General features: G+C 61.4%; 11 protein-coding genes and 2 non-coding genes across 27 annotated transcripts; 5 read left to right on the top strand and 8 right to left on the bottom strand.

Annotated features, from left to right (window-relative positions):
- Window positions 1–244: 244 nt before the first annotated feature.
- LOC125321120 (branched-chain-amino-acid aminotransferase, cytosolic-like) lies at window positions 245–4378 on the bottom strand. Its single transcript, XM_048293522.1, has 6 exons — window positions 4339–4378; window positions 2979–3029; window positions 2413–2615; window positions 1689–1800; window positions 1081–1199; window positions 245–443 (listed from the first exon to the last, which is right to left on the bottom strand). Exons 1-6 carry the CDS (start codon window positions 4376–4378, stop codon window positions 270–272), a joined length of 699 nt encoding a protein of 232 aa, XP_048149479.1. The 3' UTR covers window positions 245–269.
- Window positions 4379–5132: 754 nt separating this feature from the next.
- DHDH (dihydrodiol dehydrogenase) lies at window positions 5133–8387 on the top strand. The gene is given in 10 exon segments (XM_048293516.1): window positions 5133–5283; window positions 5751–5864; window positions 6353–6387; window positions 6390–6518; window positions 6959–7030; window positions 7033–7104; window positions 7107–7215; window positions 7596–7720; window positions 7953–8103; window positions 8185–8387. Coding segments are annotated over 10 exon segments (1092 nt in total). The 3' UTR covers window positions 8319–8387.
- Window positions 8388–8469: 82 nt separating this feature from the next.
- RPL13A (ribosomal protein L13a) lies at window positions 8470–11060 on the bottom strand. The gene is given in 9 exon segments (XM_048293517.1): window positions 8470–8585; window positions 8981–9103; window positions 9328–9387; window positions 9761–9846; window positions 9941–9971; window positions 9973–10043; window positions 10409–10474; window positions 10687–10759; window positions 10976–11060. Coding segments are annotated over 9 exon segments (612 nt in total). The 5' UTR covers window positions 10991–11060; the 3' UTR covers window positions 8470–8498.
- On the bottom strand, window positions 9478–9550 carry LOC125321122. The gene has a single exon (XR_007201458.1). It is a non-coding gene; the product is annotated as a small nucleolar RNA SNORD34 (small nucleolar RNA).
- On the bottom strand, window positions 10562–10640 carry LOC125321121. The gene has a single exon (XR_007201457.1). It is a non-coding gene; the product is annotated as a small nucleolar RNA Z195/SNORD33/SNORD32 family (small nucleolar RNA).
- A 263-nt stretch (window positions 11061–11323) lies between the features above and the next one.
- On the bottom strand, window positions 11324–16739 carry SLC17A7 (solute carrier family 17 member 7). Of its 3 annotated transcripts, none has more exons than XM_048293520.1 (12): window positions 16561–16739; window positions 15727–15952; window positions 15329–15447; window positions 15122–15236; window positions 14511–14598; window positions 14050–14136; window positions 13836–13975; window positions 13424–13570; window positions 12840–12972; window positions 12512–12622; window positions 12303–12430; window positions 11324–11757 (listed from the first exon to the last, which is right to left on the bottom strand). In XM_048293520.1, the coding sequence occupies exons 1-12, from the start codon at window positions 16620–16622 to the stop codon at window positions 11482–11484; spliced, it is 1632 nt and encodes a 543-aa protein (XP_048149477.1). In that variant the 5' UTR covers window positions 16623–16739; the 3' UTR covers window positions 11324–11481. The 3 variants fall into 3 exon arrangements, with proteins under 3 accessions (XP_048149477.1, XP_048149476.1, XP_048149478.1); XM_048293519.1 differs by having other exon boundaries at window positions 12231–12430; XM_048293521.1 differs by lacking the exon at window positions 14050–14136 and having other exon boundaries at window positions 12231–12430.
- Window positions 16740–16907: 168 nt separating this feature from the next.
- Window positions 16908–19372, bottom strand: PIH1D1 (PIH1 domain containing 1). Of its 3 annotated transcripts, none has more exons than XM_048293510.1 (9): window positions 19177–19372; window positions 19025–19088; window positions 18749–18937; window positions 18594–18655; window positions 18434–18518; window positions 18247–18340; window positions 18084–18171; window positions 17541–17720; window positions 16908–17445 (listed from the first exon to the last, which is right to left on the bottom strand). In XM_048293510.1, exons 1-9 carry the CDS (start codon window positions 19255–19257, stop codon window positions 17413–17415), a joined length of 876 nt encoding a protein of 291 aa, XP_048149467.1. In that variant the 5' UTR covers window positions 19258–19372; the 3' UTR covers window positions 16908–17412. The 3 variants fall into 3 exon arrangements, with proteins under 3 accessions (XP_048149467.1, XP_048149466.1, XP_048149468.1); XM_048293509.1 differs by having other exon boundaries at window positions 18081–18171; window positions 19177–19371; XM_048293511.1 differs by lacking the exon at window positions 16908–17445 and having other exon boundaries at window positions 17717–17789; window positions 18081–18171; window positions 19177–19365.
- Window positions 19373–19469: 97 nt separating this feature from the next.
- ALDH16A1 (aldehyde dehydrogenase 16 family member A1) lies at window positions 19470–25137 on the top strand. The gene is made up of 17 exons (XM_048293496.1): window positions 19470–19652; window positions 20062–20164; window positions 20517–20643; window positions 20825–21006; window positions 21081–21158; window positions 21375–21562; window positions 21648–21803; window positions 22101–22292; window positions 22570–22674; window positions 22755–22891; window positions 22963–23056; window positions 23249–23310; window positions 23594–23671; window positions 23777–23951; window positions 24046–24222; window positions 24558–24680; window positions 24880–25137. Exons 1-17 carry the CDS (start codon window positions 19557–19559, stop codon window positions 25039–25041), a joined length of 2235 nt encoding a protein of 744 aa, XP_048149453.1. The 5' UTR covers window positions 19470–19556; the 3' UTR covers window positions 25042–25137.
- Window positions 25138–25210: 73 nt separating this feature from the next.
- On the top strand, window positions 25211–27599 carry FLT3LG (fms related receptor tyrosine kinase 3 ligand). 2 transcript variants are annotated; one of them, XM_048293514.1, is made up of 7 exons: window positions 25211–25346; window positions 25594–25603; window positions 25689–25790; window positions 25979–26074; window positions 26203–26346; window positions 26619–26987; window positions 27370–27599. In XM_048293514.1, exons 4-7 carry the CDS (start codon window positions 26054–26056, stop codon window positions 27565–27567), a joined length of 732 nt encoding a protein of 243 aa, XP_048149471.1. In that variant the 5' UTR covers window positions 25211–25346; window positions 25594–25603; window positions 25689–25790; window positions 25979–26053; the 3' UTR covers window positions 27568–27599. The 2 variants fall into 2 exon arrangements, with proteins under 2 accessions (XP_048149471.1, XP_048149470.1); XM_048293513.1 differs by lacking the exon at window positions 25211–25346 and adding an exon at window positions 27195–27267 and having other exon boundaries at window positions 25367–25603; window positions 26021–26074; window positions 27370–27520.
- On the bottom strand, window positions 27600–30278 carry KASH5 (KASH domain containing 5). 9 transcript variants are annotated; one of them, XM_048293499.1, is made up of 14 exons: window positions 30000–30278; window positions 29852–29926; window positions 29583–29764; window positions 29454–29503; window positions 29308–29374; window positions 29085–29225; window positions 28890–29007; window positions 28759–28809; window positions 28607–28684; window positions 28459–28515; window positions 28301–28360; window positions 28103–28167; window positions 27959–28016; window positions 27600–27892 (listed from the first exon to the last, which is right to left on the bottom strand). In XM_048293499.1, exons 3-14 carry the CDS (start codon window positions 29720–29722, stop codon window positions 27638–27640), a joined length of 1140 nt encoding a protein of 379 aa, XP_048149456.1. In that variant the 5' UTR covers window positions 29723–29764; window positions 29852–29926; window positions 30000–30278; the 3' UTR covers window positions 27600–27637. The 9 variants fall into 9 exon arrangements, with proteins under 9 accessions (XP_048149456.1, XP_048149463.1, XP_048149462.1 ...); XM_048293506.1 differs by having other exon boundaries at window positions 29308–29347; window positions 29592–29764; window positions 29852–30278; XM_048293505.1 differs by having other exon boundaries at window positions 29308–29350; window positions 29592–29764; window positions 29852–30278.
- Window positions 30279–30416: 138 nt separating this feature from the next.
- Window positions 30417–32707, bottom strand: CD37 (CD37 molecule). 2 transcript variants are annotated; one of them, XM_048293508.1, is made up of 8 exons: window positions 32297–32447; window positions 31961–32033; window positions 31743–31867; window positions 31438–31512; window positions 31217–31317; window positions 30940–31132; window positions 30783–30866; window positions 30417–30526 (listed from the first exon to the last, which is right to left on the bottom strand). In XM_048293508.1, exons 1-8 carry the CDS (start codon window positions 32360–32362, stop codon window positions 30449–30451), a joined length of 795 nt encoding a protein of 264 aa, XP_048149465.1. In that variant the 5' UTR covers window positions 32363–32447; the 3' UTR covers window positions 30417–30448. The 2 variants fall into 2 exon arrangements, with proteins under 2 accessions (XP_048149465.1, XP_048149464.1); XM_048293507.1 differs by lacking the exon at window positions 31961–32033 and having other exon boundaries at window positions 32297–32707.
- Window positions 32708–32942: 235 nt separating this feature from the next.
- On the top strand, window positions 32943–34848 carry BAX (BCL2 associated X, apoptosis regulator). The gene is made up of 6 exons (XM_048293515.1): window positions 32943–32988; window positions 33104–33152; window positions 33874–34035; window positions 34115–34250; window positions 34326–34430; window positions 34618–34848. Exons 2-6 carry the CDS (start codon window positions 33124–33126, stop codon window positions 34717–34719), a joined length of 534 nt encoding a protein of 177 aa, XP_048149472.1. The 5' UTR covers window positions 32943–32988; window positions 33104–33123; the 3' UTR covers window positions 34720–34848.
- Window positions 34849–36767: 1919 nt separating this feature from the next.
- Window positions 36768–38265, top strand: FTL (ferritin light chain). The gene is made up of 4 exons (XM_048293518.1): window positions 36768–37016; window positions 37191–37337; window positions 37617–37742; window positions 37940–38265. The coding sequence occupies exons 1-4, from the start codon at window positions 36915–36917 to the stop codon at window positions 38114–38116; spliced, it is 552 nt and encodes a 183-aa protein (XP_048149475.1). The 5' UTR covers window positions 36768–36914; the 3' UTR covers window positions 38117–38265.
- Window positions 38266–61719: the final 23454 nt, after the last annotated feature.

A 61719-nucleotide genomic window follows, 5' to 3' on the forward strand; every position in this document is an offset into this window, starting at 1 on the left:
TCTCAAAAATACCCCCCAAAACACCGAAAAACCCCCGAAAAAAACCCCTCAAAAATACCCCCCAAAACCCCCCAAACCCCCCGAAAAAAAGCCCTCAAAAATACCCCCCCAAAACACCGAAAAACCCCCGAAAAAACCCCTCAAAAATACCCCCCAAAACCCCCAAAAAACCCTCCATAAAAACCTCCCAAATCCCCCCAACCCCCCCCAAAAAAATCCCCCAAAAAAATCCCCCCAGCTCCCCCCACGGGTCACTCAGCCCGCAGTGGTCACTCACCCTCCCAGTTTGCAGTGGCCGGCGCCCACCCGGCCACGCTCGGACGTGCCGGGGGGTCAGCCAGGAGCCGGACGGGGGCGAAGAGCCCCCCCGGGAAATAGGGCCCGACCGGACACAGCACCACGAAGAGCAGCGCCCGCCCGGGGGGCGCGACCCCCAGCGTGGGCTGGGGACGGGGGGAGATGGCTCTGAACCCCAAAATCCCCCCAAAATCCCCCCAAAATCCCCCAAATCCCCCAAACCCCCCCAATAACCTTCCCAAAATCCCCTTAGATCCTCCCCAAAATCCCCCCAAATCCCTCCCTAAACCCCCCGCGACTCCCCAAATCTCCCCCAAATCTCCCCCAAATTTCCCCCAGACCCCCCCCAAACCTCCCCCAAATCCCCCCCAGGACCCCCCAGACCCCGCTGGGACCCCCCAAATCCCCCAGCCCGACCGTGAAGAGCAGCGCCCCCGCCCGGGGGGCGCGACCCCCAGCGTGGGCTGGAGACGGGGGAGACGGGTCAGGGAACCCCTCTGAACCCCAAAATCCCACAAAATACCCCCAAAATACCCCAAATCCCACAAAATACCCCCAAAATACCCCAAACCCCCCAATAACCTTCCCAAAATCCCCTTTGACCCTCCCCAAAATCCCCCCAAATCCCTCCCAAATCCTCCCTAAACCCCCCGCGACTCCCCAAATCTCCCCCAAATCTCCCCCAAATTTCCTCCAGACCTCCCCAAACCTCCCCAAATCCACCCCAAATCCCCCCCAGGACCCCCCAGACCCCGCCGGGACCCCCCAAAGCCCCCTCCCCACCTCGGTGCCGATGAAGGCGGGCCGGATGTAGAGGCTGCTCTGGGGGTCCCGGGGCACCCAGCGCCCCTCGAGCCGCACCAGCGCTCGGATGCACTCCAGCAGCTCCCGCCGTCGAATTCCTGCGGGAGCGGCAAACTGGGAGCACTGGGAGGGACTGGGAGGGGCTGGGAAGGGCTGGGAGGAAAAAACGCGGCACTTTCCGGGTGAAAAACGGCAGTTTTAGGGACAAAAGTGGCACCGGGAGGGGCTGGGATGGAGTTTGGGTGGGATTTGGGGGTTATTTTGGGGGTTTTTTTGGGGGGTTGGGGGGATATTTTAGGGGGATTTTGGGTTTTTTTTTGGGGGGGGGTCTCAGGGGGGGGTTGTTTTGGGGTTATTCTGGGGTTTTTTGGGGGTTTATTTTCGGGGGTTTTGGGGTTATTTGGGGTTTTTTTTGGGGGCTATTTTGGGGAGGATTTTTGCGGCCTCGGGGGGATTCTTTTGGGGTTATGTTGGGGTTTTCTTGGGGTTTTTTTTTTTTGCTGTTATTCTGAGGGGTTTTGGGGGTTACTTTGGGGGGCGGCTATTTTGGGGGTAATTTGGGGATTTTTGGGGCACACCCCACTCACGGGCAGGCAGGACCCTGCGGGCCGATCTCTCCATCCTCTCCATGTTCAGTTCGGGCCGGAAAAGCCGAATTTTGTCGTCGTCGCCACGAAAAGCCTTGAGACCCTCGAAGAGCTGCGGGAGAGGGGTCCCAGCAGATTTGGGGAGGGGTTGGGGGGTCCCGGGAGGTTTTGGGCAGAATTTGGGGTGGTTTTTGGGGGGATTTTGGGGGTCCCAGGGGGTTTTAGAGTGGTTTTTTGGGTCTCGTTGACCTCCACGGTGCAGTGCAGGGTTTGGGGTGTTTTAGGGTGGTTTTAGGGTGTTTTTGGGGTGTTTTTGGGGTCCCCGCTGACCTCCACAGCGTAGTGCCGGGTTTGGGTGTTTTAGGGTGATTTTGGGGTGTTTTTTGGGGTGTTTTTGGGGTCCCCGCTGACCTCCACAGCGTAGTGCAGGGTTTGGGGTGTTTTAGGGTGGTTTTGGGTGGTTTTTGGGGTGTTTTTGGGGTCCCCGCTGACCTCCACAGTGTAGTGCAGGGTTTGGGGTGTTTTAGGGTGTTTTTGGGGTGTTTTTGGGGTCCCCGCTGACCTCCACAGCGTAGTGCAGGGTTTGGGGTGTTTTAGGGTGGTTTTAGGGTGGTTTTAGGGTGGTTTTGGGGTCCCCGCTGACCTCCACAGCGTAGTGCAGGGTTTGGGGTGTTTTAGGGTGGTTTTAGGGTGTTTTTGGGGTGTTTTTGGGGTCCCCGCTGACCTCCACAGCGTAGTGCAGGGCGGACGAGGCCGGATGCAGCCGCAGCTCCTGGAAGGGGCGGATTTTGGGGGCGCCCCCCAGCCCCCGGCCCGGCCCCACTCCACGGTCAGCATGTGGTCGGTGAAGAACTTCCCAAAGACCAGCTCCTGCGGGGCTGGCGGCGTCTTTGGGGTCCCCGAGCGCTCCACCTCCAGCTCCGAGGCCTGGGGACGGGGTTTGGAGCCATTTAGGGGGTCCTGGGGGGATTTCTGGGGGGTTTGGGGGGGATTTGGGCTGATTCTTGAGGGATTGATGGCTGGTTTTGGGGGGGATTTGAAGGATTTTGAGTGGTTTTGGAGGATTTGGGGTGGTTTTTGAGGGATTTTGGGGGGACTTCTGGGGGATTGGGGGGGATTTTTGAGGATTTGGGGGATTAGGGGTGGATTTGGGATGGTTTTGGGGAGTTCTGAGTAATTTGGGAGGATTTGGGGGGGACTTGGGGCAGTTCTGGGGGGATTTGGGGTGGATTTGGGGTGATTTGGGGTATTTTTGGGGGGGATTTTGGGGGACTTGGGGGCCCGGCTCACCCGGAAGGTTCTGTTGTAGCCGCGCCGGGGCTGCAGCAGAGTTGCCAGGACCTGGGAGGGGGGGACAGGAGACCCCCAGTTTGGCCCAGTTTGGCCCAGTTTGGCCCAGCTTGACCCCAGTTTACCCCATTTTCCCACAATTGACCCCGTTTCCCCCCATTTTGGTCCCATTTTCCCCCATTTCCCTTCAGTTTGTCCCAGTTTGGCCCCAGTAGCGGGGAGGGCGTGGCCGAACAGGGGGGAGGGGTCCAGGCCCTGCCCCTCCCCCACCCCCGGCCGGACTTTGACCCCCCCCCAGAGCCGCCATTGCTGGAGAGACGGGGACTGGGAGCGACTGGGAGCTACTGGGACGGGACTGGGAGCACTGGGAGCGACTGGGAGCTACTGGGACGGGACTGGGAGCACTGGGAGTGACTGGGAGTGACTTGGAGCTACTGGGACGGGACTGGGAGCACTGGGAGTGACTGGGACAGGACTGGGAGCGACTGGGAGCACTGGGAACAACTGGGACAGGCACTGGGAGCACTGGGAGCGATTGGGGCGGTCACTGGGAGGGCATTGGGAGTACTGGAATGGGCACTGGGAGCGAGTGGAGGGCACTGGGAGGGCATTGGGAGCGACTGGGACAGACACTGGGAGGATCTGGGGGGCACTGGGAGTACTGGGATGAGCCCCAGTAGGGCCTGAGTGGAACTGGGAAGGTCCAGGGGGGAACTGGGAGTACTGGGAGGGGCTCTAGTGGGGACTGGGGGGGACTGGAAGGGGACTGGGAGGGTCTGGGGCGCACTGGGAGTAACCGGGGGACACTGGGAGCACTGGGAGCACCACGAGGTCACTGGGAGGGGTCAGAGGTGTCCCTGGGAAGTGGCACTGGTGGCACTGGGAACACTGGGAGGGGCACTAGGAGCACTGGGAGGAGTCACTGGTGTCACTGGGAGCCCCCAGGGTTCAGTGGGGTTACTGGGGGCACTGGGAAGGGTCACTGGTGGCACTGGGAGCCCTGGCGGGGGTGACTGGAGTCACTGGGAGGGGTTACTGGGAGCACTGGTGGCACTGGGAGCCCTGGCGGGGGTGACTGGGCTCACTGGGAGGGGTTACTGGCAGCACTGGTGGCACTGGGAGCCCTGGCTGGGGTCACTGGGGTCACTGGGAGGGGTTACTGGCAGCACTGGTGGCACTGGGAGCCCTGGCGGGGGTCACTGGGGTCACTGGGAGGGGTTACTGGGAGCCCTCACTGGGAGCACTGGTGTCACTGGGCTTACTGGGGTTACTGCAGCACTGGGGTCACTGGGGTCACTGGGCAGGGTTACTGGGAGCCCTCACTGGGAGCACTGGTGTCACTGGTCCCCCCCCCTCTCACCGCTCCGCTGCCCCGGGACCGCAGCGGCCGCCGCCGCCATGGCTCCAGGCCCCGCCCCTCCCGCCTCAGCCAATGGGAACGCGCAATTCCATCCCGCCTCTCACCTATCCGCCAATAGCAACGCGCCGCTGTGCCCGCCCACGCGCTCAGCCAATAGAAATGCGTCGTACCACCCCGCCCCCACCCGCAGCCAATCGCAACGCGCCGCCGTGCAACCAATCAGCGGGTGCGTTGCGCACCCCGCCCCCTTGAAGCCACGCCCCGGCTGCTAATAAATTATTCGCTCTCTCGCTGCTCATTTGCATACTGGCCACGCCTCCCAGCGGTTTCTGACCAATGGGAGCGCGGCACGCGCGGAGGGGGCGCGGCCACTGCACGTGCGGGGGCGAATGAAAACCCCGGAGGGGACCCCGGGACCCCGAAATCCCCAAAATCCCCGAAATCCCCCAAAGCCAGGGACCCCCCGGGACCCCCAAATCCCCGAGACCCACGGACCCCCGAAATCCCCCCAAATCCCCGAAATCCCGGGACCCCCGGGACCCCTGGAATCTCCCCAAAATCCCTGAATCCCCCGAAATCCCCCCAAATCTCCGAAGTCCCCCCCAAACCTTCCCCAAATCCCTGGGTGCCCCCAAATCCTTTCCCCCCCTCCCATTTTGGCGTGCCTCACCCCTCCCCCATCCCTGCGTAGGTGGGGGGAGGGGCGCGGGGAGCTTCCCACGCATGGGGGAGGGGCGGGCGCGGTCCCACTCCTGGATCGAGACTGGGACCGGGCCATGGATCGGGATCGCGACATGGATCGGGACAGGGTCAGGGAACCGGAGCCCCCCAAAACCCAGCCCGGGCACCCCCCCGGCCCCACCCGCTGGGGCATCTGCTCGGCCGGGGCCATCAGCCACGACTTCGTGGTGGCCCTGAAGACACTGCCGCCCCTCGGAGCACACGGTGACAACGCGGGACCCTCTGGGGAGGGAGGGGACACCGCCCCAAATCCACGGGAAACCCCAAAAACCCATGGGAAACCCCAAAAACCCTGGGAGTTCCAAAAAAACCCCGGCGTGGCCTCCAAAAACCCAGCCACTTAACCCAATGGCCTGGGTAGACCTGATGTCCCAAATGTTGGGGTCACCCGTGGATGTCCTGGATCCCCCAAATCCCGGATTTTGAGGTCTCCCCCAGACCTGGAAATCCCCTGAAAGCCCTGGATGCCCCCCCAAATCCCCTGGGAACGCCCAAAACTTGGATGTGTCCCCAAAAAACCTGGGCGTACCCCCCCTGTCGCGTAATGCCATTTCCTGGGTAGACCTGATGTCCCAGTTATTGGGATTCCCATTCATCTCTTAAAACTGGGAAGGATTTGGGGCTTTTCCCGGGATTTGGGGTCGCCACGACCCCTCGCTGTCCCCTCACAGGTGGCGGGCCCGTGGCCGCCCGGGATTTGGGGCGCGCCCAGGACTTCGCGCGGCGCTTTGGGATCCCCCGAGCCTACGGATCCTACGAGGAGCTGGCCGAGGACCCCGAGCTGGGTGCGACCCTATGAGGATTTGGGGGATCCTATAAGGATTTGAGATCTCCTGATGGGATTCTGGGGTGTCCTGAAGGGGTTTTTGCAGCATTTCAGGGTATTTTTAGGGGGTTTCAGGGTATTTTTGGTGCTCCCTGATGGTTTCTTTTGGGATTGGGAGTTTTTGGGGGGTTTCTGATGGGGTTTTTTTGGAGGTCACGGTTTTTCTGGGGTGCCCTGATGGGGTTTTTGGGGTGTCCCCACCAGATGTGGTGTATGTGGGGTTTTTATGGAGTTTTTGGGTTTTATGGGCTTTTTGGGGTTTTTAATGGAGTTTTGGGGGATGTTTTAGAGTTTGGGGGGGGGATGTTACGGAGTTTTTATGGGGTTTTGGGGCTTTTTTTTGGATTTTGCTTATTTTCCTGGGGTTTTTTTGGGGTTGGGGGTTTATTTGGGGTGCCCTAACGGTGTTTTTGAGGTTTTGGGGGGGATTTCGGGGTGTTCCCGCAGATGTGGTGTACGTGGGGGTGGTGAACCCTGCCTCACCTGCCCACGGGGGCTGCTGTTCCTGCGCCGGGGCCGGGCCGTGCTCATGGAGAAGCCGATGGGGCTCGGGGCCCGCGAGGTTGCGCAGCTCGTGGGGACGGCGCGGGAACGGGGGGTCTTCCTCATGGAGGTGCGGCCGCATTCCCGATCCCAGTGACCCCAGTGATCCCAGAGATCCCAGAGATCCCAGAGATCCCAGTGACCCCAGTGATCCCAGTGATCCCAGAGATCCCAGTTCTGGTGATCCCAATCATCCCATTCACAGTGATCCCATTCCTGTTGATCCCAGTGACCCCAGTGACCCAATTTCCAGTACTCCCAGTGCTTCCAGTTCCCAGTGCCCCCAGTCCTTCATTCCCAGTCCTCCCAATCTCCCATTCCCAGTACTCCCAATGCTCCCCATTCCCATCCCAGTCCCTCCCAGTCGCTCCCAGTCCCCTCCCACTCTCTCCCAGTGCCATTTTTAACCCTAAGAGTCCCATTCCCTCCCCCAAAAGTGCCACGTTTTTAACTCCCAGTCCCTCCCACTCCCTCCCAGTGCTCCCAGTACCCCCAGTCCCTCTCCCGCAGGGGTTCTGGACCCGTTTTTTCCCGGCCTGGCGGCGGCTGCGAGCCCTGGTGGCCGAGGGGGCTCTGGGGGTCCCCCCTGGTGCTGCGGGGGTGCGCTGGGGTTCGCCCTGGCGGGGGTCCCGCGGCTGCGTGAGCCGGGGCTGGGCGGGGGGGGGTCCTGCTGGACCTGGGGGGCTACGGGCTGCAGATGGCCCTGGCCCTGCTGGGGGGCGGCGCCCCCCCGTCCCTGCGGGCCCACGGCGTCCTGCATGAAACTGGTAGGGACTGGGACAAACTGGGATAAACTGGGGGGAAAAACGCCGTGCTTTTGGGTGGGGAAATGGCACTTTTAGGGTTAAAAATGGCACCGGGAGGCACTGGGACAGACTGGGGGAGCACTGGGAGGGACTGGGAGGAAAAAACGTGGCACTTTTGGGGGGAAAACCGGCACTTCCAGAGAGAAAAATGGCACTGGGAGGGACTGGGAGGGGATTGGGGGGCATTGAGGGGACTGGGAGCAGCTGGGAGCACTGGGAGGGGAATGGGGGGCACTGGGAGGGGAATGGGGGGCACCCTTTTCCCTCCATTTCTCCCTCATTACTTTCCTCATTTCCCCCCATCATTTTTCCCATCTTCCCTGGCTTTTTCCCCGTTCCAGGGGTGGACGAGTCGGTGTCGGTGACGCTGGAATTCCCCGGGAACGGCCTGGCTGCGCTCACCTTCTCCATGGCTGCGGAGCTGCCGGGGGGCGCGGCCGTGGGAGGACCTCGGGGCTGGGCCGAGGTGACCCCAAAACCCGGGGATGACCCCAAAAGCAGCGTTTTTTTGGGGTTGGGGTTTCTTTGGGATTTTGTCAGTACGGGGGTTTTTTTTTGGGGGGGGGGGGGGTGGGAGGCTTTTGAGGGGGTTTGAGTTTTCTTTGGGGTTTTTTATTTGCCTGTAGAGGTTTTTTTGGGCTGTTTTAACTTTCCGGCGTTTTCTTGCCCTTGGGGTCATTCTGGGGGGCCCCCCGCAGTTTCCCAGCCACATGAACTGCCCGACCGAGCTCCTCTTCGGGGGTCGCCGCGAGCTCTTCCCGCTGCCGCCGCCCTCGGAGCCCCTCAACTTCCCCCACAGCACCGGGCTGCGCTACGAGGCCCAGCACGTGCGGGAGTGCCTCCTGCAGGGTGAGCACATCTGCGATTTTGGGGCAAAATCCTGGGATTCCGGGGGTCCAGTGACCGCTGACCCCTCTGGGCCCCCCCCAGGACTGACTGAGAGCCCAGAGATGCCACTGGCCGAGAGCGAGGTCATCGCGCAGCTGCTGGACGAGGCCCGGGCCCAGGTGGGGGTGGCAGTGCCTACTGCCCACTCTGGAGTGACCTCTGACCCCCCCGAGTGACCACTGGAACAACCACGGCAGCTCCAGCATCGACCGTGGTTAAATAAAAGCTCGAAAACCTCCCCAAAACCCACACTGGTCATTCCCAGCCCCTCCTAACGAGCACTCAGACGCTCCCAATTAACCCCAGGAAGACTCAAGACGCTCCCAGTACCGTCCCAGTTGCTCCCAGTGCGTTTATTAGAGCAGGAGCCCGTGCTGCCGCAGCACCGCCGTGAACGGCGCCGCCTTCGCCTCCGCGCTGCGCTCGGCCCGGCGCCGCAGGCTCTGCCAAAGGGGGGAGAACGGGAAAATCAGGAGGGATTGGGAACAACCAGGGAAAAAACGGGGAGAAAAGAAAAAAAGCCCACGAAAAAAACAGGAAAAATCAGGAGGTCCCTAATTCCTGGCCAGCACCCCCACCCCCAAACTGCCACAGTTTCACCCCCCCAGGCTGGGGCTTTTTTTTCCAGTTTTTCAGGGCTTTTTTTCCAGTTTTTCTGGGCTTTTTCCTGGTTTTCAGAACTTTTCCAGCTCATTTTTTGGGGTGTCCCACACCCAGATCCTGGGGTTTTCCCTCCCTGGTTTTGGGCCCTTTAATTTTTCGGTCATCCCACCCCACCACTGAGGAATTTTGGGATTTTTCCCCTTTTTCTTGTGGCATTTTTTCCCCATTTTCTCACCATCATCTTCCTCTTCTTGTTGTAGCGCAGCTTCGCCTTCTCCTTCCTCTTCTCCTCCAGTGCCTCTGTCACCTCCCGGTACTTCCAGCCCACCTCATGCGCCAGCCGGCCCAGCACGGCGAACTGGGGGGCACTGGGAGCTCAGTGGGGTCCCAAAACCCCACAGAACACCCTAAATCCCATAAAACCCCCCCTAAAATCCCATAGAGCCCTCCAGCCCCCCTTATAACCCCAGAAACTCCCCCAAAAACCCTCTAAAACCCCCCCCAAATCCCCCTAAAATCCCATACCCCCCCCCCAAATTTCATAAAACTCCCTCAAATCCCATAAACCCTCCCCAAACTCACCTTGCGCGTGGGCTTGAGCCGGATGATTTTGAGGGCAGCCGGCACAACCATCCTCTTCCGCTGGGAAATTTGGGAATTTCAGGGTCTTTTGGGGTCCCCCAGGATATCTTTGGGGTTCCCCAGGAGTTTTTATGGGCTTTGTGGGGCCCCAGGTGTCTCAGGATTTGCGGTTTTTCTCAGGGAGAGTCAAACAATGTAGGTAAAAGTGACATCATCGACACCGGGGCTTGGAGGGGATTTGGGGGGATCCTGGAAGGGGAATTTGGGGGATTCCAGGGCCGGATTTGGGGGATCCTGGAGGGCAAATCTGGGGGGAAATTTGGGGATTCTAAGGCTGGGTTTAGGGGGCATCCCAGGGCTGGATTTGGAGGACCCTGGAGAGGGACTTCTGGGGGAAATTTGGGAATTCCACGGCCAGACTTGGGGTCCCTACCTTGTCATAGGGCGGGGGGATCCCATCGAACACCTTGAGCCGCTCCAGGGCCGCCTGGCCCCGCTTGGTCTTGTGGGGCAGCATCCCTGGATTAAGGAGGAAAAACAGCGGGATGGGGAAAATTCCGGGCAGGAATTGCAGGGGAGATTTTAGGGGAAATTTTGTGGGGTCTCCTCTCACCTCTGACCGTGCGCCAGAAGATCCTGCTGGGGGGCTCGGAAGTGGAAAGGGCCCCGGGAAGGGTTGGTGTTCATCCTCTTCCGCAGGAACGCTAGGAATTTCACTGGAATTGGGAAAAAATGGGCTGAAATCCCTCAAAAACAGGAGTTCAAGGCTTGGGAATTGTCGGGAACTTTAGTGGGATGGGGAAAAGGGATAAATGCCCCCCAAAACTTGGGGTCCTGGAAGTATGAGCCGCCTGGAGCTGGGAAAAGGAATTAAAATCCCCCGAGCTTTAATTTAATTTAATTCCCCAAGCTTTAATTCAATTTAAGGGGTTCGGGGGTGCATCGAGAACCGGGGAGCTTCTGGAAACCTCCCGCAACTTCTCCACCACCCAGAAACGCTGGAATTCGCCCCAAACCCCCAGGATTTCTCCCCAAACCCCCGGGATTTCCCCCCAAAACCCGGGATCTTCCCCCAACTCACGCTTGTTGCGGTAGAAGTTCCCGGAGATGTTGATGCCCTCGCAGCGAACCACGACCACGCGGCGGCCTGGGGACAGCGGGGCCAGGTCAGGGCCCGAGCCCGGCTCTTCCCGGGTTTCCCCCGTTTTCTCCAGTTCCCCACCCCTCAGATCCCCCGCGCTCAGCTGGTAGTGCATGGAGGCGGCTCTCATTGTCGCCAAACTCGACAGCCGGATGGGCTCATCACGGCACGGGGGCTCCGATTACCCCAGAGGGTCCCCGGTGTTTTCCCGCACTCACCCAGCAGCACCTGCTTGGCCACGATCGCCGCCAGCCGGCCCAGGAGGTGCCCGCGGCCGTCGATCACCAGAACCTGCGGCACCGGGAGCACCGGGTGAGCCTCTCCGCCTCCTCGGGGCTAGGCCGCACCGCAGGGCCTCCACGTGGCCGCGCTCCGCGCACCTCCCGCCGCCCGCCCCCCGGGCCCCCGCAGTCCCTTCGCTGCTCAACCCCTTCCTCGACCCCTCCGGAGCCCGCCCGGGACCCCCGAACCGCCCCCAAACCGGCCCCGGGTCCCCGCCAGCCGCACCCGCGGCTCCGCCATGGCCGCCGCCCGCTCGCCCAAGAGGCCCCGCCCCCTGCGCGCCGCGGGGTCGACGCTTCCGGCGGCGGGGGCCAGGGCAGGGGCGGAAGTGACGTCATGACGCAGAAAAGCGCGAGAAGCGGCGCCAGGAGCAGCCATTGAGGGCGGAAGTGGGAGGGGGGGGACTCTTGGGCGGGAAATCCCCCGCAGTGTCCCCTCCAATGCCCCCCATTGTCCCCAGAGCCACCTCCGGTGCCCCCCAGTACCTCCCAGTGCTCCTCCAGTATGCGTAGGACCCGCTGCCAGACCTCCCCGTCCCTCCCAGTGCCCCCAGAACAGCACTCCACACTCTCGATCGGCCGATCCTTGTATTTATATATGTACAGCGCAGGGGGGGCCCGGCTTTCGGGGGTCTTGGGGCAACGGGAGGAGAGCGGGGGCTCCCCGGTGTGTCCCTGGGGGTCTTGGGGGGGGGGGGGGGTCCCTTGGGTGGGGGTTGTGGTCTTTGGGGGTCACCCATGGGGGGTCCCGGGGGCCGGGGTGGTGCCGGTCGCCCCGTAACTCGCGGGGGGCCCTCCCGGGGGTCCGACCCCTCCTCCTCCATCTTCCTCGCCTTCCTCCTCCTCCTCGTCGCTGGCCCCGCCCCCCGGCGCCAGAGGCTCCGCCTCCTCCCGCGGAGGCTCCGCCCACGGCTGCGGCTCCCCGGAAGCGAAGGCGCCGTAGAAGGCCACGCCCCCGTAGTGCACGAGCGCGGCGATCAGGAACACCCACTGCCACTCCTCGCGCGTCTGAGCCAATCAGCGCCCGCCGCCCGCCCGGCGCCGGCCAATCAGCGCGGGCGAGGGGCGGGAGCGAAGGGAAAAGGGGCGTGGCAAAGGGAGGAGGTGTGGCCAAGGGGAGGGCGGGGAAATGAAGGGGGCGCGGCCAAAAGAAAGCCGCGAAAAGCGGAGCGGACGGAGCGGGGGCGTGGCCAAGGGAGAGGGAGGCGGGGAAAGATCGGTGGGCGGGGCCAAGCGAGACGGTGAGTGACAGGCGGCCAGCACCACCTCCAAAATTCGTGTGTCCTCCCCCCCGGTCCCGCTGTGTCCCCCCGGGTGCTACTGTCTCCCCCTGGTCCCACTGTCCCTCCCCAGCTCCTGCTGCCCCCATTGTTCCCCCCCACTGTCCCCCCCATTGTCCCCTCACCTTGTGGCGGGCCGGCACCCCCACGATGAGGGGACACACCATGCCGGACAGTGTCCCCCCCCCATTGTCCCCTCACCTTGTGGCGTGTCAGTGCCCCCACGATGAGGGGACACACCATGCCGGACAGTGTCCCCCATTGTCCCCTCACCTTGTGGCGTGTCAGTGCCCCCACGATGAGGGGACACACCATGCCGGACAGTGTCCCCACGCCGTTGGACAGCCCCATCAGGACGCTGGCGTAGCGCGGGGCGATGTCCAGGTGGTTCACGTTGAATCCTGGACATCAGGGGGGATAGGGGTGTCACCTGCGTGTCCCCTGCTGTCCCCACCCCCTGTCCCACTGTTCCCTGTCCCCACCGGAGATGGCGAAGCCACTGAAGCCCACGGCCAGCACGAGGAAGGAGATGGCCACCGCCCGCGAGTGTGAGTAGCCCACGACCAGCAGCAGCGTGGCCTCCATGCCGAACCCTGAAGGGGGACATTGTCACCCGCGGTCACCTCCGTGTCCCTAAAGCCCGTGTCCCCTCGGTCCCACCCCGCTGTCCCCTTTAGTCCCTTCAAATCCCCGCCACAACGCCCACAGGCCCCTTCCCTGGGTCCTCCTGATGTCCCCTCCTGTCCCCAATGTCCCCAACACCCCCGATGTCCCCTCCCGTCCCCTGCTGTCCCCTGTCCCCTCGCTGACCACCGCAGTTCATCATCTTGCGGACGTTGGTGGTGGACATCAGCCCCCGGGAGCGCAGGTAATCGGCGATCTGGCCACCGATGGGTACCACGATGGTCATCACCAGGTGCGGCAGCGCCGACAGCAGCCCCACCTGAGGAGGGGTTTTGGGGATTTTTGGGATTTTTTTTTTGGGGGGGGGGGCGATGTTTTTTTTATTCTTTGTCATTTTCAAGGTGTTTTTTGAGGTGTTTTTTGAGGGTTTTTTGGAGGTTTTTTTGGGGTGCTTTTGGGATTTTTTGGGGGGGTTGTTTTTTCTCAGGGGCATTTGGGGGTTTTTCAGGGAGGCTTTTGAGATTTTTTCAGATTTTTTTTAGGGGGGTTGGGTTTTTTTGGGGGGGCTATGGAGGTTTTTCGAGGGTTTTTTGGGGGGGGTATGGGGGTTTTTTGAGGGATTTTTTTTTTCGGTTTTCAGGGATGATTTTGCTTTTTTGGTGGATTTTTTGTGGGGGTTTTTTGGGGTATTTTTGAGGGGTTTTGGTTGTTTTTTTTTTTTTCTTCTGTGCGTGCATTTTTGGGGTGTTTATGGGGTTTCTGGGTCCCACCTTGCTGATCTCGAAGCCAAAGACCTCCTCGAAGTAGGCGGGCTGGCTGATGAGCAGCAGGTAGAAGGTCCAGCTGCGGCAGAAGTTGGCCACGATGATGGCATAGACGGGCATCGAGGTGAAGAAGTGGCGCCAGGGCGTGGCCAGCTGCGGACAGCGAGTGACCAGTGACCAGCTGACCAGCGGCAGTGACCCCCACGCCACTCCCAGCCCCGCTCCAGCCCCAGTTCCTACAGGATGAAGCAGTCGGACCTTGGGTGGCCCCAAGAGTGGTGGCCACAGTGACCCTTTGGTGGCCATCGTGACCCTTTGGTGACCCCCTGCTGACCCTTGGCCCCCCATGACCCCCAGTGACCCCCCCCCGGTGCCTCCCAGTGCCCCTCCCAGCCCCTCCCAGCACTCCCAGTCTGACCAGTAGCGGGTTGCTGCCCGTGCTCTCGCCGATGCTCTCCTCGATGTATTTGCGCTCCTCGGGGGAGATGGTGGGGTGCTGGGCGGGGCTCTCGTAGGACACCAGCACCCAAAACAGGTACCAGAACACCCCAAAACTGCCTGGGGGAGGTACTGGGGTCACTGGGAGCACTCGGAGGGGTCACTGGGGTCCCGGGGGGGGTCGGGGGTCTCACCGTAGACGTAGAACACGGAGCTCCAGCCCGTGTACTGCACCAGCACGCCGGCCAGCGGCATGGCCACCACTGCCCCCGCGTAGGACCCTGTCCGAGGGGTCAGTGGTGACCAGGGACAGCCAGGGACACCCCCGGACACCCATGGACACTCCTGGACACCCTCGGCCAGCGGCGTGGCCACCACCGCCCCCACGTAGGACCCTGTCCGAGGGGTCAGTGGTGACCAGGGACAGCCAGGGACACCCCTGGACACCCATGGACACTCCCGGACACCCCCGGCCAGCGGCGTGGCCACCACCGCCCCCGCATAGGACCCTGTCCAAGGGGCCAGCGGTCACCAGTGCCCCTGGTAACCCCCAGACCCCCCAGTAGCCCCCCAGATGCCCCGGTAGTCCCAGCACGGCAGAAGGCCATGGTGGCCCCTTAGACCCCCCTGGTAGCCCCCCAGTAGCCCCCAGTACCGCAGAAGGCCGTGGTGGCCAGGCGGCTCCGCTCCAGGGGCGGGGCCCACTTGCTCCAGATGCCGTGACAGGCGGGGTAGGTCACACCCTGCCAAAAAAGGGGCGTGGTCAGAGCGGGACACGCCCACCGGGACACGCCCACCCCGGTCACACCCAGCCCAGCCCTGCCCTGCCCAACACGGGCCAGGGGCAGCAAAGGACACACCCAACACCCCTGGCCACGCCCTCCGGCCACGCCCTCCGGCCACGCCCTCCGGCCACGCCCCGGCCACGCCCTGGTCAATGGGCGTGTGGACATGACCACGCCCCAAGCTCATCTGCTGAACGCCCAAAACCACCCCAAAACGCTCCAAAAATACCCCCAAAATGCTGCAGAATATCCCTAAAACACCCCAAAACACCCAAACCCACCTGAAAACACACAAAACCACCCTGAAGCACCTCAAAGACACCTGAAAATCCCCGGAACCACCCCAAAACGACCCAAACTCAACATGATATCCCCAGACATCTCCAAACCACTCCAAACCACCCCGAAACACCTGAAAGTCACCCAGTGACCTTCCTAACCCCCCCCAACCACCCCCAAAATACCCCAAAACCGTGCTGACCTCGACCAGCCCCTGCATGACGCGCACGGCGATGACGCAGCCGACGTGGGTGCGTGCGGCCGACGGGATCAGCATGTTCAGCACCGAGGTGGACACGATGGCCAGCCCGAACACTCTGAGGTGGACAGCGACCCTCAGGGGTGACACTGACCATCCTAGGGCCACCACCTTTCCCCTCGTTGGGGCCACTTCAGGGCCACCACTGACCTGTTGGCAGCGAATTTCTGAGCGATGAAGCCGCCGGGGATCTGGGTGACGATGTAACCCCAAAAGAAGGAGCCATGGATCATCCCCACTGTCTCCGGGTCCCAGTTGAACTGGGCGTGCTGGGGGATGGCAGGGAGCGGTCAGTGGGGTCCAGGACACGGCCTGGATGTGCCCTGGACACTCTTGTCCAGGTGTGTCCACCCCACAGACATCTCAGAGCTGTCTTCCCCACAGTGACCCCCCCACAGCTGTCCCCCGCTGACCCTTTACCTGCCCAGGCCCCATAGCTGGACCCCACTATTCCCATATGACCACGTGTCTGCGGGCAGGGTTGACCCCACTGACCCCCCACCTGTTCCTGCCCTCCACTGACCGTGTTGACCCTACTGACCCCGTACCTGTCCGTGGGCCGGGTTGACCATGCTGACCACGGCCACGCCCAGGTTGCAGCGAATGCCAAAGCTGATACAGAAGCCGATCCCGCACAGGATGGCGATCCCGTAGCGCCGGGGCAGCCCGCAGAATGTGCAGTCCAGCACCGGCGGCCGCGGCGGCGTCGGGGTCATTCCCCCCCCCGAGCTCAGCTCCAGGCTCTCGGGGTCATCCTGGCGCCGCTCCAGGAACCTCGAGGGGTTCGTGGGGGGCTCTGGTCACCCCAGTGTCCCCCACGTCCCCCCATCCCATCCCTGTGTCCTTTTCTCCCACGGGACCCCCCTGAGCTCTCCGTGTCACCCCGGAAGGGACAGTGGGGCACTCCGGTCACCCCACGCCCCACCCCGATGTCCCGCATGTCCTTTCCCTGCCCCCCCGCCACGTCCCCAGGTCCCCCCGTATCCCCCCCCGCGCCAGCAGTGGCAGCAGATTAAAGGCTCTTAAATCCCCCGTGGTGGCGGCGGCGCCGGGGAGGGGACGAGGACAGGGACGGGGACACGCGTGGCATGGACACGCGTGGGCTTGGGCGGGGGGAGGGGTAACATGTGTGCAGCACACCCCAAAACCCCCCAAAACCCTGAAATTCCCCCTCAAAACCCCCACATTCCCCCCAAACCGCCCCAAATCCCACCCCAACCCCCCCAAATTCCCCCCAAAACGCCCAAGTCCCCCCCAGGGCTCTTACTGCTGTCACAAGAGCGGTGACAAAGTCACAACCACCCTCCCTCCCCTCAACCCTGACTCCCCCCCACCCCCCCGACCCCCAAATGTCCCCATCCCCCATAAATTTGGGGTCTCACCTGTGCAGCCGGCCCAGCCCGGCCCCCACCTGGCGCCGGAATTCCTCCTTGTTGAACTCCATGGTGGTTCAGGCCACCATGACCCGAGTGACCACCAGGAAGCCCTCCAGGACACCTCTGCCCCGCCTTGGGGCCACCCAGGGGACAGCTGAGGGTGTCCCCCCCCCTCCCCACAGCCCCCCAACCCCTCCAGCGGCTCCCGGGGCCTCTTGGCTCTTCCCGGGCAGCTCTGGGAACGTCCCCCCCAAGCCCCCCCGGCCCCTGCTCAGCCCTAAATCCCCCCCAAATCCCCCCCCGCGTGGGCTGGGGGGGGGCGCGGGGGGGCCTCAGCCAATGACAGGACACGGTTGGGGTTTAACTTTTATTGGGGGGTTTTGCACAAAAAAGGAGGTGGGAGGATCCTGAGGGGAGTGTGGCGGGTCTGAGGGGATGGGTAGGGGTGGGAAGAGGGGCCAGGAGGGACCTGGGGAGGATCGGGGGGGCCCAAGGGGAAGTTTCAGACAATCTCGGGGTGGAGGGTCCAGGAGGGTCGTGGGGGGCGTCCCCGAACATTCCTGGAGGAGTTTAGGGGGTCCTGAGGAGGGTCCCTGAGAGGCCTCGGGGTGGTCAGAACCGTCCCGAGAAAGGCCCCAGAGGTCAGAGGGTCCTGAAGGGGGTCCCTGAGAGGAAGTCCAGAGGGGTCCTGGGCTGGGGGGTCCAGGAGGCTCCTGGGGGTGTCCAAGAGCATCCTGGGGAAGTCCAGGATGACCCCAGGCTGGGGTGGCCAGGAGGGTCCCGGACGATGCTGGGGAGGGTCCAGAGCGATCCTGGGACTTCTCGGGGGGGGGTCGGTCGGGATGGGTCCCTCGCCCCTCACACCCGTAGCGGCATCGTCACCGTGAGAACCTGCAGGGGGCGCCACGTGCTCAGCGGGGGGCGTGTCCCGCGGCCGGAAAAGGCGCGTCCTGCGCCGCCCCCCCTCCCGCCGTTGCCATGGTTACCTTGGAGCGGCGGCGGAAGCGCGCGCGGCACCGCGCGGGGTCCGCGGGCAGGGGCAGGCCCAGCTCCAGCAGCGCCCCCTGGCGGCCGGGCGGACCCTCGGCGGCGGCGCCCCCTGGCGGCGGGCGGAGCAGCAGCAGCCGCTCCTCGCTCAGCCCCAGCCAGAGAGACCCCGCCCCCTCCTGGGCGGGGCCGGGGGGGCGGGGCCAGCGTTAGGACACGCCCACAGCACCCCCAACTCCCCCTTCGGGCTGTAAGGGAGCCCCCATTGTCCTCTGAATGCCCCAGGATCTGGGAAACCCCTCCCGCCGCAACCCCAGCACCTCCCAGTGCCCCCTCCAGCATGATGGGAAACGCCCAGTGCCCACCCAGTGCCTCCCAGTTCCCCCCAGTGCCCACCCAGTAGGATGGGAACCCCCCCCAGCACCTCCCAGTTACCCCCCAGTGCCCCTGAAAGATGATGAGAACCGCCCTCCCCACCCCCCAGGGCCCCCCCAGCAACTCCCAGTTCCCCCCAGTACCTCCCAGTTGCCTCCACTCACCACCTGGGGCAGGTGCACCCGGGCCTGCAGCACTTGTGGGTCCTGGGCCGAGGGCTCGGCGACCACCACGAACTGGGGGGGGTCTGGGGGGCTGCGGGGGGGGCACTAGTCAGGCTGGGGGGGCCCTGGGGATTTTGGGGAGGGCTCTCCAGGGGTCCCCACTCACCCCGGGAGCTCCTGGATGTGGGGCCGGGGCCGGGCCCGGATGTTTTGGGCTGAGATAGAGCCCAGGAATTTCCGGTTCTGCAGCACCCGCCAGCCTGGGGGGGCACAGGGGGGTCACAGGGGGGCCAAGGGGAGGGGCAGACCCCCCCCCGCCCCACCTAAGCCCTCTCAGCGCTCTCCAGTCTCACCAGTGAGCTCCAGTTCCACGCCGTACTTCTCCGACAGCCCCTCCATGGCCACGGTCAGGAAGAACTCGAGGTACAAAGGATCGGCCTGGGAGCGCCGGGGTGGGGGTCAGAGGCCCGCAAAACCTCCCCGAGACCCCAGTTCCCCCATCCCCACCCCCACCTGGAGCGTCCTGAAGAATCCCGAATTCACCACCACGTCGTAGGCGGTGCAGCCACGGCCTCCTGTGGGGTTGGGAGAGATTTCAAGAGAATTTGGGGTTCACCAGGGGTGTCGGGGGAAGGGGGGATTTGGGGACAATTTCTGGGGTCTCTGACCTCGGTCTAGCTCGGCGTGTGGCTCCCCGAGGCTCATGGGGATCCTGAAGCCGCCGTCGGGGCCGGGGGGCTCCCGCAGAAGCCTCTGGAGGCCCGGGGGGGACACGGGGGGTGGCGGCGGCACCTCGGGCGAGTGACAGACGTTGACGAACACTTTGTTCCCACCCGCGCGGGTCTTCACGCACAGCCCTGGGGGTGGACACGGGGTTGGGGGGTTGGGGGGCCGGCGGGGACCGCCCCGAACCCTCCCCAAAACCCACCGGAGCCTCCCCTTACCCGGCTGCGGGGTGACGGCGCGGGCGGGGCCGGGGCGCGGGGGCTCCTCAGGGTCCGGGGTCACCTGCGAGGATGAGAGGGGGTGTTCAGAGCCGGGATCGGGATCGGGATCGGGATCGGGATCGGGATCGGGATCCCCTCCCAGGACCCACCTGCAGCAGGAGCCGCCGCAGCGCCGCCTCCTCCTCCTCGTCCGCCTCCAGCTCGGCCGAGAGCAGCGACGGGTCCGCCATGGCCTGGGGGACCGGGATGGGGGAGAATCCGGAGAGGGAGGGGAAAACACCACGACTCCCGGCCCGGGATGGACCGAGACCCCAGGGAGCCTCCCCGGAAACCCCCAGGGATCCCCCTGAGTGACCCCCGGAGCCGCCCTGACCGCGGCCGCCGCTTCTTGGCGTCCCGTCACTTCCGCTCCCGGCGGGGCCCGTCTCCGTGGTTACGCGGGGACGCTCTGGCCGCTTCCGCTCCGTCTCGGTAGTCCTGGGAACGGCTCTGGCCGATCCCGCCCCGTCTCGTTGGCCCCTCGGCGGCGATGGCGGCTCTGGTGGCCCTCGGGGCTGCCCCGGTCGCCAAAATCTTCTCCACGATGGAGGAGGGACCGATCCCCGCGGGGATCAACCCGGGAGAAGTGAGGGGGGATCTGGGGGTCCCCGTGGGTGGGCCCTGGGGGGGACCCTGGGAGTCCTGTGGGGGCCCCTGAGGATCTTGAGGGGCTCTTGGGGAGCTCCTGAGGAACTGGGAGGAGTCTAGGGGGGCTCCTGAGGGAAATAAGGAGGCTGGGAGAAGCATCTGGGGGGGAACTGGGACGGGTTTTGGGGGTCCCGTGAAGATGGGGGGGTCCTGGGGGGCACTGTGGGGACACTGGGGGGTCCTGGGGGGGGTCCTGGAGCTGGAGTGGTCACGGGCGGAGCCCAGGGTCCCTCGGGGTGTGTCCGGGTCAAAGTCCCCCCATGGCCCCAAGGTCATTTGGGGGGATGGGGGAGGCTTTGCTGGGGCCAGGGGGTCCCAGGGGTGTCCCCCACCCCCCCCCCCCCCAGGCGTGGCTGGAGTCCCATGGCCGCAGCCTCGGACACTTCGTGGCCGGAACGTGGCTGAAGCCACCGGGAAGGATGAGCCTGGAGTGCCGGGAGGCCGCCACGGGTACGGGGAGGAGACAGGGGTTGGGGTCAGGGGTTGGGGTTGAGGGTCACGAATTGGGATCAAGGGTTGGGGGGTGAGGTCAGGCCAGCGTTGGGGGTCAGGGGTTAAGGGCAGGGTCACTGATTGGGGGTCAGGGTTAGGGGTGGGGTTGGGGGTCAAGGGTCAAGGTCATAGATTTGGGGTCGCTGGTCCAGACCAGGGTCAGGGGTTGGTGATTGGGGTCAAGGATTGGGTCAGGGCCGTGGATTTGGGGTCAGGACCCTGCTCCGGGATCAGGGTTTGGGATCAGAGTCATGGATTGGGGGTCAGGGCTTGGGGTGGGGATGGCCATCAGTGGCCTGTCCGTCCCCAGGCCGGACGGTGGCTGTGGTGCCGGCGGGGGACAGCTCGGACCTGGCCGCGGCTGTGGCGGCGGCGGCGGCGGCGGCCGAGGCCTGGGCAGGGCTGGGCAGGCCCGAGCGGGGGCAGCGCCTGACCCGGTGAGTGACCCCCTGACCCCGTGACCCCATGTGACCCTCTCTGTGCCCCTCGGGTGACCTTTGACCTTTCGCTGTTCCCCCCGTCCCCAGGTGACCCCGGGTGACCCCAAGCCCCTCCCCAATGTCCCCCAGTGTCCCCCCATTGTCCCCCTGACCACCCCATGTTCCTGCTGCCCCCCAGGCTGGCCACCACACTGGACGGTGACCGCAGGGGGACAATGGGGGCCCTGCTGGCCCTGGCCGGAGGGCGGCCACTCAGCCGGACCCTCGGGGCCGACCTGGACCTGGGGCTGCGGCTGCTTCAGGTGCCCGCAGGGGGGGCCCAGCTCGGCCCACCTGGCCTGGAGGGCTGGACCCCACTGGGTGAGTGGCCACTGTCCCCGCGGTGTCCCCTGTGCCTTGCTCGTGTCTCCTGACCCCCTGCGTGTCCCCCCCAGGGGTGGTGGCTGTGGTCCTGGCAGGTCCCTGCTCGCTGTCAGCGCTGCTCTGGAAACTGGGGCCACTCCTCGCCATGGGTGAGCGGTGGTTGGGGATCTTGGGGACGGTTTGGGGACCTTGGGGACAACTAGGGACCCAGGGAAGAAGGGGGAGATCCAGGGTACAAGGGGGGATCCAGGTCTGGGGGGCTCCCGAATGTCCCTCAGAGGTGTCTTTGGGGTGTCTCAGTTGCATTTTGGGGTTTCCCAGCATCGTTTTGGGGTGTCCCAGCCACGTCTGGGGTGTCTCCGCAGGGAACACGGCCCTGGTACTGTCCTCTCCGGCCGCTGCCCCTCCACTGCTGCTGCTGGGGGAACTGAGCGGGGAGGGGGCAGCGCTGCCCCCCGGGGTCCTCAACGTCCTGGCCGGACCCCCGGGGCTGTGCCAGGCCTTGCGTGCCCACCCTGAGGTCACTTCTGTCACCTTCCTGGGAGCATCACAGGTATGGCGGCGTCGCCATGGTGGGAGGTGACAACAGCGGGGTGTATCCCCAACTCGGGGGTCCCCAGCACTGTCCCTGTCCCCAGGAGGAGCTGCAGGCACTGGTCTGGGGGTCCCCATGCCGAGGGCCGCGCCTGGGTGGTCCCCGTGGTGGCCGTGTCGTGGTCATCGTGCTGGACTCGGCCGACCTGGACAGCGCTGCTGCTGCCATCGCCGCCACAGCCGCCACTCCCCCTGCACTGGTGGGGGCTGGGGGGGCCCGGGGGGTCCTGGGGGGGGGGTTGGGTTATTTGGGGGGCCTTTCAGGGGGTTTCAGGGGGTTTTTTGGGGCTTTTTGAGGAGGTTACAGGGGGGTTTTGTGGAGGTTTTTCTGAGGGGTTTTGGTTTTTTTTGGGGGGGGGTTTCAGGGAGTTTTGGCAAGGTTTTTGTGGGGATTGCGGGGGGTTTTTTGGAAGCTTTTCGAGGGGTTTTTGGGTTTTTTTGGGAGTTTCTTGGTAGTGTCCCAGGCCACCCTGACATCCCCCCCACTGTGTCCCCAGTTCCCGTGGGGGGGCTGCGTGGTGCTGGCCCAGGACGCGGTGGCGGCAGCGCTGGAGCGGCGGCTCCGGGCCCGGCTCGGGGCCCTGCGAGTTGGAGACCCCCTGGACCCCAAAACCGAGGTGGGGCCGCTGCCCCCCGGGACCCCCCTGCCCGAGGGGGTGGTGCAGGAGGCGCATGAAGAGGGGGCGCAGGTGAGGGGGGTCGCAAAGGGGGCCAGGGTGAGGTGGCTGTGGGGACATTGGGGTGAGGCGGGGGGGATGGGACGGTGGGGAGGGGCACAGGGTGTTTGCAGTTGAATTTGAGAGTTCCTGGACATTGGGGTCCCCTACGGTAGGGTTTGAGGGGTCCCCTGGGGGAAAATTTGGGGATTCCTGGGCATTGGGGTTCCCTTGGGGGCAGTTTGGGGGTGCCCCGGGTGGCGCTTTCAGGGTCTCCGCTGGTTGGGACCCCGTTTTTTTCCCCCCCCAGGTTTTCCAGGTGCCGCTGCCGCCGCTGCCGGAGGGGGGGCATCGTTTCTATCCCCCCACGCTGATCTCGGGGGCAGCCCTGACCTCATGCTGCCTGCGGGAGCCGGTGGGTGGCCCCGGGGGGGACCCTCAGGGGTGCCTTTTGGGGTCCCCTGAGTGTCCCCTGAGTGTCCCCTGCCCTGCCAGGCCCCAGGGCCGCTGCTGGTGCTGCTGCCCGTGCGCAGTCCCAACGAGGCCGTGGCCGTGGCCTCGGCGCTGCCCCAAACTGTGGCTGCCGCCGTCTGGGCCCAGGACGTCACTGTGGCCTTGGACACTGCAGACAGGTGACCACCAGCCCCCCTGAACCCTGAGCCCTGCAGTGACCGCTGACCGCTGACCGCTGACCCTTCCCCAGGCTGCCCCAGGGGCTGGTGTGGCTCAACGCCCTGGACCTGTTGGACCCCAGTGGGGGCTGCGCTGGGGGGGCCATGGACACTGACCTGGATGAGGTGGCGGGGTCCTGGGTGGTCTGGGAGGGGTCACAGGGGGGTTTGGCGGATGCTGGAGGAATGGAGAGGTTTCCTGGGGGGGATCCTGAGTGGTTTTGTGGGGAATGGGGTGGGTTTTGGGGGTCCCTGGGGTGGTTTGGTGGGGTCTGGTGCCATTGCAGGTGGGCTGAGCGCCCCCTGCGCTCCCTCCAGGCGCTGCGAGAGTTCGGGTGCCCCCCCTGGGAACAGCCCCCCGAGGTGGATGAGCCGCTCAGGTATCTCCTGATGGGATGGGGACCCCTCCCCATGATGGAGACCCCAAATTAGGGGGTCCCAGGATGAAAACTCCGAGATGGGGACCCCACTGTGACCTTTAACCCCCCCAGGACCCCCTTCTTCCCCCCCCCCCCCCCCCCGCGGGTGGCCCCATCCCATCCTCCCAGGGGGTCCCATACCCCCCTCAGGACCCCAATTCTCCCTCTCCAAGGGGTGCCGCTGATGCCTTAAGAGGCATCCCCCGGTGTCCTCCCCTTCTTTGACCCCCTGTCCCTGTCCCAGCCCGCTGGTGACCGCGGATGACCCCAGCGATCCCGACCTGGCTCAGGCCGTGGCCGCGGCCCGCGGGGCCGCCCCGGGGTGAGTGACCGGGGTGGGGGGCGGCATCTCCAGGGGTGTCCCCGACCATGGGACCCCTTGGAGAGGGGAGGGGGGGTCGGTCCCCAACGCCCCCGGCTCCCGCAGGTGGGGGCGGCTGCCGGGGGCGTCTCGGGCCCGGGTGCTGCGGGGGGCGGCGGCCGCGCTGGGGGGGACACACGGGACCCCCAAGGACGGCGACAGCGGCGACACCGACGGGAGCCTGCGGAGGGCGCTGCTGCGCTGGGCGGCGCGCGCGGAGCGCGTGGGCGGGGCCGTGCAGGTGGGCGTGGCCAAGAGGGGGCGGGGGGCGGGGCTGGGAGTGTCTTTGATGGACGAGCGCGAGCTCTGAGTGGGCGTGGCCAATCCCGCTGCAGGAGGTGCCCGGGGGGCGCGCGCTGGTGACGCGCAGGCCCCTGGGCGTGGTGGGCGTGGCCTGGGGCTGGCCCCGCCCCCTGCCGCTGGAGCTCCTCCCCCCGGCGCTCGCGCTCGGAAACTGCCTCGTGGTGGCGGCGCCCCCTGGCGGCGCCGGTCCCGTTCAGCGGCTACGGAAGGTGCGGAACTCCGGGACCTCCCCCCCCCCCCCCCCCCCCCCCCCACGCTGACCACCCCCCGGGACCCCCGGGTGACACCTGTGACTCCCTAGGAGCCCCCGGGCGACCCCTCTGTGTGACCTCCGGGTGCCTCCCTGTGACCCCCCACATGTACCCCTTGATAAAGCCCCTATGTGCCCCCCGCGCGACCCCCGGGAGCCGCCATGTGCCCCCTGCGACCCCGCGTATGCCCCCCGAACCCTTGCAGGACCCCCTATGTCCTTTCCCATCACCCCCGGACTCCCCCCTCCCCCCCCCCCCCGCGGTGACACTGCCCCCTTCCCGTGTGTCCCCAGGCTCTGGTGGCCGCGGGGCTCCCGGGGGGGGCCCTGGTGGTGCTTCCCGGGAATTCCCGGGGGTCCGGCTCGCGCCTGGCACGACAGCACCCGGACGGGCTGTGGCTCTGTGGGACGGACGCGGTGAGTGGGGGAAGGGGGCTGCGTGGTGGGGGAACAGAATGTGGGGACATGAGCAGGGTGGGCAGCGATACTTGGGGGGGATCTCTGTGGCATTTTGGGGGTCCCAAGCCGTGGGATGGCCGCAGTGGTGGGGTGAGGATTTGGGGTGGGGTCGGGCATCACCCCAGCTGTCCCTTCTTGTGTCCCCCCCCCCACCCAGGACTGCGACTGGGCCTCTGCCGTGAGTGTCCCCCGCGTTTGGGGGGTCCCCGCGGGACTCCTGGGGGCTGGGGGGCAGGACCCCCCTCCCGGCGCCGAGCGGGAGCTGGAGCTGCGCTGCACCCGCCCCCACTGTCTGTGGCTGCCGGGAGGGGGTCCCTGAGACCCCCCCCAGAACGCCCCAAACCTGCGGGGATTTCAGACCTCACACTGTGCCCCCAACCCGCGATCCCCACCCCAATAAACCGCTCCGACCGCAGCCACCGTCGTGTCTCTGTTTTCGGGGGGGTGCCGGAGGTCTCGGGGCGGGGTGGGGGTAATATTTTGGGGGTGCCCCGCCCCCGCACGTGCCCGGACGCCCGGGTCCCCTTCCCTCACGCGGGGCAGCGGCACTCCAAGCTCTTCGGGACCGGGCGAGAGGTCCCGAGCGCCGGAGCCACCCGTGGGATTGGGGAGGGGGTCCCTGGGGTGAGAAGGGGGCGGCCGGGGGTCCGCAGGGAAGGAGGGAGGGAGGGAACGGGAGGCTCAGGACGTCCCGCTGCCCCCTCGGGTTTCCTGGGCTCCCTCCCGGCTCGGTGCCGCTTTCGCTTTCGGCGGCGGCTCCGCCGCGGCCCGAGTGGTCCCGGGGGGGGTCCCGGGGGTGGCTCCGGGAGCGATCGGGGGTCCCCGTGCGCCGCCCTCCGCTCGGCAGCGCCATGGACTCGCCCCCTCCCAGCTCTGCTCTGGTAAGTGGGGACCCACCCCCCCGCCCCTCCGGGACCCCCGTGAGAGCCGCTCGGGACGCCCAGAGCCCCCCTGGTGCCCCCCCAGGTGCCGCTCCTGCTCCTCCTGGCCGCGCCCGCTCCCGGCAGCTGCTGCTCCTTCGCCTTCAACCCCGTCAGCAGCACCTTCCGCGCCCACCTCAATAACCTGGTGAGACCCCTGCCCCCCCCGGGACCCCCCCCCGACTTCCAGAATCCCCCTGAGACCCAGAGGATTCCCTTGCGCCCCTCCGACCCCCCACTCCCCAGGGAAGGCCCCACCCTGTGTCGAAAAGACCTCCTGACTGCACCCACTCACCCCCAAAGGGTCGTTGGGGACCCCCTGAGCGCCCCCCTCAGCCCTCTGGGCTGTTTTTGGGGACCCCATGACCCCTCCCACAGACTCCCTGGCTGCTCCTCGACTACCCCGTGGCGATGCCCAGCAACCTGGAGCCGGTGAGTGAGACACCCCCCCTCCGAATCCCACGTGTGTCCCCCAAATCCCCCCCTCTTCCTGCACCCCCTGACTTCTCCAACCCCTGGCCTGTGTCCCCCCAAATTCCGAACTCCCCCACCCTCCCCAGGACAGTGGCTGCTCTGATCTCTGGGGGGTGCACTTTGGGGCAGTGGCTCTGCAGCGAATGTTGGGGGTGGCGGGGAAGGACTTGGCCCCCCTGCTCAGGACCCTCCTTGCCCAGCTCCACTTCGTGGCTGAGTGTCACATCCAGGTGGGTGGGGGTCCCTGGGGGGCCCCGAGGGGGGTGGGGGGGGTTGGGAGGCTCAGGGTAGGCGGTTATGGGGTGGTCCTGGGGAGACCAAGGTGAGGTTGAGGGTCTTGAGGGGCTCTAGAGACCCCGCAGGGGTCTGGGGGGCTCCCTGAGGTGTCCAGGGTAACTCTGGGGGTTCTGGGAGGGGACTCCCAAGCGGGAGCTCTGGGGCATTTCTGGGGTTTCAGAAGGGGTCTGGGGTCCCCCTGGCGGGCTCCTGTGACACCCCCCAGGACCCCCAGGGCTGTGTCCGGCTGGAGACGGTGAACGTGTCGCAGCTGCTGGAGACCCTGGTGCAGCACCTGGGGGAGCTGCAAGGGAGACCCCCCCACTTCCCTGGCTGCGCCCACCTGCGCTGCCAGCCAGGTAGCCCCCCGGGACCCCCGAGAGACCCCCAGGACCCCTCCAGGGCAGCTGCTGACCCCCATCTCCCCCCAGGGCCAGCGCTGACTAGCCTGGCCGTGCGGCACGAGGGGACCCTGGGGGCCAGGCAGGGACCCCCCAGCCCTGCTGGACACGGGCTGGTGCTGCTGGGGGGAGTCGGGGGGGCCCTGGGCCTGGCGGCGGCAGCCTGGATGCTGTGGAGGAGACCCTGTGCCCAGGTGGGGCCACTGGAGGTCACTCTGGGGGATGGCTGTCTTGGGGGCACCAGGGGGGCTTTGCGTGTTGGGGACACTGGGGATGCTGTGGGTGTGGGCTCTCCTGGGGTCACTGGGAGCACTGGTGGCTGTCTTGGGGTCACTGGGAGGGCTGAGGACACTGGGAGCACTGGGGAGCACTGGGAGGTCCTTTCCCTCAGCCCCCCCCAGCCCTCACAGGCACCCCCGACGTCAGAGCAGGACGGGACCTGAGTGGCTGAGCGGTACCTGGGGACAAACACAGGTACTGGGAGGGCTCCTGGATACTGGGATCACTGGGAATGTCCTGAGCAGGGCCAGGGGAGGCCCCTGGACCATCAGGTCCTCACCTTCTGCCCCTGTCCAGGCTGGCCTGAACCACTGGTCAGAGACTGGGATGCCCCAGTTCCCTGCTGGAAGCCCTTGGGGGCCACACCGGGATCTCCTGGAGCCACAGAGAGACGGGGGGGCCCGGCCTGGCCTCCGCAGTGCCCATAAAGCTGATGTGGACACCCTGACTCTGACCCTGACCCTGCTCTGGGAGGAACTGGGTGGACTGGGATGAGTGTTTGAGGGAACTGGTACGGACCAGGGTGATGCAGCAGTGCTCAACTGGCCTTTACTGGGGGGGCGGCTCACAGGGGTGGGGGGCTCCGGTAGCACAGCTGGGGCTGGGGCCACTGGCGGGGCAGGAGGTAGAGCAGGGCCAGCAGCGCCAGCAGCGCCAGAGCCCACGGCGACAACGGTGCCCACGGCGACAACGGTGCCCATGATGACAATGGCACCTGCGAGGCCACCACCTCGGCCACCTCCTCGCCACTCCCTGCCAGGCCTCTTCCTCCAGACAGCACCATCCCGGTCTCCTCCTCCTCCTCCGTGTCCCCCGTCCGCTGGGCACAGCCTCTGGGTCAGTAGCTGAGAAGACCCTGCGGGGTCTCCCTTGATCCCACCCTTACCTGGCTCGCTGCCGCCATGGCCTGGACATCCGGCTGGCCGCGTGGGCACCACGGGCGCCTGTGGGAGGGACAAGAGGGTGAGGATGGCGAGGGGAGGGCTCTGGAGCGTCCCGAGGACGCCCCCCATCCATGTGTCTCCCCTACATGGCCCAGGCGTCCCGCAGCCGGCCCAGCTGCTGCCGCATCTGCGTCGTCTCCAGCCGCAGCTCCTGGGGGGAACAAGGGGGTTGTCACCTTCTGCCCTTGACCTCCACAGAGAGGGTAGCCACCGTGGGGCTGTGCTGTGGCTCAGGGGCTCTGCAGACGCTCTCTGGGCTCACACCAAGGCCAGCCATGCCGTACCTGCACCACCCGCTCATACTCCTCCAGTCCCGCTGTGAGCTCCTGGACCCGCTGCCCCGCCTGCGGGACAGGGCTGGACATGAGGGGCCGTGGGAGAGGGCCGGGGGGTGGCCCTGGTGACAGCTGAGGAGGTGGCAGTGTCACTGGGCAGCGCTCACCTGGGCAAGAGCTGCATCCCGGGCGGAGAGCAGGGCAGTGCCATGGCAGAGCTGGGCCTGGGTAGAAGTATGGAGACAGGGACACTCCTTGTCATCGTCTGACACAGCCCCCAGCACCACTCACCATGGCCACTGTGCCACCGCTCACCTCCAGGTTGGCCATCCGCGCCGCCTGCGCCTGGATCTGCTCCCGCAGTCCCTGGCCCTCGGCGAGGAGCTGCTGGTTCTGCCAGGGGTGAAACAGGGCTGGGGTTCCCCACGGCACTGCCCCACCGGGGCAGCCCCCGGCGCCAGGCTCACCTCCTCCTGTAGACCCTCGGCCCGCGAGCACAGGCTGCGCTGCTCCTTCTCCTGGGGAGGGCATGGCCGTGAGGGGGGCATTGCGTGACACCACAGGTGACGCCACGTGGCACCTCTGCCGAGCCTCTCACCGCGTGCCGTGCCTGCCGCCGGAGCTCGGCGTTCTCCTCCTCCAGCCGTTTCACCACGGCCTTCACGTCCTCCAGCTCCTCGACGGCCACCCTGGCCTGCTCTAGCGCCTGCCGGCTGCTGCCAGGGCCAAACGGTGTTTCAGCATTCCCAGGATGCCGATCCAGACCCCATCCCCGGGAGCCCCTCAGGAGCACCTTCGCAGCTGCGCTTGGAGCTGCGTGGTCTCCTCAGCCAGGCGGGCGTTGAGCTCCTCGGCCAGCTCGGCATCCCGCTGCAGTTTGGTGTTCTGAGCCGCCAGCTGGCGGGCACGGCTCCGCAGCCCCGCGGCCTCGGCGCTGCCGGGGAGTGCCACTGGTCCTGGGGTGCTCCTGGGAGCACGGCCAGGGATGGCGGGGTGTCCCCGCAGCGGGCACTTACGGGGTGGTGATGTCCGTGTTGTCACCCTGGAGCTGGCCGGCTGCTGGGGATGTGTGTCCGTCATCCTCTGCAGGATGGACACAGGGGCCTGTACTTGTGTCCCCATTGGGGCCACAGTGACTCCCTTTTCCTGTGCCAACACCCACCCGCCGGCGTCGGTCCAGTGTCGCCAGTCGCCACGTCCTGCTCCTCGGCCCTGCATGGATGGAGCCATGGGTCAGCGCCACTGACCAGTCCAGCCTGCCCCAGGCACTGTCCCATCCCTCGGCACTGACCCATCCTGCCTGCACGCTGCGATCCAGGCGCCCATGGCCGCGCGGAATCGGGTCCGGTCCAGTGCCGTGCCCGCGGCCACAGGGTCCAGCGCCCGCCGCAGTGCCCGCAGCCGCCCATCGTGCCCACTGTGCCCCGTCATCGCTGCCACGTACTCGACCACCCCGCTGCGGCTGCACCATCCCTGGGGCGGACGGAGGGGTCACGAACGATGGTGACCATCCCAGGGGAGTTTGGCCGTGGCCACCACGGCCGCAGGGGGTTTGGCTACCTGTGCGCTCCGGGTCGCAGGCAGCGAAGGTGCAGTCCAGGGCAAACTCGTCCGAGCAGCCGCTCTCGGAAGGGGCTGAGGGGGGGGACATGGGTTATGGAGGAGCTCGGCGCCTCACCCCCCGCCCCGTCCCTCATGGTCCCCGCACCTGGCAGGGGGATGACGGCGCCCGGGGCGCAGGGCCCCTCCGCAGCCATCGTGTTCGGGGGTGCTCCGATGTCGCCGCTGCCCCGGGGCACAGCCGAGGGTCGGGGATTTCTGAGGGGATCCCGGGGGCGTCGTGGGGCTGAGGGGGAGCCGGGGAGGGGGGGGGGGGGGGGCGGGAATCGCCTCACGGCGGAGGAAAGGGGCGGGGCCTCGCGCGAGCATTTCCCGCCCAGCGAAAAGGAGGCGTGGCCACCGAAAAGGGGCGGGGGAAAGGGCGTGGTCACCGAAAAGGGGCGGGAAAGGGGCGTGGCCAGCGCTGCTCCACGCGAGCCGCGCGTTCTCGGTCCCCTCCCGATCCCGTCCCTGTCCCGTCTCGGTTCCGCTGCTTCCCAACGGCTTTTATTGAAGGACAAACCCCCCCGCCCTTCCCCCCACCCCGCCCCGGCCCCCTCAGAGTCCCCGCAGCAGCTTCTCGTAGTGGGAGTCCAGGTTCCGGACCAGGAACATCGACAGCATCAGCAGGGAAAGCTGGGAGCAGAGAGCAGGATCAGCCCTCCCGGACCCACCCGCATCCCTGACCCCCCTCCCGGCCACCCTGAATCCCCACGGACCCTTCTGCCCATCCTGAATCCCCACCAACCCCCCGGTTCCCCATAGACCATCCCCTGAACCCTCCCTGGCCCCCCAGCTGCTCCCCAGCCCACCCACCCTATGGTCCCACAGCCTCCCGACCATCCCCAGCCCCTCTCCAGCTCAGCCCTCCACCCCAGGGCATCCCTCCTACCTCCCCCAGGCTGATGCCTATGCAAACCCCCACGATGGTGACCAGGTTTCCGGCCAGCCAGGTCTGGACCCTCTCCTTGCAGCCCTGGTGTGACACATAGGGGTTACTTGGAGCCCCTCCCAGAGCTCCAGGACACCCCAATTCCCCCGTGCCTCACCCTGGGGAAGATGTCCTGGGGGGCGGCCACGGGGCAGTGGCCATGGGGGGAGCACCCATGGGGTCTCGAGGGTGCTGTTGGGTGCCCTGAGGCAGGAGCAGGCGATGGCCTTGTCCTCGTCCCTGGTGCCGTCCCTGGTGGCGTCATCGTGGTGGTCCCAGTCCTGGGGTCCTTTCCAGCCACAGCAGCCGAGCTGGGGGGGGGGGGGGGGGGGGGCAGGGGTCAGTGGGGTGGCCGTGGGGCGGCTCTGGGGGTCGTTTTGGGGGGTCTCACCTGCTGCTGGACAGCGTCCCAACTCTCATGGGGGTCCCCAGGTGGTCCCTGGGCGGGGTACCCCCGGATCAGCTCCTCCGCGTAGGTGGCCACCTTTGTAGCCAGCTGGGGAGGGGGATCAGCATCGTCCCAAGACCGCAGGGTCTCCCCCTGTCTTGTCCCTCAAATGGGGACATCCCCGACCCCGGGGTGTCCCCTCCAGCCCCGGGGTCCCCCTGCACTCACAGCGGCGCGCTGCGTGTAGACGATGATGGCCACTGTGATCTGGGCAGCGAAGAGCAACAGCAGGATCCCAAAATACTTTCAGGATAAACAGGGAAGGTGAGGGTCAGCCAGACCTCCCCCCAAGCCCCTCCCTGGCACCGGGGCAGCTCGGAGGGGTCCCCCCCTCCCCGCTCACGCTCCCCAGGCACAGGATGTGGTAGCACCACGTGGCCCCGCGGTTGCCCCAGGAAGTTGCGGCACAGCCACCCCCCGCTCCCCCCCAGTTCCGTGACCCCTCCCGACTCCCCCCCAGCCCCCCAACTCACCAGCCCCAGCATAACCTTGACCTCCTTGAGGGCCCCCAGGCACCCCAGGAATCCCAGGAGCATCGTGACGATGCCGACCCCAGAGAAGCCGTAGGACCAGAGCCTCAGGCTGGCCAGTGGTGACCCTGGGGGACACGGCGGGGGAAGGGGAGTCAGGGAGCCCCCCAGCTCGGGGTGCCACACACCTTGGGATACCCCACGCTTCGGGGGTCCCTTACCCAGCACGGCGGCGAAGCTCTGCCGGTCGAAGAGGACCCAAAAGCTGAAGGTGAGGAGGAGCATGCCCAGGAACTGGGAGGGGGGGGGCGGGGGGAGCCCAGGTCAGGAAATGGGGGACCCCCAGTGCCCGCAAACACTGGGAGATTGTCGGGCCCCCCCCCAGGTCCCCCCGTGTCCCCTTAGCCACAAGTCCCCCCAAGCTCTGCATCCCGCATCTCCCCCCTGCCCTCCGAAGTTCTACTTCCCCCTCTCTCCCCCTGTCCCCCAAGCCCGCCTCCAGCCCTGTGTACCCCCTCTCCCCCCTGCCCCCCAAGTCCTCCCCCAGCCCCACTCACGAAAAACAAGAGGTTGAGGAGGAAGAGGAAGCACTTGGTACAGCCGAGGCAGCTTTTGGGGCTCATGCCTGCACGGGGATCTCACACACACACGGCCCTCAGAGCCCACCCCAAGGCCGAACCGCCCCCGGGCCCCTCGTTCCCCCCGCGCACCTGCGGCCGCTCCGCCCGCCCCGTCGGAGCCGCTGCCTCGGGCCCCGCAGGAAGCGCCGGGGGCGGCGGGAGCGCCGCGGGGGCGTCGCCCCGGGGCCCCCATGGACGATGGGGGGGGGGGAATGTGACCCCCCCCGGTGTCACCCCCGCGAGAGGGGAGTGACACCGGGGGTCCCGGGGGGCCGCGGGGGGCGGGACCGAGGGATAAGTGACAGGTCAGGGGCACGGCCAACCCGTGAGGGGCGGGGCCAGGCCGGGAGGGGCGCGGCGATGGGCGCGGTCTCCCCCCGCCCCCGCCCGTCTGTGGAACGTTGCCCCCATCACGTGATCAGGGCACATCGCCCCGCCGCCGGTATCACGTGACGCCGGCGGGGGACCACGTGGTTCGGGCGCGATGGCGGCGGCGGCGGCGGCAGCTTCGTCCCAGCGGGGCGGGGGCAGCGGCGGCGGCGGCGGCGGTGGCGGCGGCGGCGGCGGTGATCCCGGGGCCGGGACTGGGGGCGGCTCCGGCGAGCCCGCCCCGCCGCCGGGGGGCGGCGGTGAGTGGAGGGGTTGGCGGGACCCGCGGAGGGGCGCGGCCTGTACGGGCCCGGCGGCGGCGGCGACCGGGGTCGGTGGCCGCGTACCCCCCGGTCAGCGCCCCGCTGTCCGCAGGGGCCTCCTCTGACCAGATCATGGAGACGGGGGCGATCCTGCTGCGGGCGTGAGTAGCGGTGCCCGGGGAGCGCCGGGAGAACGGGCGGGGCTGGGGGGGTACAAGGGGCGACTTGTGGGGCACAGGGTACGGGGGGGACTTGGGACTGGGAAGGGCCTTGGGGGAGATGAGAGGATGCGGGTCAGGGATTGGGGAGGTGGGGGACATGGGCTGTAGGGGGACAAGGGAGGACACAGAGTCCGGAGGGCACTTAGGGTGCAGGGGGAACGTGGGGTGATTTGGGGGACACAGCGTGCTGGGGCCACTTGTGGGGATTCTGGGGGGACACAGGCTGCGGGGGAGACTTGGGACTGCGGGGGACAATTGGGGTGCAGAGGGGGTGGGGCGACTTGAGAGGATATGGGACTGGGGGGACACAATGTGGGGAGGACTGGGGACTTGGGGTGCGGGGGGGCTTGTGGGGGACTCTGGGGGGACACAGGGTGCAGGGAAACTCGAAACTTGGGGAGGGGCTTGAGGGGATGCAGAACTGGGGGAACACGGGGTGAAGGGGGAATTGGGGGACATGGGGGGATTTGAGAGGATCCCGGGTGGACACAGAGTACAGGGGGAACTTGGTGTTTATGGGGATATCGGGGGGACGTGAGAGGGTCCTGGAACTTTGGGTCCAGCTGGGACACGGGGGGACCTGGGCTGCAGGTGGGACACAGGGATGGGGTCCCACAGGGCCGGGGTGGGGGGGGGGTACCCAGAGTGCCGGGGGTCCCAGGTTCGTGAAGGACCGCGTGGAGCGCTGCGGGGACCCCCAGGCCGTGGCCCTGAGCATGGCTGCGCTGGGCGAGCCCCAGCCCAGCAGCCCCGACACCAAACGCCTCAGCGAGTGCCTCCGGCGCATTGGCGACGAGCTCGACAGCAACATGGAGCTGCAGAGGTGGGCGGCTGCCGCTTTTAGGGGGTGTCTGCGGTGTCCCTGACCCTGCCCTGACCGTCCCCGCCGTCCCCTGCCCCAGGATGATCGAGCAGGTGGGCTGTGATGCCCCCAAAAAGCTGTTCTTCCGCGTGGCCAAGGAGATGTTCGCTGACCGCACCTTCAACTGGGGCCGCGTGGTTGCCCTGTTCTACTTCGCCTGCAAGCTGGTGCTGAAGGTGGGTCTGGGGCTCCCCAAAGCCCCCTCCCCTGCCCCCCCTGAACCCCCTCTGAGCCTTCCCTGCTCTCCGTAGGCCCTCTGCACCAAGGTCCCGGAGCTGGTCCAGACCATCCTGCGCTGGACCCTGGAGTATCTCCAGGAGAACGTGCTGGCCTGGATCCAGGCCCAGGGCGGATGGGTGAGGCCCCAAAGCCCCCACTCCTCAGGGGGCTGAGCCCCTGACCCCTCCCCAACACCCCCTTTTACCCCAAATCCTCTCCTCCATCCCCTGTTTCCCAACTCCCCTGACTCTGGTTGTTCTGGGGGGGGAAGTTGGGAACCCCCAACATGTGGTAACCCCCCCCTCCCGTATCCCCTCCCCCCAGGAAGGGCTCCTGTCCCATTTTGGGACCCCCACCTGGCAGACCATCACCATCTTCGCCGCCGGCGTCCTCACGGCCTCGCTGACCATCTGGAAGATGTCGTAGACTCTCGGGGAGACCACATTTTGTCCCCCGCCCCCCCCCCAACCCCCGGGACCCCTCCCCGGACTGGCCCTGCCGGCAGGGATGGTGCTCACCCCCCCGTGCCTTCTGGGGCCGGAGGGGGTTTTTAACCAACAGGACTCGCTCACCTGGAATTCGGGGCAGTGGTCGAGCTGGGGGGGACCCTCCCCCAGGCCCCCCCCAGCCCTTCCCATAAGGGCCCGGAGGCCACAGCTGGGATTTGGGGGGGGGCTTGGGGATGAATGGGGTGGGGACACCCCCCCTTCCCCTCCTGTGCCCCCCAGGACTTGTGGTGCTTCAAGTGGGGGGGGGGTCCTGCGGTTCCACCCTCCGATATGGGGTGGGTGGGGTGGGGCGAGAGGGTGTCTCTGTAATCCCCCAAAATGAGGTGGGGGGGTAGTGGGGGAGGGTTACAGCCATGGCTGTAGGGTGAGTATTTATTGGGGGTCCCCACCCCCCAGAAAGGGCCCCCCAGGTGCAATACCCCCCTCCCAGGGCGGAGGCTCTCAGGGTGGGGGGGGCCACACCCCCCGTTTACACCCCCCCGGTTTTGGAGGTCCCCTGTGTCACCGGGGGTGGGGCAAAGTGACCCCTTCCCCCAACCCCCACGGTGCTCTCGGGGGTGACGTCACAGGGAACCCCCCCTCCCAAAAAACGGGCGGGCCCTGCCTCCCCACTCCCCCCCCCCTTTGTGGTTTTTTTTCTTTTCTTTTTTTGTACCTTGGTTTTTGTATCTCGGGAATTACCATGAAAATAAAAGGCAAAACGCCATGATTCGATTGGGGAGTGGCCCCCCCGGGGCCCCCCAAAACCTCCTCGGGGGATCTCGGGGTGTGGATGAGGAAGGGGGGGGGGACAGGAATTTAGGGGGGGACGGGGCGGAGTAGGACCGCTTTCATTTTCGCTTTTGCCACGTGGATGGGGGAGGGATGCGGCTTCCCGGGGCGCTTTTTGGGGGGATTTGGGGGTCCTGGAGGGGTCCGGGGGGTCCCGGGGGTTATGGGGCTGGGGGCTTTGGGGTGTTCGGGGGGGGCTGGGAGGGGTTTGAGGCGAATTTTGGGGGTCCTGGGGGGGATTTGGGGTGGACTTTGTGGGGAGGATTTGGGGGTCCTGGAGCGATTTGGGTGCGTCGACGTGATCTCGGGGGATTTTGGGGGAATCTCGGGGATTGGAGGGTCCTAGTGGGGGGGGGGAGAAGTGGGGAGAAGTCGTCGTCGTCCCCCCCCCACTCCCCTCCCTCAGGGACAGGGAGATGTTTGTCGTCAGTGGGGCTTGAAAACGTGGGGAGGGGGGTCCCGATCCCGGGATTCACTGAGCAGCCGGGGGGTGTTGGGGTGGGGGTCCCACATCTGGAGCCGGGGCCGTGCCCTTTCTGCAGCAGAGCCTCTGGATTTTGGGACTTTGGGGTGGCTTTGGTGGGGAGGGGGGTCCCGGGGTGTACGGCGCCGCTGCTCCCCCCCTTCCCCGCTGAGCCGAGCCGAGCCCCCCCGGAGCTGCTCAAGGGATGCGGGAAGAGAAGAGAAGCGCTATGGGGCTCCCAGTCCCAACCGGTCTCCCCCAGTTCCTCCCCAGTCCCGGAGCGGCGGAAACGCGGAGTCAGCGCTTCCCTGGGACCAAGTTCCTCTTTTATGGCCCCGGCGCTGAGTCAGCTCCTTCCCTACCCCATAACCCCTTGAACTTCCATTAACGGGCAACCGCCACCCCAAAAACACCCCCCCAGCTCATCCCCAATCCCCGCCAGGCTCCCCGTGCCCCCCAACCCAGCAGGGAACTGGAGCTCTCCCCCAGCCGCCCCCCTCCCCCCCCCCCCCCCCCCCCGCCCCGGGGGGACCCCTCCTGGGGGGGGACACAAATGGGGGGGTAGGACCCCCACGCCCCCTAAAATCCTGCTCAGTCATGCTGACTGTGGGACCGTGTGACAAACAGGGACAAGGGCCAAGGCCACCGCGCCTGCCGGGTCCTTCCGGGGGGGGAGAAGAGGGGGGAGTCCCCCCTTTTCTCCGCCCAGCGGGGACTGGCGATAAAACCTCCGCGCCGGGCTTTGTGCGGCCACAGCCGCGTTCTCGCTTCAACAGTGCTTGAACGGAACCGGCTGCTCCCGGCCCATCGTCCATCCCGGCCGTCCATCCGTCCATCCCGCCGCTCCCAAGTCCATCTGTCCATCCGTCCGTCCCGCCATGGACTCCCAGGTCCGCCAGAATTACCACCGCGACTGCGAGGCCGCCGTCAACCGCATGGCCAACATGGAGCTCCACGCCTCCTACGTCTACCTCTCCATGGTAGGGGGGCTCGGGGGGCTCGGGGCCCCCGCCCCCGGCGTTGGGGCACCCCCATTCCTGCATCCCAAAACTCTCTCCGTCCCGCCCCGGTGCTGGCGGGGAGGGCGGAATCCGAGGAATTTGGGGGGGGGGTCCTGGGGGATCCCCCTGACCTCCCTCTCCTCTGTCCCTCAGGGGTTTTACTTCGACAGGGACGACGTGGCCCTGCCGCGCCTGTCCCGGTTTTTCCTGGAGCAGTCGCGAGAGGAGCGGGAACACGCCGAGGGGCTCCTGCGCTTCCAGACGCGCCGTGGGGGCCGCGTTCTCCTGCAGGACATCAAGGTTCGGGGGGCTGCGGTTTTGGGGGGCGGCTGGCCCTGGTGTACCAGGGCTCCTCGTGCCGTGAGTAGATTTGGGGGTACTGAAGGCAGGCAGGGGGGCAATGGAGCCCCTAAATGGAGCTAAAATGGATTTTGGGTGTGCTGCTCAGGATTGAGGGGGATTTGGGGGTGCTTGGATGGTTTGAGGGGTGCTGAGAAGGGTTTTGAGGGCTCCGGAGGGTGCTGGGAGGGATTTGGAGGTACCAATGGGGTTTTAAGGACGACGGCCCGTGCCCCGCAGAAGCCGGAGCGGGACACCTGGGGGTCGGCGCTGGAGGCGGTGGAAGCGGCGCTGCAGCTGGAAAAGTCGGTGAACCAGGCGCTGCTGGAGCTGCACGGGCTGGCTGCCGAGAAGGGGGACCCCCACGTGAGTACTGCTCTGGCTTTTCCCCCCGGCCCCTCAGGGGTCTGACCCCCTCTCCCCCCCCCTCCCTTTGCCCACACCTGCGCCTTGGGGCCACCCCGGGGCTCCCTCTCGCAGGGTCCCTGGAGTCTCTGGCTGCTCCTGGGGGTCCCTCACCTCCCGCAGACCCCCGGCCCTGCCTGACCCCCTTTGTCCCACAGCTTTGTGACTTCCTGGAGTCCCACTACCTGGACGAGCAGGTGAAGGCCATCAAGGCGCTAGGGGACCATGCCACCAACCTGCGCCGCCTCACTGGCGGGGCCACCGGGCCCGGGGGGGCCTCGGCTGGCCTCGGCGAGTACCTGTTCGACCGTCTAAGCTTGGAGGAGCGTAGCTGAACCTCCCGTGACCTTCGCCTCCACGAGCAGCCCCCAGGACCCTATTCCTGGGACCCCCAGACCCTTGTAACACCCCTGCCCCACCTAAGGGGGCTCTGCCTGCTGGGCCGTCCTGGCACGATTCCAATAAAGGGTCCGTCTTTGCCTGCCTTTGTCTTCTCTGTGTTTGCTCTCCCCTCCAAAAGGGGAGGGGGGACCGGGGGTTGGGGTGGGGTCAGTGGGGCCTGGCAGGGGAGGGGGGAGGTGGCTTGGCCCCGTCACGGTTAGGCAACGCCTGCAGCAAATTTTCACGTTAGGAGCTATGGCAGGGGAGTTTTGAAGGCGGCACGGTGGGAAACGCTGTCTGGGAGCCGCTTAAGGCTTTTCCGTAAGCATAGCGGCTGCATTTACGTGTTTTACGGCACGCAAACGCATCCCCCACATTTATGGAAACGCCTCGTAACTCTGTCCCTTGCTACCCTGGGTGCCTATTGTAATAGCAGCCGCAGCCTTAGACTAGGGATGAAGCCAGGGCCTTGAGAATCTAGGGGCACTTAGGAGCGAGCGGTCTGGAAGTATTATGGGGCTCTGCAATGAAGCCTTTACATTTTCTGTTCTGAGGTACCTTCTGGTACATCCATGGCTGTGGAGTTGCGGTGAGTCGGGGAGGGAGGGAGGAGGAGGGAGGGTCCACTCAAGTTTCAGCAATGCCACAACACCTTGTCTCCTCTTAACCCGGGCATACCCCGTGATGACGGCGTCGGCCTCAGAGCGTGGCCGAAGCGTGTGGTCCGAGGACCCCGGCCTTCTTAGGAGACGGTGAGTAGTGGAATTGTCGGGGCTTTGGCCGATGTGCCACTAAGTTCCTGTAGTGGTGTTTGGTTTTCTTTATTGTGGTTGACTAGGAGACGACAGCCCAGTGACGACAGGAGCTTCCCAGAGGGTGAGCCGGCCTTCTGTTGTGCCTGAGGAGGATTCCCATCTCCAGATGTCTGAGAGATAAGTTGAGGGCTACAATCCACTGAGGGAATGAAAGTGAGGTGTTGGGTCAGGGCTTGCTGGGAGGGATTTTTGAGTCAGCTTTGGAGGTGGGGATGTCCAGGAAGGGGCCCCTTAGGCCACATAAAGGGCGAGTCTCACCTTTGATCACAATGCCAAGGTGTGCAGAGCAGAGCAGTCCCGGTGTGTGTTACTTTTCTATTGTATGTTCTGTGTCTTTTGGGCATCTTCTGTTGCAGGTCTTTTTCCTTAGCCCTTTGAGATTCTTGTTGGAAACGCTGGGTGTTATTCTTAGCATCTCTGCTCTCGGTGCTCCTCCACCTGGTGCCGATACCATCGATCCTTTGACTCGAGAGCTTGGAGGCGCATCAGAATCGCATCTCTCTTTAGAAGCGTCGAGTTGGATGTCTTTTATGGTCTTGTTCTGAGCTGTATTCACAGCTGTGCACCGCAGTGATCCATTATAGCGGATTAGGACTTGTCAGCATGTGAAGAGTGGTAGAGGGTTCTGACCGTATGATTCTCGGGCATCCGTCTTTGCGGTTCTCAGAATAAGTCCTTCTTCTGCCAGGGCTCTTTGAGCCTCGTCGGCTCACCGTTGGTCTGGCCTAGGTCATCTCATTCCTCGTTCTCTCGGTCCTTGCGATCGTTCTTCTCGCCGAGGGTTTTCTCTCTTCATCCCATCCCCTCCTTTGTCCTTTCCTGTGTCACAGGTGTTTGCATGAATTTGGCCCAGAGCTGCTCTGCCCTGCTGCATGGTCTGGCACATGGGTGTAATAGGACAAGGCCTGGGGACTTGTAATTTGTGATGTAGGCTGTAGTTTGGCCTCTAGATGGTATTCCTAGATTGACACAGGATGGCTGGAGCTGTTAAGTTCTCATGCAGCCCTTTGACTTTTGTCATCGCTTTCTTTCAGGTGCGGAGGGATTAAATCCGTGGCAGAGCGCCCTGGACCGGGTGAGGGGGTTCCCACAGGAAGGTCAGCCACCATTTGTGTTTGTGGGGCAAGTGCAAATGGTGGCTGTGTTCCAGCATTGTTCTTTGTCTTTATTTTTAGGCTGTAAAGCCAGATCTCAGCCATCAAGGTCAAGTGAGGGAGGTAGGCAGTGACCGGTGGACTGAACTAGTTTTTCTTGCTCAGTTATCAATTTCGGGTGCAGCTCTAAGCATCTGTTGTTTTTTGTGCATTTTAGGAGGTCCACCTGCAAGATGTCCTGGTCTGGGATGCTGGCAGCCAGGTGGGTGCAAGCTTAAGGTATAGGTGCAGTGTACTTTAATTGGAGGGGGGAGGTTGTGATTTCAAAGTCTTTCAGGATGTTTTTTTGCTTTGTTTCTTTGCAGGTGCTGCTGCTGCTGCCTTGGACATGCCAAGAAATAGAGACAATCAGGTGAGTTGGCCTTTAAGCGGGGCAAGTAATAGGTGAGCGGTATGTGGCGGTGCGCTAAGCATGTACCTTTTTGCCTTGCAGGTATTTTCTGGGCCGCCTCTGGAATCGGATGAAGATTTGAGGTGAGCTGGGGTATTGGTGTGGAGGACGCCCGGGGATTAATATTCTCGAGGGCCACAGTGATGTTTTCTGTTTTGTCGTCTTAGGTACCGTGAGCAGCCGCGGAGCCGAAGTTTGGAAGCAGCAGGTAAGCGATGAGCCTCGGCCCTTAGGAGGGAGGGAGGCCTTGTGCAAGGGGTCACTTTTGTGACGTCTCATTGCGGTCTGAATTTTTTTTCTGAATTTTTACAGCCACCGAAACAGACCCTGGGGACTGTATTAACATCCACGGCGCCCGTGTGCTCATTTCCATCGAGGATGGATTTTGTCGGCTCGTCTTCCAAAAGCTAAGTGTCGGGACCGGTGGTGGAGACAAGGGAAAACCCTTTGGAATTGCAGGAGGCAATTTGAAGTTAGCTTAGAGGAGAGGGCTGTAGCGGGATAGGCCCCTTGGAAGTAAAGGGAGAGGGTTTCTCCTCAGCATCGCCCGACCCTTTGCCGGGCAGGACGGTTCCGACCCGCCTCCGCGTTCTCACGAGCTTCACGTCATCGGCCTTCTCTGAGTCTCAATGTCATCGCGGATCTTTTTTGCCTGAGGAGCTCGCCTTTGGGTCCGGAGCGATCGCCCCGGTCCCCTAGCCGTTGTTGCCTTCTTCTCTAGGCCTACTGAGCTTCTTGAGCATCCTCTTAACAGCTTTGGTACTAACTTCTTGTAAGGACTTATGTTTTGCCATCATGTGCTATTGCCGTAGAGCTTTCTTTCCTTTGGCATCATCGGCCTCTGGCTCATCTTGCAGTAGGAATCTTGGGTCCATCAGGTGAAACTGCTGGGCAGTTTCAACTTGTGTCTGTGTTCTGCAGGTTGTGTCTATGTTCTGTAGTGTCCATTGTCCTCTGTGTCACAGGGCTTTGTTGCATGTCAGGGATTTTTTTGCATTGTTCTTGGCCGTATTGGCCGTACTCTACTTGCCTACTTTCCTGGATGGGGCTTATTCTGGCATCTTTACCTTTTTACTTCTTGAGACCGGAGGAAGTACACAAGATGTTCTCATCCATCTTCCTTCTCAGTTTTGGTACCGGCTTCTTTTCACACGCCATTCCCTTGGACTTCTCTAGGGAGGGTATCGGACCCTCCCTCTGTGACCGCAGTATTTCAGTAGGTTCCATTGCCTCTTAAGTGTATTGCACTCGAAAATTAATCTTCTGGAGACTCATCTCGAGCCCTTGTGTCATCTTTCCTTAATTTGGGGTGCCGCCCGTCTGTGCGCCGCTTAGGGTCGGAGCCGCCCTGCCCTGGCACGTAGAGTCACAGTTAGGCAGAACAGCCATAAAACTTAAGGGTTCATCTATTTTCTATGGGGTTTTGGGCAGAAAATTTATGGGCCTGGTGTGGGGATAACTCCTAGCCACGGGCCACTCTCTGACCACCTCACATTGTCTCGCAGGTCCCGAGGCGGCTTTGGATCTCCACGGTCACCAATGCTACGGATTTTCCCGGAATCTACGGTTCAATGTCGAGGAACGGCAGCCGGGGGAGATGTACCAAAGTATCTCCATCGGTGGAGTGTTTTGATGAATGGCTGCAGTCAGTGTGTAAGCTGAAGAGCGTGTGACTGTCTGTAGCTGTGTGTGAGAGGTTGTGTCTGCCGATGTGGTTGTGTCTGCCTGTGAGAGTGTGTGTGTGGAATGGTTCCAGCCTTGTGTGTTTGGTTTTTGTCTTTCAGGTTTTTCAACACATTTTTAAATTTAGAATAAAAAAACCCCCGCTGGGGTGGTTTTTTTTTCCCCCTGGCTGGGTTTTTTTTTCCTCGGTCCTGGCCGGTCTGCAAGGCGATGTTCATCGCCAAGGTTTGGGTGCGGACTGTGCCGGGGTTTTGTCAGGCAGGACAATTTGGAGGCTCCCAGGAACCCTGTTCCCGAGGGGCCTGGGTGGGGAGAGTGGTTGAGATGATGGTGGGGTTGTGTGGAAGCTCAAAGAGGTGTGTGTGGTGGATGACTGTTATGTTCTCCCTGTGGTGCTGTTGTTTTGGGTTTCCGCTAACAATAAAACAAAATGTAGCAAGTTTTCCAGGAATAGAATAATTGTTATATTGTATTGATATGTATTTGGCTTGTGTTGCTCTGTGTTGGTCTGTATTTGTGTTTGCTGCTGCATTTCCATGTATTGCTCTGTATGCAAATTGGACTTTTACCAGTGTGTATATGGATTGTATTTGTACTTTATTTGTATACATTGTTGTTTCTGTATACAAAAATCCATTCAATCAAGTTGAATAAACCCTAAAACCCTAATAAAGATACCCAGCCCCCCCCCCCCCCCCAGCTCCTGTCTTTCTTTGGTGTGGTTTAGTCATTTTTTCACTGTATTTCTTGCTTTGCTTTACTTTCTAGTCTATTCCTCACTTCACTTTTCCATGTCTATCGTTATTTCTGTGTCTTTCTCAGTTTCTACCTCTGTCTCTGTTTCTCTTCTTCTCACTCTCTCCAATTATATTTCTCTCCAGGTTTATTTTCCTATTTCTCTTTAACTATTTCCTTGTTTGTCTTTGACTCCATTTCTTTGCTTCTCTAGAACTCTGTTTCTTTGCTTTTCTCTTTCTCCTTATTGCTTTGTCTCTCTCTTTTTCTCTTTAACTCTGTTTCTGTCCTTCTCTATTTTTCTCTTTAACTGTTTCTTTGTTCCTCTGTTTGTCTTTATTCCTGTGCTTTTCTACTTTTCTCTTTCCTCTTCTCTCCAACTCTACTTTTCTCTTTCTCTCTCTCTAACTCTTTAGCTTTGCTTTTCTCTTTTCCTCTAACTCTTTAGCTTTACTTTCCTCTTTCTCTCTAACTTTTCCACTTTCCAGCTCAGAAGGTGTCAGTGCAATCTACCTTAAATTTAAAAAAAAGCTCAGGGAAGAAGATCTTATCTCCCAGATGGAGAATGGGACAGGAGCAATAATAAAAGTGAAAGTGATTCACCAGGACTGGTGATGAAAAAATCCGTGATGGAATCAAGATTAGGGTCTTAATCTGCTCCCTTCTTTCCACCTTGCCCCAGATCTGGGGCAGCTCTTGCTGGGCTGGATCCAGGATCACTGAAAGCAAAGTGCCAAAGGCTTCCAGGAACTTCAAACTCAGCAAAAATCCCCCCAGCTCTGCCTGAAATAGGAATATTGGGTTTAAAATGGGCCTTTTGTTACAGGGCTGGAATTAGGGAGCCGCCTAGCAGGGACTGAAAACACATCTGAGGATCAGCAGAGGAAAAAGCAGCTTTTTCCTGCTGTCTGCAGGTCAGAGCTCTTTAAATTGGGGCTGTTAAATGTCCCTGGCCACAGGAGATTGGGGAAGCAGAGGTGAAGGGAAAAAATCCTCTTTATTCCCTGATTGATCCCTGAGCTTGGGCTGCTCCAAAATGCAGCCCCAGAAAAAGAAGAAGCAGAGAGAGGGAATTTGTGCCCGCAGGGAGGGGCCTAAAGCCTCCTTAGGTTTTCAGCTCAAAGCAACTTTCTTTTTCATGGGGCCATAAACAGATTTTGAACTACCTTTTTCACCTTCCTTCCTTTGATCATTTTTACTTTTCTACCTTTGTTTGTTTCTGTAGCAGCTTGGAAAAAAACAGAGACCACTGTTTCTTCAGGCAGGATCTCTCTTTATTACACAAGCCCCAGTATTTCTGTGTTTCTATTTTGGGAAAGTTTTAAAAGAGTTTTGGGAATGGGCACAGGGAAAGACAAAACAGCTCCATGCCCACAGACTGGTCAGGGCAGACTTTCTGCCCCTTCTAGGCCACTGACTCAGACATGAAACCCCCCAGCTTTCTGGGAGGTGAAGGAAGAACAGTCACACCTGGTGCTTCTACCTGTAGTCATTTGCCTGCTCTGCATCTTTCCCAAGAGAGCAGAAGGCGCTTAGCAAAGTGAAGATCAATGGAACAAGTTGCTCTTCCACTCAGGGCTCTCGTTAAGGCTGGAATGGCTGCTGCCAGCCTCTGCACTTTCTGCCTCCCCAACTTCCTACCTTTGTTCATTTCTGCCTTTTTAACTTTCTACCTTTGTTTGGTTCTGACTCTCTACCTTTCTATTTTTCTACCTTTGTTGCTTTCTACCTTTCTAAATTCCTAACTTGACATGTTTGTTTGTTTCTACCCTTTGAACTTTCTATCTTTCCATCTTTCTTCATTTCTAACTTTCTACATTTCTACCTTTGTTCATTTCTGTGTTTCTACCTTTCTGCATTTGTTCATTTCTACCCTTCTGACCTGTTGGGGTCCCTCCCCTGCCGTGTAGCCCTGGGAGAGGGGCCCTGAGGGCACAGACACGGGGCTTCCCTGCCCCTGCTCAGCCTCGTTCCCATTGGTTGGTTTGTGTTCCCTGCGCGGGCAGAAGGACCCTCGGGTCCCGTGACTGGGACAGTTCCTCAGCAGAGCCCCGGCCGTGCGGCTGGAGAAATAAACATCTCTGAAACAGCTATCAAGAATCTGTCTGTCCATATATATTTCCTTTCCACGGGACTCCTGGTTTGATATATGCGTGTTGCAGGATCCCCACTGCAACAAATGGTGGAGATTTGAGAGCAGAACGATCCCCGATCCCTAAGCGACTGATTTGTGTGAGTAAACCCTGGAAACTTTGGATTCCTCTTCTTGGTTTTGCTTTGCTATTCCATATCTAAACTATGGAGGAACCGTGGGAAGACTCTTGGCTCTCAGAGCCGCATATGGACATTTATCTTAAACTAAAAATGATTCTTGAACAACGATTTGTGAATTTTAGCTTGATTCAAGCTCAAAAAGAACTGAAACACTTCCTGGCATGGTTGTTTAAGAACTTTTTCTATGTTTCTTGGGATTTAATTCTTACCAAGGGCTTTTGGAAAACCGTTTGGACACAGTTAATACTGGAGTCAAAATATATGCCGATGGAAGAATATTTTCGTGAATATTATTTAGTTACCGAGAGTGTTGAGCAATGTCAGCTGTGTCCTGGCGAAGGGAAGCCTGGCGCAGGGACCGTGCGGCCCAGGCCACGTGCACCGAGCGCTCTGCGAGCAGCAGCGAGGCAGTTCCCGCGCGCGGGCGGAGCCACGCGAGCCGCAGTGTCGGTGGCGGAGCGAGGCGCGGCGGGACCCGGCGGTGCCCGCCCGGCCGCGCGCAGCGCGTGGTGGAGCGAGCCCCGTGAACGCCCGACCGAGAGGGGCGGCGCGCGGGCGGCGGCTGGCGGCGGCGGCGGTGGAACGGAGCCGCGCCCAGCCGAGACGCGCGCTGGAGCGGAGCGCGGGGGGGTCATCGCTCGGGGGCCCGGCCGAGACGTGGGTGCAGCGCCCGGCATCGGCAGCGAAGCTGCGACCAGAGGAGGCGACGCACGGAGAACTGAGCGGCACGGCCCGGCCCGGCCCGCGCAGCCCCGAACGCGACCCCGGGAAGAGCGCGCAGGCACCAGCAGCCCCGACAATTCCAACACGGGAGCGACTGAAAGAGACAGCAAAGACGCAGCGAGACAGAAAACAGCAGCCACTCGGAAAAAGAAAAAAATCATAGTAACTAAGATCTTAGGGATAGTAAAATGGTATAATGTTAAGCAAAATTATGGTTTTATAACAAGGTGTGACAACCAGCAAGACATATTCGTGCATAGAACTGCTATTAAAAAGAATAACCCTGAAAAATGCATCCCAAGCTTGGGAGATGGAGAGGTGGTGGAATTTAATATTGTACTAGGGAGAAAAGGGTTACAAGCATCGCAGGTCACTGGGCCTGATGGTGTTTCTGTAAAAGGCAGTATATATGCAAAAAATCGTAGTCATGTTAGACAATATCTCCATTGTAAGCCCCCCCTACAGTTTCCCTTTCCTAATCCCACCTTTCCCTTTTACCCTATGTCCTATTACCCCCAGTGTATTCCCAATCCGTTTTTTCACCCATGGTTTCCCTCACAAAACCATGCTTTTGCCAATTGTTTCCCCAAAAATCCCTTTCCAATGCCGAGTGGGGGATGAAAAGGGGGAGGGAAGAAGTTAAACCCTCTCCTGCCTCAGTTTCCCCACAAAGCATGCTCAGAGAGTCCTGTCTCCCTTCTGTCAGCCCTAAGATGTTCCAGAGAATCTGTTTGGACATTTAAAGACTCAGGAGGGTGGCTTGTTTTGTTTTGAAACTGTTCTTGTTATGTTTATCCAGTTGTTTTCATTCTCCTTTTATTAAAATAAAACGGGTGAGGTGTTGGGGTCCCTCCCCTGCCATGTAGCCCTGGGAGAGGGGCCCTGAGGGCACAGACACGGGGTTTCCCTGCCCCTGCTCAGCCTCGTTCCCATTGGTTGGTTTGTGTTCCCTGCGCGGGCAGAAGGACCCTTGGTCCCGGGACTGGAACAGTTCCTGGGCAGAGCTCCGGCCATGCGGCTGGAGAAATAAACATCTCTGAAACAGCTATCAAGAATCTGTCTGTCCATATATATTTCCTTTCCACAGGACTCCTGGTTTGATATATGCGTGTTGCAGGATCCCCACTGCAACACTGACCTTCTGCCTTTCTACCTTTTTTGTTTCTACTTTTATGACTTTGTACCACCTTTCAAAGTTTTGTTTCTTTTTACCTTTGTTCATTTTTACCTTTGGTAGTTTCTAACTTTCTACGTCTCTGACTTTCTATCTTTGTTTCTACTTTTCTGACTTTCTACATTTCTAACTCTCTACTTTTGCTTGTTTCTACCTTTCTACATTCCTACCATTTTTGTTGCTACCTTTCTAACTTTCTACCTTTGTTTGTTTCTAACTTTCTAGATTTGTCCCTTTCTGCCTTTGTTTGTAACGTTGAAACTTTATACTTTTGTTTTTCTCCCCATTTTTACCTTTCTAACTTTGTTTGTTTCTAACACTCTACGTTTCTAACTTTGTGCCTTTCTAAATTTGTTTTTTACTTTCTAACTTTTACCTTTCTAACTTTGTTTCTAACCTTCTTGTTAGAGAAGTTCCCTCAGGCCCAGAGGGAAGCCAAAGCATTAGGTTTGAATTAAAACCTTTGAACAAGCTGACATCCATGAAGCCACACCAAAGTGAAATAGAAATACAGATTTTTAACTTTTAGTAGAAATAGATGCTAAGTGCCTTAAAGCTGAAAAAGCTGTAGCAGAGATCTTAAACACAGCTCTTGCTGCAGCCATGTTACCTTTTCACAGAATTCTTTACTTTAGACAAAATCTAGATAGAATTAGACTGTTCACATAAACAGTAAGAGCTGATAGAAACTGCATGTGTAAATCTGTGTAATACAGATGTAACACTCGTGTGAGGCTTACGACTGTTAGAATTAGACCAGGATGGGTTAAGAAAAAGAGAACTAGAATCATGTGTTAATCTTACTGGTCAATTAACAAATAGAATCCACACTTCTGTAAGAAAAAATACAGTGTATGGAGCATATAGAAGAAGCTGGTGTTGCCTGCTGCTGCTGCTTGGCTTTATCATGTAACCCCATTCGAACTCTGCCTTCAAGACAGCTGTGAGACTGTGAAATAAAGAACTCAGCAGAACAGCAGCCTCCTCTGCTCTTTCACCCTGGTCCGAGAAGGAAGGGTACCCTGTCAAAGGCTCAACACTTGCCTTTCTGAGTTTGTTCCTAAATTTCTACCTTTCTAATTTTGTTTGTTTCTAATTTTTTTTTTTGGTTTCTAACTTGGTTTGTTTTTAACTTTCTACCTTTAGAAATTTGTTAGTTTCTTGTATTTTACCTCTTTGTTTGTTTATAAATTTCTGTTGTTGCAACTTTAACTTTCTACTTTTTAGATTTCATTTGGTTTTAACTTTTTACCATTCCTCCCAGGGAGGGATGTGTGCAGAATACTAAAACCTGTTAAGTTCTTCACTTTTACATCTATAGGAAAATGCTACTGATTTAGATGTAAATTCATTTTGAAATAAGCCAGCCCTCTCTCTCTACTCTGTCGCATACAGGAATATAAGAAGCTGGGGATAGAGATCAGCAAGTTTTGCGAATAACGAGCCGGCGTTTTTCTGTAGGAAGGAAAGAAGCAAGTGCCTGGCCCCAGGAGCCGAGACGCTCGGGCTGCAGGAGCTGCAGAGCGCCCAGAGGCGGCTTTTGCCTCTGCTCTGTCTCTGCCCCCGGGCTGAGCTGGGCGGCGCTGCTGCCGCCTGGTGGCGAGAGCGCGGCACTGCCGCCCCCGGCACGGCGCCCCGGCGCTGCTGCCGCCCGGTGCCGGCTGAGCCGAGAGGGCGGCGGCCTCGGTGGCTGCCGAGCGTGGCAAGGGCAAGGAGCGGGAGCGAGCGGGGCGGTGTCTGTCAGCGGAGAGGAGGGGCGAAGGGCGGCTCGGAGCGCCGAGGGACAGGGCCGTGCGTGAGCGGGGCCACAGCTATGGAAAGGAGTGGGCGCCGTGCGGGGCGGCGACTGCGAGGAATGACAGGGCGGGGGGCGGCCCGGCGGGGCCGGTTTTGCCGGGCAGCAGAGGCGCGGTCGCAGCGCGACCCGGGCGGGGAGCACCGGGCGGGCACGGTTGGAATCGAGCCGCCCGCGTGCCGCTCTCAAGGAGGCGGCTCGGAAAGGAAGGCGCAGTTGGGCGCTCTCGGGACGGCGTTAAGTGACGTTTTTATTAGAACCTGCCAGGAGCTTGCAGAGAGTGGTTTACACTTCCGCCACACTCAAGATGGCGGACGCACTAGGCCCCTTTGAGAGGTGTCCCTGCCGATGCCTGCCGCCGGTCGCGGAGCAGTCGCCCGCCTCCGGTGCCGCTGACCCCACCAGCCGTGTCCTCGCACCGGGAAGCACCGCGGAAAATCGCGCGGAAAGCGCGGGGCCGGCGTCGGAGTCCGGGCCGGATTCAGGCAGCCGAATAGACAGAAGCCCGTGTGAGGGGCGGGGGCCTTAAGTGTACCACACTAAAGATGGCGGCTCGAGCGGAAGTGGCTTCTGCCAGCACCCAAGATGGCGACGAAGGGAGGAAGTTACGTCACTGCCACACTAAAGATGGCGGTTGGACCGGAAGTTGCTTCTGCCAGCACCCAAGATGGCGGCGAAGTGCGGAAGTTACGTCACCGCCACACTAAAGATGGCGGTCGTTTACGCTGTTTTCTGACCTTCTCAATATGGCGGCAGGGAAGGCCCCCCCCCCCCCCCTCCCCCCCCCCAAGCTGCATCTATTCGGCTGCCTGAACGCGGCGCCGACGCCGACGCCAGCCCAGCGCTTGCACGCAATTTTCTGAGGCGTTTCCCGCTATGCGGACACCGACTGTGGGGTCAGCGGCGCCTGGGGCAGGCGGGAGCATTCAGGCAGCCAAATAGACGGAGCGGGGGGGGGGGGGGGGGGGCCTTCCGGCCGCCATCTTGAGAAGGTCGAATAGCCACATTGGTGCGGTCCCGGTGACTTCCGCCCTTCTTCGCCAGGAGCGGCAATGGCGGGGAGCCCGGGGAGCAGCGCTGCCGGGCCGGGGGCACCGGGGCGGGTGCTCCGGGCTCGGAGGTGAGCGGGGAACGGGGACAGCTCCGAGCGGACGGTGGGGGCCGCGGGGGATCGGTATTCCGGCCCAGGGATGGGTGTCCCGGCCCAGGGATGGGTGTCCAGGCACAGGGATGGGTTCCTGGACTATCTAATAATATTATATAACGATCATACAAGGAGATCTATATAAAAAATCTTCCATGGTCATCCTTCTCCTAGCCCCTCTGTGTTTTCAGGATCTTGGGGGAAGAGTTTGCGTCTGGACAAGGCTCTCGGGCACAGGGTGGGATTCTTGGGGTGCAGGGCCAGGATTTGGACTCGATGCTCCCTGCGGGTCCCTTGCAGCCCAGGAAATGCTGCGATCCTGTGCCTCTGAGGGTGAAATAAAGGGCACCGGTGGGGTTTGTGCCCGCTGTGTTCACGGCCCCGCCGGCTCAGGGCGGGTTCAAGGCGCAGCTGCCCCGAGCCAGCGGGACCGGCCGGGGCTGCTCGCTCCCGGTGCTGCCGCCTTGTGGGGAGAGCCCGGCACTGCAGCCCGCACAGGCGCTGGACCACGGGATGGGCGTGGAACAGCAGCGCAGGGAGTGCTGAGGCAGCGCAGGGAATGCTGAGGCACCCCGGGGAAGGCTGCGGTCCCAGGGAAGGCTGAGGCGTCCCAGGGAATGCTGAGGTACCCCAGGGAAGGCTGAGGCACCCCAGGGAATGCTGCGGTCCCAGGGAAGGCTGAGGTACCCCAGGGAAGGCTGAGGCACCCCAGGGAATGCTGCGGTCCCAGGGAATGCTGCGGTCCCAGGGAATGCTGCGGTGTCCCAGGGAAGGCTGAGGTGTCCCAGGGAAGGCTGAGGCACCCCAGGGAAGGCTGAGGCACCCCAGGGAAGGCTGAGGCGTCCCCTGCCCGGGGCACTCGGCAGCAAATCCCTGATGTTGAGCAGAAAAAGGAAAGTTCTGGGTTAGTGGGAGGGGGTTTCTGGAATGGAGTTGGGACAGGTGCTGATCCACGCATGGAATCACAGGGTGGTTTGGCTTGGAAGGGACCACCAAGATCATTTACACTCTGTTTGTTGTCTGATTCCACAGAACAAAGAACATCCAGAACTGCCTCCTCACCCTCACGGACAGCAGGAATGCCTTCCATAGCTCTTGTTTCGGAATGGGAATGGCTGTTGGGAGCTCTGGCAGGACCAGGTAAGAAGAGAAATGGGATCGTTCTGGCTGCTGCTGGAGGTGGTTTTCTGCTTTCAGGCTGTTCTTCTCATTGATCCTTTCACAGCAGTGTTCTAGGGCATATTTGAGGGTAATTCCAGGAATTTCAAACCAGATAAAAACTGGTGGGGAAAAAATGTGAACCTGATCCATTTCTGGTAATTCCAAGCTTGTCCCACAACACCGTTCCAGGGGAAAGCTGATAAAAGGATAAAGATGCAGAGGAACAAGTGCTGTAAACCCCCCTGGCGCTCTGACAGAGCAAACCTTGCAGTACTCCCAGCAGATCTCTTGGAGAAAGTGTGGGATCGCAAGGTTTTCCGGGAAAGCAAAACAGGGGCGGAGATGAGGGAATAGGCTTCCAGTTCTTCCTTTAGCTGAAAGCCTGGGGGAATTGAGAGGGGCCACAAGAACTGTTTGTGTAGGAAAATGGGAGTTTGGGGGCTGAATCTGAGTTTCTCTCTGGGGCATTTTTGAGGGAAAAGCCGAGGTGCTGTTTAAGGGAGAGAATGCACATTTTTGGGGTGGAAAAGGTTTAATCAATATTGTAGAGGAAGTAAAATGTTGGGGGTAAAAGTGGATGCAATCTGGAGGAGACAGAAGGAATATTTTGGAGGCAAAATGGGGAACTGAGTAGTGGACAGATGGGGAACATTTTGGAGGCAACACTTGACAAACTCTCTGGGGTGGAGAACGAACACATTGAGGGAAAAATGAGGTGATGAGCAGTGGGCACGTAGGGAAGGTTGTGGGGGTAAATGTTGAGAAAAGCCCCGTGGTATTCAAGAAATCCTTGGAAGCAGGACTGAGGAATTCAGTGGTGGAAAAATAGGGCAATTTTGTGGGGTAAAACTTCCAAAGATCTAAGAGTTGAGAGTGAGTGTTTTTAGGTAAAAAGGATGTCTTGTTGAAGTTGGGCGTCTGGATTGTGGCATTTATGGATCACAGGGTGTTTTTCCAGAAAGTAGAAGATAAAGAAGACTCCCAAAGCCTCGGTAGCTGTGTTAAGAAATCCCTCCGAGGGAAGAAAGGTACCTAAACCTCCTAGAAGTAGGGACTAATTAGCACGGGAAGGGGAAAACCCACCCCCAGTGGGAGAGAGCCCGCCGGGTAAGGGAAGAGAAGGATGCCCTTAAGAAGAAGCAGGGAAGGTGAATTTCTCGGTTTGCTAAAATGTATCAAAAAGTTTGGAATCTGGGTCTGTGTGGAGGCCGGGATTTTCTTGGCCATATGCAGAGCCCAGCACTAGGAATAGAGTAATTCCAGGCTTTCCAACGCCAAAAATGCAGTACCAGAGAGTTCTGTTATCCCGAGGACTTGGGGGATATTTGACAAAAATTTCCGGGGGCCCAGGCTGGACCGAGCTTTTAACGCTCCCCGGATTCACGGGATCGGGGATTCCAGCGTGCCCTGCACGGGTTTTTTCAGGGAAGTCCCAAATCCGTGTGAGCACGAAGCAGAATCCCCTGGGAGCTGTGAAGGCAACAGGATATTTGTTGGGAATTTTGAAGGATTGGGTGAGTCCTCAGTGTTAGGTTGGAATGAACGCAAATTGTCCGGGAGTTGCTGGTTTAGGGATGGCCGGGTCTGGGTTTGGATTTGTGGGCACCGAGTGTTCCTTGTGTCAGCTTTAGGTCTGGACTGGTGGGAATTGTCAGAGAAAAGAGAAGGGAATTGAAATGCAGAGCTCCATTCTTGGAGAAATGATCAGGATGGGAGAGGAAAGGCTGTGGAGCTGCTGGGAGCTCCTGGAGAACGAAAGGATCTGAGGTCTGGAGGCAAAAGCTGTGGAACAAAGCCTGAAAAGGGTGCGGGGTGGGGCGGGAGGGGGAGGAGGGCACCGCGGCGGGGGGGGAAAGAATCCCTGCTCCGGGAATCCAGCAGGGACCAGGAGAAGATCATTTTCCATCCACTGCTCTCAGTGGAATCCTAATAAGGAAGGTCGAAGGAAAGTGATTCGTTTGTTCTTAGGTTTGGAATGAAAGGTGCTCTTGCAGAGGGGAATATTCACCTGTTAAAATTCTGTTGGATACAGGAAAAGAGGGAGGAAGCAAGCAGCTGGGCAATGAACGGGTGGATTTTTGGTGGATACAGGGAAAGACACGGGAAGGGGCTGTTAAGTAAAATACACCTCACGGGCAGCACCAGGAAAAGCCTCAACTGCCCTTTTTTCCCAAGCTCTGACATTCCAGAGGAGTAAGCAGTGGTCAGCCCATCACTTTCTGTATTCCTTGGATGCCCAGTGCTTTGTTGGGAAGAGGTGACATTTGGAAATGAACAAATCTGGGGATGTAATTTCCTGATAGTAAAGCCCCAGAGACCCTGGTTTTGATATCCTTCCAGCACCCAAACGCAACAGAGGGAATCCTGGCGGAGCTGGAAAACGCTGTCGCTCCGTCGGTGGAATTCCTGGGAAATGGAAAGCAGCAGAAGCAGCAAGAACAGAGTTGGAAGCAGGCTCCAGCCAGGTAAGGCAGACACCAAATCCTTTGGAATTAGAACTAGGCAGGGGTGGGGAGATTTAATTCTTACATTTGTAGCCCATGGATTCCTGAGCAGGATCCCGGCAGGGAAGACTGCAGGGATCAGACTGGGGACTGATCCCAGCTGGGGGCAGCGAGCCTTGGAATTGGCTGGAGGGAAGAAAGAGGGATCCTTTGAGCACAAGGATCAGCTGTCAAATGCGGAGATGGTATCAGACAATTCCTCGGGAGGGTTTAGTTCCTGGGCCAAATCGATCTCCTGCCTTGTGAAGGAGCTCAGAGATCTGGGAAGAGCCCAAGCAACGCAGGGAATGCACTGGCAGATAAAACTGCCGGGGAACGGTGGGGAAAAGCATCCAAACAGGGGGCCTCGTTTTGTACAGGAACGGTACTAAAAATTGTCCGAAAGAATAGGAATGGAATGGGATTTTACGTATTCCTCGGAAGCCACAATCCCGTGGGAAGGCTGAGAGAAAGAAACAAAGCCTAAAAAGGCAGATGAGCCAAATCTGCCCAAAGCCTCCAATGGCCACATTCCCTGGCATTGCTGAGGACTTCAGCCAAGCTCTAAGCAAAAGGTGAGCCCCTGATTTTGGTGCCAAGGGAAACTCCAAGTTAAGAATAATCCAAATATGAAGCACTTCTCACAAAACTCAGCTTTGCAAACCTTTATTTGGGCTAAAAAAGAAAAGATGGGAATGCCCTTGGCAGAAAAGCAGCTGTGAGGCACAGCAGGCTTCAAATGGCTGTCAGCAGGAGCTCCAGGAGAAACGGCTGCTGGCTGCGGGCATCCTGGGCTTTCCAGGCAGGTTTTGTACTGGATTGCAAGGCAGTTTTCCTGCCTCTGGGGGGTGGCACCTGCATCCCACTGGAAAGGGAAAATGTGGAGAGAGCGGCAAGCGGGAAGACGGTTGCTGATGTGTGTCCTTGGATTGCAGTTCCTCCCGGTGAGTCTGTGCTGCTGGAAGTTTGAAGGAGATCAGTCTTGTGGATTCACCTGTGGGGTTTGGGAGCGACGCTGGACATGAAATTCCAGGGATGTTCCCCTTGCTGGAGTGAGAAGCAGTGGAAGCACTTTGCTGTCTGCTTCTTCATCGCCTTCACCTCGGTCCCCTGGGGCTCCAGGTAATCCCCTCTCACCTTTGCTTTTCCAAGGGTCTCTAAATGAGGGCTTGAGCTTTGGTGCAGCTCCCTTTACAGGGAAGATCTGTTCCAGGAAAGGTCTCCTGGTCTGGACCGATGGCGTTGCAGGAAGAGCAGGAAACCCCAGAGCTCCTGTGGCTCCCTCATCTGATTTGCCTGCAGGCAGCAAGGATCATTCCCAAGTGTCATCCCCTGGCTCCGTGACTCGGGGAGGTTGTGTTCCCCCAAAGGCCAGGGGCCGCTTTGTTTTGCAGCTCATGAAAAGTCCAGCTCGGTGGTGCTGGGTTTGGTTTCTGTGTGCAATGAAGGCACTAAAAAATTCCCCTCCTTCACTGGCACAGCCCTGGAGTGGGAGCAGATTCCCCTTATCCCGGAGTTATCCCGCTCCTGCCCTGGATCCCTGCGGTGCCGTGTGTTCTCCAAGCTCACAGCACTGCTGGCTCTAAACAAGAAAAACAATCCCTGTTCCTTCTCTTCTCCGTCCTTGATGTTCCCAGGCCCTGCATCTCCCTGGCTATTCCCTGTGTGAGTCTTCATCTCCATCCCACCTTATCCCGATCAAGTAAGGGTCTGAGACATGTTTAGCAGCAAATGCATTCTTGTAAAGAAAGCCAAGAGCAAAGAGCATCCAGATGCAGAGAAGTCGTTAGAAAAGCATTGCAGACGTGCAAATGAGGGATGTGTCTTCCTGCATGTCCTGTTGTTTTTCTCTGTCAGGTTTTGGAAGGGTTTTCTCTCCGTGATTTCCTGCGGTCCAGGTGCGTCCCTTCCTTTGTCCAAATCCAGTGCCAGAGGATCGAACAACTGACGAGTGGGGTCTGGGATGAAAACGGTTCTCCTAAAATGAGGGAAACAATGCTAGAAGAGAAATGAGCATCCTTTTAATGCCTGGAATAAAAATGCTGGAAAAGAGCACTTTTTATTTGATATGGTGTCATTCTCCTTTTTTTTTCCATGGCTAAAACTGCACGGTGAGCAATCAGAGCAGATATATGAAATGCAGGAGTCTTGGATTCCACAGTGGGATTAACTTCCCTTTTCTGCTCTCTTTCAGGACAGGAAAAAACCACTGAACTCGCCCCATCTTTGGGACCAAGAGCTTTGGTGTTGGAGTAGCCAAAGCCAGCTAGGGCCCCCCATGTCCTGCCCATGGTGTGGGTCAGGGACAGGCTCCTCTTCTCCTCTGGGCTGGGATGAACTGCCTAGGGAATGCTATTTCTGACAGGCCGGTCCTAGCCCCGGCTACTGGAAATGGGCAGAGGTGAAGAGGCAAGTGCCAGAGTTCCTTGGGGATGATGGAATTGTGGTGTTTGGCTGTGCCCAGAGGGGCAGGTTGGGCATTTCTGTGTGTGTGAGGAGCGGTTTGGGTGCTGGGGAGCCCAGGGAGCTGAGCTCTCAGTGCATTCCCAGCTCTGCCGGGGGTGGGAGCTGGTGCAGGGCTGGGTGACAGCCTCTGGTCGGGCTCGGGGCAGGCCCTGGCCCCGGCACAGACACGCTGGGGTGGTTTGGGGACGCCTGGGGAGCCGTGGGAGGCAAATGAGGGATGGTGCTGGGCGGAGCGATCGGCCTGCGCTCGTGTCAGCGCAGCCGTGCAGGGCACTGGGATCTGGGTAAAACACCAGCTCTCCTGGCGTTCAGGGAGGCAAGGTCTGAGGGACTGGATTTACTTGGGCCTTTCCAGGACAGCAGGAAGAAGAGGAGGTGTGGTGCCAGAGGTGCGTCCCATCAGGTTGCATTTCCCTCTTTCCCATTTCCATTTCCTCCTCAGTGCAGGTGTCCCCTGCAGCCCATGAGCACGGGGCCGGTGACAACTCCCTGTCTGTAGAGGGATTCCTTATGGAACAAGGGGAGATGATACCCCTGGAAAGATTGGACAACGCAGGGTTGCTGAGGAAAAGCCCCTGAACAGGCCCCTGACTGCAGGCAGCCCTGAGAGTCCTTGGCAAGGTATACAGCTGCCCGGCTCCCCCTCTGATTAGAGGCCATCTAGAGGGACTGGGCATGAATCTTTGCAAAAGTAGATATAAGTTGGCATAGTTGAACAATAAGGGGAGAAGGATGCTTAATTGTATCGGTGTACGTGTTGTTTATGCGGCCAGCTCTCCGGACTCGGTCCCTAACACCTGTCCTCCTCCTGTGCCCCTTTTGTTGGACAAGTCTCAAATGGCAACACACATTCCCAAAGACTGTCTGCTTCCTTAAATCCATGGACCAGCTAGTGCTGTCACTGAACAGCTGAAATGAGCTTTCAGAGCCTAGAAACTAGCAGGAGTGACAAACAAATGGATTTGAATCTGGAAGTAGGTGAGGTCCACCCACCCACTGCTGCTGATGCAGAGACTGGGGCTCAGGGCATCTGTGCAGCCCTTCCCTTTGGCACTGATCCTGCACTGGAATGTTGTGTTGCTGCCAAACCGGGCCTCAAACCAGGAGAAGGTAAGCCCTGACCATTTGCCCCTGACCCTGGCACACCCACAGTGTGTTATGTGGAGCGTGTGCCTCAGCTGGTGTCACTTGAGTTTCACCAGAGTTGCAAGCTGGCTCCTGCTCTGGGCAATTCCGAGTGACCATCGCATCAGTTCTGCACTAAACACCGTTTAGCCAGACCCAGAGATTTGGCCACATAGTGACTTCTGAAGAGAAAATCAGAATGCAGGAAAAGTGCCAGGACCACGCACGGGCCCGGGTACAGCACGGTCTTTGTGGGTCACTGTCACTCCACTCTTACAGTCTCTCCTCATCTTTCTTGTAGGCTCTTGTAGCCATTGCTCACTGCTGCTTTTGACTATTCTCTGTCAAGGAAATGAGTTGAATTTCCTTGTCAAATCTAATATATCCCAGCTGGAGCATTAATTGAATTAGATAATTGGATAATTAGTTAATTATCCAATTTTTCGGTGCGCACACACACCACCCACACCTTTCACTCATCCTAAGCTCTACCCCCCATTCATCACAGGCTCCCACCCCACACACATGCGTCACGCCCCCGCCGGCCCGTGCCACGCCCCCCCGCCCCCGGTCGCCGCCCCCCCTGGCTTGCGTCACGCGGTCCCGGCCCCGGTCACCGCCCCCCGCCTCGCGCGTCACGCCGCACCGCCCCCGGGACCGCCCCCGCCTCGCGCGTCACGCCGCTCCGCCCCGGGACCGCCCCCGCCTCGCGCGTCACGCCGCACCGCCCCCGGGACCGCCCCCCGCCTCGCGCGTCACGCCGCTCCGCCCCCGGCCCCGCCCCCGCCTCGCGCGTCACGCCGCTCCGCCCCCGGGACCGCCCCCGGCCCCGCCCCCCGCCTCGCGCGTCACGCCGCTCCGCCCCCGGCCCCGCCCCCGGCCCCGCCCCCGCTGCGCGCGTCATGACGCTCCGCCCCCTCCCTCGCGCGCGCGGGTAATGTAGCCCCGCCCCTAGCTCCGCCCCCAGCCCCGCCCCTCTCCCCTCACAGCGCTTCCCGCCCCCGGCACCACTCCCCCGCCAGTCCGGCGCCGCTCCTGCACCTGCCGCCACCCGGAGCCCAGCGGTCCGGCACCCGCCGCCGCCTGCAGCCACCCGCCAGCCCCCCGTGAGCCGCCGCCGCCCCCCCCGCCGGTCCCGCACCGCTCCGCCTCCTCAAACCGCCCCACCGCACCTCCCCACCGCCCGCCGCTCCCCCCCTCCCGCCATTGTGGGTCCCCTCAAGGTATCCCCCGCCCCGTGCCGCCCGCGGGTCCCCTCAGGGCAGCCCCCGCCGCCTCACGGCCCCCCTTCCCGCCGTTGCGGCTCCCCTCAGGGTACCCCCCGCCCCTTCCCGCCTCACGGCACCCCTTCCCGCCATTGCGGCTCCCCTCAGGGTACCCCCCGCCGCTTCCCGCCATTGCGGCTCCCCTCAGGGCGCCCCCCCCCCGCAAGCCCCCCCTTCCCGCCATTTATGCACCACCCCACAGCACCCCTCAGGCCACCATTTTAGCCCACCCAGCCGCAGCAGGCAGACCCCCCAGCACCAGCAGAACACCGCAGCCCCCATGGAAGGACAACACCCACACAAAAAAGGTTAGAAAAACACACAGAGGGTGGCAGCCAAGGAGGGACACTGCAGGGGGACACAATAAAGGCCGAGAGCCCAGGGGGACATTCCAGGGGGACATAATAAAGGCCAAGAGCCCAAGGAGGAGGCAGCAGGAGAACATAATAAAGGCCAAGAGCCCGGGGGGAGTCCAGGGAATAAAGAGAAAGGGCTCAAAAATCACACACTACACAACAAACACAAGGGGTATGACACACAAGCCCTGTTCCCTAAACCTAACCTTAACCAGGACCCCAAACAACACCCCTTTCTCCCCAAAAGCAGCCACAGGCAGCAGCCCTCCCCACAGCCAGAGGCAATCACCCTGAATGCTGAGCCCATGCCAGCACCCTCCCCACAGCTGGAGGTAATAATCCCAAATGCTGAGCCAATGCCAGCACCCTCCCCACAGCTGGAGGTAATAATCCCAAATGCTGAGCCAATGCCAGCACCCTCCCCACCTAACCCCTAGCCCCCTAGCCCTGACCCTGACCATGACCCCTAACCCCCAACCCTAACCCCAACCCCCTAACCCTAGCCCTGACCCTAACCCCATAGCCCCAATACCAATACAATGCCAGGACCACGCCAGGAGCCCGCCACACAAGGGACAACGCACGCAGGCCAGAGACCAGCAGGTAAGGTTCAGGGGCCAAGTGGTCAGTAGTACATAGGGTGGAGGGGGCAGAGGGACAGGGGCAGGGAGCACAGAGGCACAGGGCCAGGGGCCAGTGCCACGTTAGGTGCCACACACCACCATCAGGAGTAGAAGCCAGGTATCAGGGGCCAGATGACACAGGTAGGGATCAGTGCTAGGCATCAGGTGACAGCGCCAGGTGACAGTGCCAGATGTCAGGTTACAGGTGTCAGGTGGCAGCGCCAGATGTCAGGTTACAGGTGTCAGGTGACAGCGCCAGATGTCAGGTTTCAGGTCAGGTGACAGTGCCAGATGTCAGGTTTCAGGTCAGGTGACAGCGCCAGGTGACAGTGCCAGATGTCAGGTTACAGGTGTCAGGTGATAGCGCCAGATGTCAGGTTACAGGTGTCAGGTGACAGCGCCAGATGTCAGGTTACAGGTGTCAGGTGACAGCGCCAGATGTCAGGTTTCAGGTCAGGTGACAGTGCCAGATGTCAGGTTTCAGGTCAGGTGACAGCGCCAGGTGTCAGGTTTCAGGCCCCTCCCCTCATGCCACACCCCCACCCCTCCCATAACCCCACCCCCTACCTCTAGGAATCCGTACGCACCCGCCAGGTGAACATTTAGGGTTTTCCAGGTGGGTTTTCCTGAGGGTTTCTGAGGCATAGGGTCCAGGTCAGGACCCAGGCACCCAGTCAGGGTCCAGGCACAGGTCACGGCCCAGTATCCAGGTCAGGGTTAGGGTTGCAGGGCAGCAGCGCAGGTACGGGCCAGGGGCGCAGGTTAGGCACGCAGGTGCATGCTAGGGGTGCAGGCACAGGTGAGGAGCACAGGTTAGGGGTGCAGGTGCAGGTGAGGGCCACAGGCTAGGGGGTGCAGGTGCATGGGAGGATCACAGGTTAGGGGCGCAGGCCAGGGGTGCAGGTGCAGGGTCGGAGTACAGGCTAGGATTAGGGGTGCAGGTGCAGGGTAGGAGGCAGGGTTAGGGGTGCAGGCCAGGGGTGCAGGCGCAGGTGAGGGGCACAGGCTAGGGTTAGGGGTCACAGGTTAGGGACACGGGTTAGGGTTACGGGTTAGGGGTCACGGGTTAGGGTTAGGGTTAGCGGGTTAGGGTTAGGGTTTGGGGTTAGGGTTTGGGATTAGGGTTAGGGGTTAGGGTTGGGTTAGGGTTAGGGTTGGGTAGGGTTAGGGTTAGGGGTTAGGGTTAGGGTTATGGTCACGAGTTAGGGTCACAGGTTAAGGTTAGGGGTCATGGGTTAGGCTTAGGGTTAGGGTTAGGGGGTTAGGGTTGGGTTAGGGTTTAAGGTTAGGGGTTAGGGTTAGGGTTAGGTTGGGGTCAGGGTTGTGGTAAGGGTTAGGGTCAGGGGTTAGGGTTAGGGTTTGGGGGTTAGGGTTAGGTTTTGAGTTAGGGTTAGGTGTTAGGGTTAGGGCTAGGGTTTGTGGGTTACGGTTAAGGTTAGGGGGTTAGGGTTACGGTTAGGGGTTAGGGTTAGATTTAGGGTTAGGGTTAGGTTTTGTTTAGGGTTAGGCTGGGTTTAGGGTTGGGGTAAGTGTTAGGAGTTAGGGTTTGGGGGTTAGGGTTAGGGGTTAGGATTAGGGTTTGGTGGTTAGGGTTAGGGTTGGGTTAGGGTTTGGTTAGGGTTAGGGTTCGGGGTTCGGTTTGTGTAGGGTTAGGATTAGGGTTAGGGTTAGGGTTGGGTTATGGTCAGGGTTAGGGTTGGGGTTAGGGTTTAAGGTTAGGGGTTAGGGTTGGGTTAGGGTTAGGTTTCGGGTTGTGTAGGGTTAGGATTAGGGTTAGAGTTAGGGGTTAGGGTTAGGGTTTGGGGGTTAGGGTTTAGGGTTAGGGTTGAGTTAGGGTTGGGGTTAGGGATAGGGTTGGATTAGGGTTAGGGGGTTTGGGTTAGGGTTAGGGTTGTGTTAGGTTTCGGCTTAGGGTTAGGGTGTGGGTTGGGGTTTGGTTAGGGTTCGGATTTAGGCTTAGGGTTGATTTAGGGTTGTGGTTAGGGTTTAGTTACGGTTAGGGTTTAGGGTTAGGGGTTTCGGTTAGGGGTTAAGGTTAGGATTTAGGGTTAGGGTTATGGTTGGGTTAGGGTTTGGTTAGGGTTAGGGTTAGGGTTCGGGTTGTGTAGGGTTAGGGTTAGGGTTAGGGTTGGGTTAGGGTCAGCGTTAGGGTTCGGGTTGGGTTAGGGTTAGGGTTAGGGGATTTGGGTT

Source organism: Corvus hawaiiensis, unplaced genomic scaffold, assembly GCF_020740725.1.
Source record: "Corvus hawaiiensis isolate bCorHaw1 unplaced genomic scaffold, bCorHaw1.pri.cur scaffold_85_ctg1, whole genome shotgun sequence".
Taxonomy (NCBI): Eukaryota; Metazoa; Chordata; class Aves; order Passeriformes; family Corvidae; genus Corvus; species Corvus hawaiiensis.

What these genes read in the sequence shown, in the direction of transcription:
- LOC125321120 (XM_048293522.1), bottom strand. Translation starts at nt 4,378, where the DNA reads ATGGCGGCGGCGGCCGCTGCGGTCCCGGGGCAGCGGAGCG. An exon ending in CCGCAGGGTCCTGCCTGCCC is followed by an intron (nt 1,200 to 1,688) that starts GTGAGTGGGGTG and finishes CCGCTCCCGCAG; the next exon opens with GAATTCGACGGCGGGAGCTG. An exon ending in CCGCCTTCATCGGCACCGAG is followed by an intron (nt 444 to 1,080) that starts GTGGGGAGGGGG and finishes CCCCGTCCCCAG; the next exon opens with CCCACGCTGGGGGTCGCGCC.
- SLC17A7 (XM_048293519.1), bottom strand. Translation starts at nt 16,622, where the DNA reads ATGGAGTTCAACAAGGAGGAATTCCGGCGCCAGGTGGGGGCCGGGCTG. An exon ending in TCAACCCGGCCCACGGACAG is followed by an intron (nt 15,448 to 15,726) that starts GTACGGGGTCAG and finishes GCCATCCCCCAG; the next exon opens with CACGCCCAGTTCAACTGGGA. An exon ending in TCATGCAGGGGCTGGTCGAG is followed by an intron (nt 14,599 to 15,121) that starts GTCAGCACGGTT and finishes CTTTTTTGGCAG; the next exon opens with GGTGTGACCTACCCCGCCTG.
- PIH1D1 (XM_048293509.1), bottom strand. Translation starts at nt 19,257, where the DNA reads ATGGCGGACCCGTCGCTGCTCTCGGCCGAGCTGGAGGCGGACGAGGAG. An exon ending in CGTGGAACTGGAGCTCACTG is followed by an intron (nt 18,341 to 18,433) that starts GTGAGACTGGAG and finishes GTGCCCCCCCAG; the next exon opens with GCTGGCGGGTGCTGCAGAAC. An exon ending in GCTTCCGCCGCCGCTCCAAG is followed by an intron (nt 17,446 to 17,540) that starts GTAACCATGGCA and finishes CGCCCCCTGCAG; the next exon opens with GTTCTCACGGTGACGATGCC.
- ALDH16A1 (XM_048293496.1), top strand. Translation starts at nt 19,557, where the DNA reads ATGGCGGCTCTGGTGGCCCTCGGGGCTGCCCCGGTCGCCAAAATCTTC. An exon ending in TGGACACTGACCTGGATGAG is followed by an intron (nt 23,057 to 23,248) that starts GTGGCGGGGTCC and finishes CGCTCCCTCCAG; the next exon opens with GCGCTGCGAGAGTTCGGGTG. An exon ending in GGCTCTGTGGGACGGACGCG is followed by an intron (nt 24,681 to 24,879) that starts GTGAGTGGGGGA and finishes CCCCCCACCCAG; the next exon opens with GACTGCGACTGGGCCTCTGC.
- FLT3LG (XM_048293513.1), top strand. Translation starts at nt 25,574, where the DNA reads ATGGACTCGCCCCCTCCCAGCTCTGCTCTG. An exon ending in CCCCTCCCAGCTCTGCTCTG is followed by an intron (nt 25,604 to 25,688) that starts GTAAGTGGGGAC and finishes GTGCCCCCCCAG; the next exon opens with GTGCCGCTCCTGCTCCTCCT. An exon ending in TGGCTGAGTGTCACATCCAG is followed by an intron (nt 26,347 to 26,618) that starts GTGGGTGGGGGT and finishes GACACCCCCCAG; the next exon opens with GACCCCCAGGGCTGTGTCCG.
- KASH5 (XM_048293499.1), bottom strand. Translation starts at nt 29,722, where the DNA reads ATGACGGGGCACAGTGGGCACGATGGGCGGCTGCGGGCACTGCGGCGG. An exon ending in GGCGGCAGGCACGGCACGCG is followed by an intron (nt 28,810 to 28,889) that starts GTGAGAGGCTCG and finishes TGCCCTCCCCAG; the next exon opens with GAGAAGGAGCAGCGCAGCCT. An exon ending in CCATGGCGGCAGCGAGCCAG is followed by an intron (nt 27,893 to 27,958) that starts GTAAGGGTGGGA and finishes GGCTGTGCCCAG; the next exon opens with CGGACGGGGGACACGGAGGA.
- CD37 (XM_048293507.1), bottom strand. Translation starts at nt 32,552, where the DNA reads ATGGGGGCCCCGGGGCGACGCCCCCGCGGCGCTCCCGCCGCCCCCGGC. An exon ending in CCCAGGACATCTTCCCCAGG is followed by an intron (nt 30,867 to 30,939) that starts GTGAGGCACGGG and finishes GTGTCACACCAG; the next exon opens with GGCTGCAAGGAGAGGGTCCA. An exon ending in TAGGCATCAGCCTGGGGGAG is followed by an intron (nt 30,527 to 30,782) that starts GTAGGAGGGATG and finishes CTCTGCTCCCAG; the next exon opens with CTTTCCCTGCTGATGCTGTC.
- BAX (XM_048293515.1), top strand. Translation starts at nt 33,124, where the DNA reads ATGGAGACGGGGGCGATCCTGCTGCGGGC. An exon ending in AGCAACATGGAGCTGCAGAG is followed by an intron (nt 34,036 to 34,114) that starts GTGGGCGGCTGC and finishes CCCCTGCCCCAG; the next exon opens with GATGATCGAGCAGGTGGGCT. An exon ending in CCTGCAAGCTGGTGCTGAAG is followed by an intron (nt 34,251 to 34,325) that starts GTGGGTCTGGGG and finishes TGCTCTCCGTAG; the next exon opens with GCCCTCTGCACCAAGGTCCC.
- FTL (XM_048293518.1), top strand. Translation starts at nt 36,915, where the DNA reads ATGGACTCCCAGGTCCGCCAGAATTACCACCGCGACTGCGAGGCCGCC. An exon ending in CCTACGTCTACCTCTCCATG is followed by an intron (nt 37,017 to 37,190) that starts GTAGGGGGGCTC and finishes TCTGTCCCTCAG; the next exon opens with GGGTTTTACTTCGACAGGGA. An exon ending in TTCTCCTGCAGGACATCAAG is followed by an intron (nt 37,338 to 37,616) that starts GTTCGGGGGGCT and finishes CGTGCCCCGCAG; the next exon opens with AAGCCGGAGCGGGACACCTG.